This window comes from Odocoileus virginianus, chromosome 19 (genome assembly GCF_023699985.2).
Source record: "Odocoileus virginianus isolate 20LAN1187 ecotype Illinois chromosome 19, Ovbor_1.2, whole genome shotgun sequence".
NCBI lineage: Eukaryota > Metazoa > Chordata > Mammalia > Artiodactyla > Cervidae > Odocoileus > Odocoileus virginianus.
In genome coordinates, this window is record NC_069692.1 from 22,657,069 (window position 1) to 22,729,157 (window position 72,089).

Consider the following 72,089-nt stretch of genomic DNA (forward strand, 5'->3'; position numbering starts at 1 on the left):
ACAGTTTATTACCAAATATTCAATATAGTTCCCTGTGCTATACAGTAAGTCCTTGTTGTTTATCTATTTTATATATGGTAGTGTGCATCTGTTAATACCATGCTCTCAATTTATCCCTCCCAGCTTCCCCCTTTGGTAACCATAGGTCTGTTCTCATGTCTGTGGGGCTATTTCTGTTTATGATACAGAAGAATAAGTTCTTCTGTATCATATTTTAGATTCCACATATAAGTGATATCATAAACTTGTCTCTTTTCACTTAGTATGATAATTTCTAGATAATTTATAGATCCATCCATATTGTTACAAATGGTATTGTTTCATTCTTTTCTGTGGCTGAGTAATATGTCATCACATATATGTACCACAACTTCTTTATTCATCCTTCTGTTGATGGACACTTAGGTTGTATTCGCTACTGTAAACAGTGATGCTATGAACATTGGAAGGCATGTATCTTTTCAAATTACTTTTTACCTTTTCCAGATATATGCCCAGGATGGGATTGCTGGATCATATGGTAGTTCTATTTTTAGCTTTTTAAGGAACATCTATACTGTTTTCCATAGTGACTATACCAATTTATATTCCTACCAACAGTGTAGGAGGGTTCCTTTTCTCCACACCTTCTCAAGCATTTATTATTTGTAGACTTTTGATAATGGTCATTCTGATCAGTGTAAGGCGATACTTCAATGTGGTTTTGATTTGCATTTTTCTAATAATTCGTGATACTGAGCATATTTTCATGTGCCTGCTGGCCATCTGTCTTGTCTCCTTTGTAGAAATGTTAAATTAGTTCTTCTGCCCTAACCATCCTATTTTTTAAATAGAACCTGAATAAACTCCCCATGTACATGTTCAAAAGTCAAACAATTGAGTACATCCAACTAGAGAAGACTTGGAGACTAATGTAGGATTGTTAATTACAGACTTCCTTGAAGGGTGGAGGATGCCTCCTGCTCTCTCAATACCACACTGAGTCTCCTCCATCTCCTCTGTGGACCTCATGCTACTTCCTTATCATCCCTTTCCAAACATCCCTCTCTCATCTGACTTGCCCTGCTGGGTCCAGCCTCCACAGGAAGCAGAGTCTGGTCTCCATCTACTTCTCTTTCTTGGAAAGCAGTTGTCTGGAATTCTGGTGAGTATATCTCTTCATTTTGTTAGACAGATAGTGAAAATCACTTGGCACACAGTAAATAATAAATGTACCTAATCTTCTCGTACTTACCTCATGGGGTGTTGTGAACATTGAGTACATAAATGCACACACAGTTCTTAGAACACTTAAGTGCTATCTGAGGTTAGCTGTTATTATTGTGTTGGTCATATTGGGGAGCCTAGTTTGTCAGGACTTAATCACTTTTGAGCAAGAGATGCTGCCAACAACTTTGGGTCCAGGTGACCACTTAGAGGAAAGTCACCTTGAAGCAGATAATCTTTGGCTTTTCCAGAACTTTAAAGTGTTCCCTTTAAGGATGTAAATGTAAGGTAATTCGTACCATCGCGGTGGGGAAATGGAATGACAGAGCTTTTGTAGGCTGACAAAATCTTATACTCTTCATAGGAGAAGGAGATAAACAAATCTATACAGGGCTCAAGGAACTTTTTTTTTTTTTTTTTTTTGCCACACGGCCTGTGGGATCTTAGTTCCCTGACCAGGGATCAAACCAGCATAACCTGCATTGGAAGCACAGAGTCTTAACCACTGGACCACCAGGGAAGTCCTCAAAGAACCTCTTAAAAGAAAAGGAGTGAGAGAGAATCCTTTCCTCATGAGAGTCTGTGTTACTAACAGGACCTCTATGTGAGATTTGTGAGGTTCTGACTGACTCGGCTGACAGAATCTGAAACGGCTCTAGAGGGAACTCTCTGAGAAGAAGGGCCCCCTGGGCTGGTGGGGCAGGGTCCGGGGGCTCCGTGGGAGGCGGGGACGAAGGCAGTGAAGAGTTCTGGGTTCTGCCTGCCTCTGGCAGCCCCTCTGAACTAGAAGCATCCCACCACAGCAGTGGAGAAGAAGTAACCAGTGACCCTACAGCCATGTCTGGCGGCTAGTTTATTTGGAACTCCCTGTATGTCCATAGTTTTTTGCTTCTGAAAGAGACACTAGAACCTGAGAATCTTTCAGTTTGCGTGCCTAGCACCCAGCACATGTCCGGAATGAGGCAAGTACTCAGTAAAGATTGTGGGACTGGAGTAAGCCAGAAGGGCAAGCAGGACCAGGCACTGGGAGCCGGGGCGTCTCTTCTCTTCTTGCCTCAGCCCTGGAGCCGAGTTGTGGGGGGCAGTCACCAGTGCCGCGGACTCTGTGAGTGAGGACCATCCTCTGGGAACGAAGGACAGGAGCTTTCTTCTCTTCCTCATTGTGTGGCACAGTTTCACTCTGCCTTCTCAGCACTTAAAATCATAGCGTTTAAAAATGGAAAATCAAGGTTTGTCCAAGGAATGAATCTTTTCCTCTTTGCCTCTCTTTTCATGGGTTAAAACCATAGAATAACGAGTCCAGAGCATTAGGTCCAAATGGTTTTGCTTACAAAGGTGGGAAGAACTGGCCTTTATCTAATTATGCAAGAATACTGAGCGACTCGAGAACCTATCCTGCCTCCTGGACCAGAACAAGAGGGCTGGTCTGCCTCCTGAGTACTCTGCCTACTGTGTATATAGCAGCCGGCATCACATAGACACAGCACCATGGTAACTGGCAGTCTCAGATCCATCCTTTTATTACTTACCCTTTTATCCCCCCTCTCTTAAATTGTCAAGAGTTGTGCAAAGAAAGCAAGTTCTGTGTGCTCCACCCAAGCACATAGGAAGAGCAGACTTTCGCAGGGCGACCAAGGAAGGGGAGGTAACATCCACCTATTGGAAGTGAGACAGTTCTGGAATTCTCCTCCACAGACTAGCTGTGTGACCTTAGAAGTGACCCTGTCTCGAGCTCCAGATTCCTTCAAGGTAAACTGGGAAGGACAGGAGTAAACTCATCTCCAAGACTTTTTGGAGGATTAAATACACTAACAAGTACTGTATGGTAGTTCCTGGGTGAAGAGTTCCTTTTCTGTGGGGACAGCCAAACGGCTGTATCAGCCCCGGAACACCAGCGGGGTCTCCTGGGGGGATGGAGGTGTTCATTTCCCAGGCGCTCCCTGACATTTCGCCTGTCATCCATATTTGACTAACTGCCGCAGGCATGTTCAGACAGAAGTTTCCAGCGTGCAGGACCTCATCTGTAAACAGTTTACATCCTCAGGCTGCTTTTCAGTGGGGCCCCCGCAACGGCTCCTAAGTAGGAACCATGAACTCCGTCCTCAAGTGCTGCTGTTCTGCTCAGGATAAACTGAGCCAGAGGAAGGCTCAGCTACCAGCAGTTATGAGCAGCACTGCAGTGCTTGGTATCTCCCCGAAGGGCCCTTAGGCTCACATCTGGGGAAACAGTTGGTGGGAGAACTAGAAAAAAAGATCCCTCTTGTTCTTCCTGATGGGCTGTATTCCAAAGGCAGTGGTTGACAGGAGCATCTTCTGGGCTTTTCCCAATCCATTTAAAGGCATCTAAAAGAAATGAAAATTGTCTTCACCCCACCCTTTCTTTGCTCTCCCTCTTTCTTTTCTTCTCTTTTTGTCGCTCTTTTCTATTCTCATCCCCTAATAGGGATAGCTTTTTCAAAGTATCCTGGTACCAACAGCTCCATACAAAGAAGTGCTATTTTCCCCTAAACTAAAAAAGCCTATTATAATAATAATTTTGAGGCAGAAAACTCAAGGCCAAGGTAATAAGTGCACTTTTTAAATCTTTTTTTTTTTTAATGAATGATATACTACACACTTGTGGGGAAAAGAATCCAATATAGGTATGTGGGTGTTTGTGTGCTCGGTCTTGTCCGACTCTTTGCAACTCCATGGACTGTAGCCTACCAGGCTCCTCTGTCCATGGAATTTTCCAGGCAAGAATACTGGAGTGGGCTGCTGTTTCCTCTTCCAGTGGCTCTTCCCTACCCAGGGATCGAAACTGCAACTCTAGTGTCGCCTTCATCTCAGCTTTTTTACCATCTTTTTTTTTTTAACCACTTTTTTTTTTAAACCACTTTTTTACCACTGAGCCACCAGGGAAGCCCCCAATATATATGTACAGTATATATATTTTATGCAATGAATAGGATAAAAGCCTTCCATTCTCACCCATTCCCTCCACCCTCTTCCCTGGAGGTGATCACTACTTAGTAGTTTGATATGCATTCTTCCAGACATTGCTGTCATTTTTTGGTCATTTGGCAGTTATGTCATGCTTGCCTACTATGTTCTGGGCACAGTGATAAGTGTTAGAAACAACAGTGAATAAATGTATATAGATACACATACATGTATTTATCTGTCATATCTATTGGCAAAAATGGGCTGACCCTCAGGACTCGCCCGGCAGGCAGAGCGGCAGGAGCAGAGTACACCTGCCCACACCCAGCTGGCCAATGGTAACTGAGTTCACACGCTGGCCACCGCAGCTCCCATTACAGCCTGCTGTCCTGGTCATCCTGTTTCTAGTGTCTCCTTCGGCAATAAATTCTGTAGGCACCGATAAAACAAGAAGGAAAGATGAAGAAATAAACTTGAGGACATGAAAAATGCAGCCAGACGAAGACTGGCTGTGTGTGTGTGTGTGGTTTATTTTTTTCTTAAAAATAGTCACTTCTTCGTGCCTGTGGATGGGGTAAGGAATGTGTGTGTTGGGGTGGGGGTGGGGAATGGGCAGTGAGTCCTCCCTTTGTGATTAAGAGCAGTAAATGCAGTTAGAGACAGTAAGAAGTTTTGCTCCATACTCCTCCCCACAATCTGCCCCACCCCAGTTTCCTGCTCTGGAGCTGCTAATGAATAACCCATCTTACCACCCCTCCCAGGGCACCGTCTCAGGCCTGGGTGCTTCGACAACCCTGAGGTTCAGGGGACATTCCTCAGCAGTTACTTAGCTGGGTGATGGGAAAAAAAAATGCAGCCTAATTGGCTAGTGGCCTTTTCTAGTGAATGAAGGTTTCTGTTTTAAGAAGTAAAGTGACTTCTCAGCGGCTGTTGATTCACTGCCCACAGGGAGATTTTGAGCAGAGGCTTCCTAGCCTCGGTAGAAATTTGCATACAGCTTCCACTTCCTGTTTCAGAGCCTGTTCCACGGCTTACCTGGGCCGGGAGAGGGTGGAGGGAGGCCTGGAGCGGCCCAAGGTAGAGTGGCCCGGAGAAGGAGAGAGAGCGCGTGACCACCCGTGGCCGGCCTGTCTGTCCTTGGCGGCTCTAAGGTAAGTGGTTCAGTTGTCACCTGACTGACCTTACTTCTTAACTCCTGATCCATTTTCCGAAACACTGTTTTCTCCTTTCCTGAAAGTGCCGTCTCTCTTTCCTCCGCCTGCCTCTCCCCACCTTTCATTTGTTGGTTCGTGTACGGAGAGACAGCTCCGGCTGAGAACATGACAGCTACGTGTCGGCCGCGAGACAGGGCCAGTGGTTTAGTATTTCAGACGGGAGAGCGAAGATTAACTCTTTGAGGAATAGACACACACACACAAACACACCCCTGTGTTTGAGGACTTTTAGTGTCCCCACAAGTCTTGATGAAGAAGACAAGCCCCCCCCCCCTCACCCCGCTTCTCCAGGGAGGGAGCCGGGGAAGGCAAAAATGAAGACTTTGGATTCCAGCCCCGGGACGGATGCGTCAGTGGCAGAGGTGGAAGGAGATCTCCCGAGTTTTCTTGATCCCTCTTTCACTGAGGGGGAAAAAAACCAACACCCTGTTCTTGAGCCAGGAAGTCCAGCCCTGTTCCGTGCTGGCTGTGGCTCTGCCAGCCCCTCTGCCCCAGCCCTCCACACTCCCACACCACCCAGGCATTTGCTGGCACAGATAGCAGGCCTGAGCCTTTAGGAAAAACAAGGAGAGAAGTGCTATTATTTTCTCTTAGAAGCTTATCGAGCTTCATGTGACTGTCAAGTTCAAGGTGGTCTCTTAGTATAGGGGGATATTTTTCAATGAACAGGAAAATAAGTAATAAAAACAGAGAACCTGAAACTTGGTTTCAGATTCTCCCTTCTCTGCTTGCTGACTCTGTGACTTAGGCAATTTACTTTTTTTTTTTTCCATGAGCCTGGATTTCTTCATCAATAAAATGTGGGTGGGGGTGGTGAGCTAAGAAGATTATGTTGAAATTCACTTCTAAGAAAATAAGGTGAGGGTGATGAGGATCCCAGAGGGGCAGCCATAGTGGGTGGTCTTAGAGGATATGTGTTTTGTTTACTGATGATTCAAATGTATTAATCTTACCTCTCCTACTAGATAGTCCCTGGAGGAAAAGGGCTTAATCCTTCTTTACCCGCTAGCACTCAGAATACTATCAAACACTTCGGGGGCGTTCAGGTTTCTTCCACATAAACTGATCTGATTCATTTCACTCATCTATAAAAGGTGAAGCCTTAGTCTGGGTGAAAGGCTGCGTGGCTAGGGGAGGGTACTAGGCAGCCACATGGGTCTGTGGGAGAGCTGCCTGGAATTTAGGTATTGTTTTTGACTCTAGTTAAATAGGAGAACACAGGGAGTTTCTTGAATTAGTTTCTGTCCCATTTGGGTTACCCAGGAAGACATGGCCTGTGCACTTGCCCAGAGTCCAGGCAGCACCAGAAAGCTGGCACACAGGCCTGGCTCCAGAAGGCTGTGTTACTGACTTAGCTGGAGCTGGAAATGACTCCTTGGCTAGACCAGTCACTTTGTGTGGGGCCTTTAATGGGAGGTGAAAGGAAGCTGTGAAGCACATCCTGATACCATGTAAGGGTGATGACTAGGATCCGACACATTATTAGAGGGTGGACACCCAGAATTCTTAACCTTTTCCAAACCACTACGTTGTTTTAAAAAAGAAAAAAAATCATTGTTTCTTTTGAGCTCATTCTGTCCCTCCATATAGTTCACACGGGCCCTGGTTGAGTGGGATGGGCTGACTCAGGGCTTTTGGTATTGCTCAGCTGTTTCTGTGGAATATGAAGGCCCTGGTAGGGTCCTCATCATGCTTTCAGATGACTCTCTCTCATCCTGGGATGAGAGGACAGGAATTTCAAGATGTTTCACCTGTGACGCGTTACTGATTTTTATTTTCAAATAACATGCACCATTATCTGAAATCAAGCCAGCTGTAGTTTGCTGCCAGCCAAGCTTTGACCCAGAAAGACCACCCACAGACATTCTTCATCTTGTGTCATTTGTAATGGAACAGCCTCTGCTTTGCTCAGTGCTTGGGGAGGGCTGACTAAGCGTGAAGTCTGGGCGTGTTTGGGAGAAGACTGTTAACTCAGGGATACCTCACTTTGGGGGGGTTCAAAGATGGAATATATTTAAGCCTGCTCAAAATTAAGGAGCTAGTGACTTTCAAATGCTCTGAAAATAAGGAGAAGGCAGTCATAGCTGCAGAAATTCAGAATCATAGTTGCAGGCACTCAGAAAGATCGGCTATGCGGGTAGTTTGCCTAAATTAAATCTATGTTTTGAAGAGTTGAAATCTCAGAAATATCCTGAATTCGAATCATTTTTCCACGACAGACAATTTTTGATTAGTCTTTCAAAACACATATGAATTGCAGGCAACTGCTGCATGGGAAAAAAAAAGAGCACACAGATGAGGCATATTAAACTTTAAATTCCTTTCAGATCCAACGAGATGACCCCTAATGTTTGATCATATTTCCTTATCAAAACAACCCTGCAGTCCTTCCGTGAGAAAGTATCGGAGGATTAGAGTCAAGCAGCTCTCCCCCGGGCCTCTTCTGTTTCTTCTAGTGCATTGTCACCGAGGTATTTTTAGTTCATGAAGCCCAGGCTGTCCTTCTCCCTCAGACATTTGACATTCTTTGCGTCTCTTGCCCAGCAGGCCTCCTACTCACCCACATGTGTGTTGATGCCTGAGAGTTAAGCTTGCTCTGTACCTCTGTGCATGTGTGTTTGTGTGTGTGTGTGTATACACAGAACTTCCTGGAGACTTGAAGCTTTAAAGTGGCTGAGGGAGGAAGGTGAGCTTTCATCCCGCTCGTGACCTGCAAAGCTATGCCAGTCTGGAGTGATTTCCTGATAAGGCAGCTGAGATCAAGTCGTTTGGGACTGACGGGAGCCCCCAGCCCGCGTGACCCCCTTCCTTCACCCTGAAGACCCAGACTGGCTGAGGTCTGGGCAGCTACTTCAGTGATGATGGGAACTTGGCTTTTCCCACCTCACTGTTTCCTGCACTAAGGGTTCCAGTGTTTTTCCTTCTTCCTCTCCCAGGCCGGGTTCCCAGGTCTCCCTCCCACCACCCTTCCTCCTCTGTGCTGTTGGCCCAGACTCTTCTGGGCTCAGCAGCTCCCCTCCAACACTCTTGCCTTTTACCTGCACTCATTCTCTCCCACCCCTTCCAACTGCCCCTTGTCTTACCCAGCAACATGTCAAAATCATGATTTAAGTGAGCCTCTGTCCTCCACCAATAAAGGACAAATTTTTTTAGCTTTTCCTTCAAAGTTTCTCACTCTTCTGGCTTCTCTTCCATTTTCCTTTCCTTCTTTCCATCCCTTCTTCTCCCTCTCTGGATTTTTTCCTTTCTGCCCCTTCTCCTTCATTCTGGGGTCTGGACTGAATTAAGAATCACAAATGTGTGTTTAGAGAAACCTTATCTGAAACAAACAAACAAAAGAACCCATGGGCTGGTTTGAGGTTGTTCTGGAAACGGTTTTTACCAGCTTCCAGCACGGTGGAGCCAGTCCATTCCCATTAGCCCCGTCAGCCAGTTGAGCAGCTCAGAGGAGTTCCAGAGCGAACTTCTAATCAGGTCGGGTCACGCTGCTCTGCCTTCAGCATGCTGTGAGCTGTACTGTGCAAGACACGAACAAGGGCCAGTAAAGGTTCCCTCATCTCCAGGGCTCACCACTGCTTCCAGTCCTCTGGCAAACCAAGTGGAAGAACTTCTCTGTCTGGGAAATTCTGCAAGTAAACCTGGAAATATTTACTCACTGGAATTTGAACCTGAGCCATACAGTTCACTCAAAACCAACTTCCACTAAGCCAACTAACATTGGGAAAGTTTGCATGCATTTGGGTAGTAAATGAAGAATGTTAATGAGTTTAAAGTTTTGTTGTTGTTGTTTTTTAATCCAGAACTTTCAGACACTTACGGAAAAAAAATGACTCCCTGGAGAATGAAGTAAGACCTTGAGAATCTGTGATAGCAAAGATCTGATCCAAATTGGATCTGAGGCTCTTCCTAGCTGTAAATTTATATATGTATTAATATATCCCCCCAAAATATTCATGCTGTGTGTCTCTAAGGCCCTTCAACCCTATGGTTGACCCAAAGAATGCTTAAAGAAAAAAATCCAAGCAGTTGGTAACAGCAAGACTTGATCATTTAGGGGCTAGTAATGTGGTTTATTACCCACTCCAGTACTCTTGCCTGGGAAATCCCATGGACGGAGGAGCCTGGTAGGCTGCAGTCCATGGGGTCGCTAAGAGTCGGACATGACTGAGCGAATTTAATTTCACTTTTTACTTTCATGCATTGGAGGAGGAAATGGCAACCCACTCCAGTGTTCTTGTCTGGAGAATCCCTGGGATGGGGGAGCCTGGTGGGCTGCCGTCTATGGGGTCGCACAGAGTCGGACACGACTGAAGCGACTTAGGAGCAGCAGCAGCAGCAGCAATGCGGTTTATTAATTACTCAGGCTGCTCACTCCTGCCCTTCCTCTGCTTCTTGCTCTGCTATTTGTCTTCTTCCAGGGACATAACACCTTCATTAAATCCCATCCGTCCTTGCCTCAGAGGCGTCCCCTGGAAAATATCCCCTCTCTAGATGCATCGCCATTTATCATCACCCTTTGTTTGTGCTCTGTCAACAAGTTTTCAATTTATTTTGAATTCAGTTTATGATTAAAATTTAATGAGATCCAATCAAGTGCCTTTCTCAAATCAAGATGCCTCGGCAATCTCACCCATATCCTCTATTGTAGTGGCATGAAGGAAAGCCATCACAGGTTTCCAGCCTGGCCATTCTTCATAAAACACAGGTGGCAGGTATCCACGCCCCCTTAGCTTCAAGGTGAATGGTTCTGAAATCTACTTATTCCAGAAACTTCTAAGGTTTACTCAGCTCCTGCCATCCCCTTTCTCTGCTGCCCCCAAAAGCTGCGCAAGTCCATGCTTCCAACCGAGAGGCAAGAGGGTTCAATGCACAGGCTCTGGTGCTGAACTGCCTGGATTTGAACCCTAGCTCTGCTCTTTACAAGTTACTTGACCTCCCTGTGTTTGGTTTCCCCATTGCTAAAATAGGGCTGATGCAGTGCCTACGAATAGGGTGTCTGTGAGGATAAGTTAGTACATCCAAAACGCCTGGAACAATATTTGACCTATAGTAAACATTTGACAAATATTAACAATCTTTGTTAGAAAGGGTTAGCTTTTTAAGTATATCCATTTCATTAAGTTTATATTGATTTACCAGCATAATCTATATCAGAGGTTGATAAACTACAACCCTTGAGCCGAACGTGGCCTATGGTCTATTTCTATACCTGCCTGTTGCTAAGAATTTATATTTTTAAAGGGTTGTGTACAAATAAGCTAACTAAAAAGAAGAGTAGGAGACAGTTTGTGGTCCACAGGGTGTGAACCATTTATTGTCTGGTTCTTTACAGAAAAGGTTTGCAAGTGTCTGATCTATGTGGTTTAATGGAGAGAGTTTGGAAATCTATAGGCTGGAAATGGCTGTGACTTTGAAAAGCTACCTAATGTGCCTAAGGCTCTCTATAGTAGGAATATCACATATCCTTTCTCTGACCCAGCTGTTTCAGGACCACATGAAATGATGTATACCGAATCTGTATACTGAATCTGCTGGAAATACACATGTTGGTTAGAAAGATACAGACTCCATACACTTTGTTGTTGTTCAGTCACTAAGCCGCGTCTCTTTGCAACCCCGTGACTACAGCACGCCAGGTTTATGTAATAGTTTTAGCATCCAAGTATAAAACAAGCAAACATGGTCTAAAAAAACAGTTTCCAAAGCCAACTATTTGTTGTAAAACTAGTAACAAAATAACCTTTGTTTTTGGAGAGCTTGATATGGGCCAGACTCTACAGTCAGCACTTTATTTATACCTTCTTCTTTTATCCTTGCAATACCCTCCTGTGGGGCAAATGCTGTTTTCTCCCCTCCACACACTTTACAGATGAGAAAAATGAGGCCCAGAGAAGTTCAGTAATTTTCTCAAGATCACACATCTAATCATGCCACTTCAGTTCAGTTCAGTTGCTCAGTCGTGTCCGACTCTTTGCGACCCCATGAACCACAGCATGCCAGGCCTCCCTGTCCGTCACCGATTCCTGCAGTTTACCCAAACTCATGTCCATTGAGTCGGTGATGCCATCCAACCATCTCATCCTCTGTTGTGCCCTTCTCCTCCTGCCCTCAATCTTTCCCAGCATCAGGGTCTTTTCAAATGAGTCAGCTCTTCACATAAGGTGGCCAAAGTATTGGAGTTTCAGTTTCAATCATGCCACTAGCAGAGAAGGAATCCAATCATAGGGAGCTTGACTCTAGGGCCTCTACATTTAAGTCCTGCATATTTTCCACATCATAGAAATATGTATTGATTCAGGGTAAGCCTGTCTGGATGGCAGAAGCCGCAGTTAACTGTGAACATGGACATCAGATCTGAATGTGTGTGAGAGAGACATGTGTCCTATGCATAGCAGGGCTAGGGTCTAATCTAACAGACCTGCAGAAAGAGAGGTGGACGTGATGAGAAGAAAAGAAGTTTTGGATGAACTATGACATGAGAAAGGTGGAACTATGAGATCAGACAGATTGATAATTGGACGCAGGATGTGCTGGAGGAAAGAAAGTTTGCTGGGAACAGATCTGAGCAAAGATTTGGAGGCAACGAGAGAGACAGACAGACAGACAGACAGACAGACAGACAGAATGAATGAGAAATTCTGTGAAGGGACACCAGGGAGCATTGCCACAGGGGATGTCAAAGCTGCTGATGTCTTGATAATTATCTGCAAAACTGGGCTACTCAGGAAGGAGAGAATGCAGAAAGGAAGCCAGAAAGACTGGGACAAAAAAACTGAGATATTTGAAGAGAGATGCTGGTCAGAATCTAAGGGCTAGAACCACAGCTCACAGTCCAAAGGGCAGTGAGACTCTAGAGAAGGAAAACTGCTGTTTCTTGAGTCAGATCAGATGAAGAACCAGACTCACGTGCATCACTGGTTCACCTGGTTGTGTGCACCTGGCGGCAGGGAGCAGCTTTCCAGGTGGCACCAGTGATAAAGAACCCACCTGCCAATGCAGGTAGACATAAGGGACTTGGGTTCGATCCCTGGATTGGGAAGATCCCCTGGAGGAGGGCATGGCAACCCACTCCAGTATTCTTGCCTGGAGAATCCCATGGACACAGGAGCCTGATGGGCTACAGTCCATGGGGTCACGAAGAGTCGGACACAACTGAAGCGACTTAGCACGCACGCACGTGGACCTGGGACTAGTTTCCATTCCTAGCTCGTGCCACTCCAGGTCCGCCCATCCCCACTGTGGACAAATGTCTTCACCCTCTGCTGAATGGTCTTTTGTATTTTAAAGAACAGTTTACTCTCTCCTGGGTGGTCTCAGCAGTGCCTCTCTCTCAAAGATTCTTAATCTTTGTGGACATCAGAATCACTGGTGGAGTGTTTCCTTTTCCTTATTTATCTTGTAAGTAAATATACAGGCACTTGGTACAAAACTTAAAAGGTAAAAAATGCTCTGAAAAGCAAGTCTCCCGCCCACCTCCGCTCCCAGTCACCCAATTCCCTTCAAGTAGGCACCCTCTGTTCCAGCTTTCTGACCACCCAGCTTGGGCACAGACAGACTTAGATTGGACAAAGGGTAACATACACTCTACACACTGTTCTGCTCCATCCTTTTTTAACTTCACGATAAATTTTGGAGATAGTTCCAAATCAGCTCACACAGCATTTCCTCAGTCTTTTCAAAATGATGCAGAGTATTCATTGCAAGGCCGGACAACGGTTTTAAAAAAGCAGAAGTTTTTGGGGTGGGTGAGTCGTTTGCAGTCCTTACTGTTACAAACCTTGCTGCATTGCCTACCTTCAGGGCCTCTTTGTTTTTACAAAATAAGTTCATCTCTCTATAGAGGAAATTCTTGGAAATGAAATTACTAGGTCCAAGGACATTAGATTTAAAAGTCCCGATAGTCATGGCCAAATCATACAGATGAGACTTCCCTTGGTAAGATATGAGAGGACCTATTTACCTGTGGGACTTGGTGGTGGTGGTTTAGTTGCTCAGTCCTATCCGACTCTTGCGACCCCATGGACTGTAGCCTGCCAGGCTCCTCGGTCCATGGGATTCTCCAGGCAAGAGTACTGGAGTGGGTTGCCTTTACTTCTCCAACCTGTGGGACTTAGACACAAAAGGGCTCCCTGGCCTTATCTTAGACTCTCAAGGGGTGGGGCCTGGGCATCTGAATTGTGAGCCTCTTAGAAAGTGCTTCTGAGTCAGAAACTCTTCTGAGGTCCCTGGGTGGCCAGCCTCTCCCTTTCGCCATCCATCTGAAGCCATGAGCTAGACTGTCTGTTGGCTGCACCCCCAACAGCCTCAGCCTCTCCCGGCTTTCTGAGCTCAATGTCATGCTGATGAGCTGAGACCATCCAGGGCACAGCCACCAAGGGGGTCAACAGGCCCTAACTGGGAGGTCTTCTGTCCCCCTCGGGGTCAGGGACTTCTCCAGATCATGGCTAGAAAACGGGGCTTTTTTTGCTTAAAGCCAATTTCCACCCTCTGAGGGGGATGGGAACACAGGCTGTGCCAGGGTTACAACCACCTGGATAGCATATAGAAGAGGTCTGGAATAAAACAGGGGAAATGGAAATGGTTAGGAGAGGTGGGGTACTGAGTTAATTTTTTCTAATGTCTAGGTATCTTTTTTATTACAATATTGACATTAAAGACCAAAAAACAAAACTGCCACTTCCGACCCAACCCACTGAGCTGCCCGTGGCCCTCTGATGTGGCGTTGTATTCTCTGTGACACCCTCAGGAGGGTGGTGGGGTTGTTCTGTCAGGTCTGGCTGAGGTCTAAGGCCAGAGAGGCCCTTGTGGTGAGGGCAGGCCTGCCCCACCCACTGCTGAGGATTTAGGAGGAGATCGGGTACTCCATGTCTGAGCAGAGAGAGCAGATGCCCTATCATGCTGTGGGGTAGGCTCACTGTTACTCTGCCAGCAAGGGTTCAGGTCAGCCCCATCGTGGATGGGACCTCTTCAGGCCTGGCCTCAGGGCCTGACACTTAGTGGAGCTTAATACCTATTTCAGAGGAAGAGGTAAGGGTACCCATGTGGTCTAATTTCAAGAACTCTGAGGACTTGGCCCACCAAATCCTCCCCGTCACCCTTCATGGACCTGACTTCCTTACAATCAGGGATCCTTCCAGCTACATGGATCTGTCTGCTCTCTAAAACAGGCACTGATCCTTCATTCATTCAACAAATAGTTATTGAACACCTGCTAGGTACCAGGTATAATTCTAGATGCTGGGAATACAGCTGTGAACAGAAGAGTCAAAAATCACACCCTCATGAAGCTGACATCCTGTGGGGAGAGGAGAGACAATATACAAGGAATATTGTACTAGGTATTAGAATTGATAACATCTCTTTTATAGTATATACAATGGTGACAACTGCTGAGAGAAGGATAAAGCAGGAAAGGGAGATGGAGTGACAGGAGCATGTAAAAATTTTAGAGGGTGACCAGGGAGCCCTCACAGAGAAGGTGAGAGCTGAGTAAAGGTTTAAAAAAGAAAGAAAGAAAACCATGCAGATATGTAGGGGAAGAGTGTTCCAAGAAGAAGAAATGGCAAGTTTCTTCTTGGAAAGAAAAGCTCCTCGATTTGTATTAGTTTGATTTCCTGTACTAGTCATTTTCCTTCAGTTAGATTACAAACCACTTGAAGGTAGGAATGTTTTATGTCACCAGAAATCATTTTGTTTACCTTTTATTAGATACCCTCTTGGACCTCTTGAGTTATGTGTCACTTGTAGGTATCAACTATAAAAGAATTTTAATTGAGCTTATGCTTCAGAAGAGGGGGTCCACAGCACAGTGTCAGACACACTACAGGGTTCAGTAATCATTTGCTGTTTGAATATTTGTAGTAACAAATTTAAAACATCAGGGTTCACTGTGTTTGTTAAAAGTGACTAATACCATAGTTTTCCTAATAGGTTGTTCATTGCCATGCCAGGTTTATTCACTATCATCCAAGGACCCACTTGTTCCTTTTCAGACCAGTTTCAATTCTAGAATACCCTCCCTAGGACACGACCTCAGAATCCCAGTTAAGTGACCACACTCCGGAGATGACCACACTTGTCACCCTTTTTATTAGCTTCCTCCAAGTCCTTGAAATCTCCTCAGCTGGAAGAGAATTTGCAACTTTTTAAATTTAATTTTATAATTTTTAGGGAAGTACTTCTAAGGCATTCACATCTGAAACCCAGGGAGAATATAAACAATTGTACCTGAAGTGTGGAAAATGAAAATGAATCGCATACCAAGAAATAGCCAACAGCATTTAGTTCTTTTGCTGGCTGGTTCTCAGGCAGCTTCTCCACCCTCCCCCTTGTCCTCCTCCCCGACCCCCGTCATTCAGCTGTGGGTCCACAGATGCTTGCTGAAGATTACGTAACATGCAGCCCAGTCCTTTGGAAAATACTTTTGCTTCCTGACCAGCTGAAGAGCATGTTGTATGGCATATCCAGTTTCAGAGCAGTAGAAAAACTGTAAGAAAGAAAGGAAAACAGTGGTGAACATTTTTAAAAACTCAGTAGTTGAAATATGTGTGTTTGGGGTAGGTCTAATCAACTGATATCAGTTGAAAGGCGTGTGTTTTTCCAGGGTCTAATCAGTTTAGGTGATGAGGTCTCTGCAGAGCTATGGGGCAGAACGCACACCCAGACTAGACAGCAACCTAGAAAGCCTGTGGCGAGGAGGGAGGGAGGGCTGGCGGGGACTTGGAGCCTGAGGGAATTTTCTCTTGTGAGAAAGTGGTACAAAGCTTGTTTGGAGCAGATGGGTAAGTCTGATACCAAGTGAGGGTCAGAGAAGTGTTAGCGGACATTCATTTGGCAGGGAGTGCAAGAAAAACTGGGGCTTTCCTGATGGGTCAAGCAGTAAAGGATCTGCCTGCAATGCAGGAGACTCAGGTTCAATCCCTGGTCCAGGAAGGTCCCCTGCAGAAGGAAATGGCAACTCACTCCAGTATTTTTGCCTGAGAAATCCCATGGACAGAGGAGTCTGATGGGCTACAGTCCATACAGTCACAAAAGAGTCAGACACAACTGAACACACATGGCAAACTGACATCTCTTTTTATAGGTCACGAAGAAAAATGTGGGAAACCACTGATCCCACTTCTGCTCTGCGGGGCAGCATTTTAAAATGCATGTGACTTTCCTAGTGGTCCAGAGGCTAAGACTTCAGGCTCCCAGTTCAGCAGGAGGCCCAGGTTTAAACTTTGGTCCTGGTCAGGAAACTAGACCCCACATGCCGCAGCTAAGACCTAGTAGCAGCCAAATAAATAAAAATATTTTCTAAAAGTATGTTGCTTAAAATGCATGCTGTCATGTTGCCATTGGGTTGGGTATTAGGCTCAAGAGAAGGGGAATTCCTATTTTTCCAGCTTGTCTTAGAGCAGTAACTGATGGGCATCATGCCTTGGGGCACAGTAAACCCTCAGTAAGTGTTTGTGGTTGAAATTCTACATAGATGAAAGAGGAATTTAACGATCCAACCACTAGCACCGCTCCTTTTCTCTGTATGGCATTTGAGGCATGTTATGTATGAGGCCTTCATGGAGCAGACCGCTGGGGTCTTTTCTTGTGACTCCTTCACTCCCACTGTCCCTGCTCTGGCTTCCTGTCCTCACCTAGAGACATCTTTTCCCCTGACCTGCCTCCTTCCTTCCTCCGGAGCCTAAGTATTCTGGGGCATCATTTCAACCAATGTAATGATAAGGGGAGGCCAATTTTCTTTCCCATTCTGTCATGTTGGTTGAGAGTTCTATTTCTATGGGTAAAACAGTATTCCCTGGACTGTGGGCTGACTGCTGTGGGCTAAAGGCTAGTTTATTGAGCCTTGTCCATGGAGCTGCTACATCACAGGCCAGATGGTCATGCAGGCATCATGCAAGAGGGAATTAAGTCCTCCAAATAACCTATAGCTGTAACTGGAAAATGTCACTATGACCTTTTTTCCAGTGCTTTTTAAACTCAGGCTTTAAAAGTCTTTTTTCTTTTTCTTTTCTTTTTTTTTTAATTAGGCAATATGTCACATGGAGCAATAGTTTAAAAGCTCAGAAGGTAAAAATTCTCCCTCATCCTCCTCTCCCTCAGCTTAGCCCCTTCTCAAAGGCAACCAATGCACCAATGTCTTATGTGTCCTTCATATACATTTTATATGTGTGCAAGCAGATGTGCATGCACACACACACATACTCACACATTCCCCTCTCCTAATATTTTCCCACAAAATAGCAGCACCCTTTACACATTGGTCTGCACCTTGCTTTTTTTTTTTTTTCTTATCACTTAACAGTATATTTTGGAGGTCATTCCACATCTGTTACTGATATTTCTTTCATCATGGATTCCAAACACACATGAAGCAATCCACATTCTGATCATTTCTCTTTCCTCGGAAATTGGCCATTGGTTTTCATCTGTCTTCCCCTTGCTGGTGTATGACTTCTACCACACAATGGTCCAGTCACATTCTTTGAATAGCCTTCCAGAAAAAATTATCCTAATAAGTCTTAGTGCCTTTCCCTGGAGGATAAGTGAATGATTTTACGTGACTGGGGGCTCCGCCAGCATGTTGGTGTCACACTACTGTTAATTTGAAACACATCTTGAATGGGGTCCCTTAAGGTCATGAAGTGGGGACTCCAAGAACTGACCTGACTCCTGAGGTTGTAGCATGTTTTCTCTTGTTCCAGACACTAGAATGAACCGAAGCATTCCTGTGGAGGTGGATGAATCAGAACCATATCCAAGTCAGTTGCTGAAACCCCCCTCAGAATATTCCCTGGCAGAGGAGTCAGAACCGCCTGCTCCAGATGCAAGGAACACGGCACCTAACAACTTGTCTGCACCCCCAACTGCTCGGTCTTCCTCCAGAGACTTTCCTCAGGCTCACCCACCCCTGCAACTATCAAATCTCCAGCAGCCTGTGTCCCCGAGGGTCACCCACCTGCGCGCTAAAGTCTTGGCAGAGAGTGAAGACAGCTTGTGGAGGAGACACCTGGATCCCAGCAAAGACTTCCCCTCAGGCTTCTCTGCAGCCGGGGAGCCCGAGACTCAGTCTGTGGCTGGAGCCCTCCCCCAGGAGCATCAGTTTTCCCTTACAGAAAAGCGTAATCAATGGCTGGGATCTTGGCTCTCAGCAACTTCCCCGGACACTGGCCATGACTCTGACAAATCCGACCAAAGTGTACCTAATGCCTCAGCAGACCCCCAGAGTGGTAGCCAGGAGATGGTGCCCCGGCCGCATAGGAGCAGAGCAGCCCCAGACCCACCTACAATAGACACGGGGTATGATTCACAGCCACAGGACGTCCTGGGCATCAGGCAACTGGAAAGACCCCTACCCCTCACCTCCGTGTGTTACCTCCAGGACCTCCCCAGACCGCTCAGATCCAGGGAGTTCCATCAGTGCGAACCTCAGAGATACCCAGCGTGGGCACAGATGCTGCCCCCCGAGCCCTCTGTGCAAGCTCAGTGGAATTATCACTACTATTGTCCTGGAGACCCCGACCACCAAGTGCCATGTAAGTGAGTCGCTCTCCTCTGGATGCCATGGCCCGGGTAACAGTAAACGGGAATCTCGCGCCAGTGTCTCACATCGCTAGACCAGCATGGGCAGGTCAGAAGGCAGGGAGGGCATTCTGCTTCCTGTGGCGCTCTCCATGTGTGTTTGGATTTGCAAGGGGCTTTAGAAGAAAGCTTTATCTTGGCCCAGAGCCTGTCCCAATTGGAACCTGCCTCTCTAGGAAATGTTAAGAAGAAAACAGACTGCTCTCTAGGATAGCTGAAGTGAAACTTACCTACAGATGGCAGGGAGCCATCCCAAATGACTTCTAGAAAATTTTGTTGTCCAAATTCTTGGGCATTCTTTACATACTTGTTCTCCACCTTAGATTTCTCAGAGAAAGAGGCCTTCAGTCAAAAAAATCAGAAGGTGCCCAGAATGTCATTGAGGCTTCAAATTCATGGCATTACCTGAAGGTCCCTATTGGCACACCTAATGCCAGTATGGCATCTACTTTGGGCCTTTTTTACTTCTCTTGTCAGACTGTAAGCTTTTGCACATCAGCAAATTATGTATTTTCAACCCATAATTCCCCAGCATTTAGCACAGTGACCAATATATACGAGACTCTCAACAAATTATGTTCAATGAATGAATAAAATGCATCAGTACAGTAAGCATCTCTGAAAGTGATAAACTCTTAGACTGAGGTAAAAGGTCTGTTATAGTTCTTGATGTCAAGTCTCCATGAGGCTGCTGGAAAATAACAATAGGGCTTTACAGATGAAACACTGGCTGGGAGGCTGGGAGATGCAATATTTTTCTTAGCAAATAAACACCATATCAAAAGCAGTTTGAAGAGTCTGACCAAATCAGATGCCTAGCTTTAAAATAAATTATGGAAATAATCACAAATCCTGTAATCAATCATAATTTATTTATTTGCATGTGTACATTTAATATAAAGCTTCCGAAAGCAAATTCAGCAACCGGGTCATTCATAGTTTAAAAAAAGAAAATGTGAGGTAAAGGAATTTAACTTAGATGATGCCTGAAAGAAAACAGGGAAGAATGAATGTGAGTTAAGAGTGAGGCTAAGAGATGAGGCAGCAGCAGGGCTTTGGGAGAAAGAGCCCCTGAGATCTACAACTGGGACTCTGGTATTGGTGTTGGATGTTGGGTGGTCAACTGACTGGATACCACTCTGAGTGTCCAGGAGCAGGGTGAGCGTGCTGGTGAAGTTCCTTAAGCATAAATCACTGAACCTTGGCAGAGTCAGGATTTACATTTCTTTCTCAATGATTTTTAGGTTAAAAAGGAATCCTACAATACTTTTTTTTTTTTTTTAAGATTCTACTCTGCATTTAAAGATAATTTTTCTGATCATAATAATAATATTTGTTCACTTTCAAAACTCAAATATGCCCAAAAGTCTAATTCATGTTTCTATCACCCAAATATAATTCCTTATTGGGGTTTGACATATGTACTGTTTTTTTTGCATGTATATATTTAATATGATATTAAAATAACTTCAGTATAATTTTCTAGCATTGTTTCAAAATGTTGCATAGTATTTCGTCAGATGGATCTATCAAGTTGTTTTTTAAGCTGTTTTCTGTTGTTGGATATTTTAGTTTCCCGTTTCTGATCCAATAAGCAATGATACGATACGTCACGTACCTACGTTCTTATCTGCATGTCTGGTTAATTCCTTAGATTAATGTGTGGAAGTACTAATACTTCATCAAGGGCTTTGTGATACTAAATCCCAAGCCTTAAACCACTAACAAGAGGAAGCCTCATTGTAATAGACAGAGAAAGCGTGGACAATTATCATTTGGGGGTCCCAGGAAGATCTTCCCACTTGAAGATATTTTTCCTGTTGAACCCTGAAATGTCATCACTAGCAATCTAGTCCTTGGAGGTAAGCTTTGCCCTCCCTGGGCAGGCTCTGTTAAAAAGCAAACGCTCCCACTGGGAACACTCTTAGTCTTTAACACCTGCTTTCTTTATTCAGATTGCCTCCGCTTGTGCTCTACATTATTTCCTTCTATTGACTTGGGGAGGAAGGAGGGGGCCCTAGGATCCTGGGAGTGAAGACAAGTGCTGAAAGGCAGAGAGGAGAAAACTGGGACAGGAGAAGGGACTAATTCACGGAAGGTGTATAAACAGCCAATAAGTGTATGAAACCAAGCTTCACATTACTGATTTAAGAAATGCAAAAATTTTAAATATATATTTTTCCTAATCAGACACACAAAAATTAAAAGCCTGGGACAATATCTAGTGTTAGTGGGGTTATGGGAAAATGAACATTCCCATCTACTCTTGTTTTTTTTTTTTATATTTTGTGATTTTATCTATTTTTGGCTGTGCTGAGTCTAAGTTGCTATGCTAGGGCTTTTCTTTAGTTGCAGTAAGCAGGGGCTAATCTATAGTTGCCTTGCACGGGCTTCTCATTGCAGTGGCTTCTCTTGCTGTGGAGCACAGGTTCTAGGGCACTCAGGCTTCAGGAGTTGCAGCTCCCAGACACTAGAGTACAGACTCAATAGTCGTGGCACATAGGCTTCCTTGCTCTGCGGCATGTGGGATCTTCCCAGATCTGGGATCGGACCCGTGTCTCCTGCATTAGCAGGCAGATTCTTTACTGAGCCACCAGGAAGCCCCCATCTATTCTTGATAGGAATATAAGTTGGTATAGTCTTCCAGAAGGCAATTTCACTATCAAAATTTTAAACGTGTCCTATTTGGTCCAGCATCTCGCTTGTGAGAATCTATTCTATAGACACATTCAATTAGCATGTAAAAATACATGAATAAGGACTTTTATTAAAGCATTGTTGCATTAGAGTAAGAATAAAAAATCTAAAATGCCTATCAATAAGGGGAAAATTATTGCCAATAATTATAAATAATTATCAAATTATGTTATAAAGGATATAAATTATTGTAAATAAGTTGTGATTTGTTTATACAATAGACTATTAGGCCCCTGTTACTACACTCTGACATAAAAAAGATTAAAGGAGAAGCATGCTATGAGGATCCCATACATGCTATTTTTTAAACTATATATGTTTAAAAACATTAAAAAGACTGGAAGATGGCCACAACCATTAACAGTGATCGTGAGGGGGAGGGGAATAAGGAATTAGGAGAGACAGGGAGATTTTTCTTCTAACTCTCTATACTTTTGTTAAATTTGTTATAGCAAACAGGCATTACTTTTATAATGTAAAAAATAAATAAAAGTTAAAAAGAAAAAAGTAAAAGGAAATGAGAACATGTGGGCTCACCCTAAATCACCCCGCATGTGCCTTGGCCCTGGCCTCCAGGGGCCTCTAATTACAGGGAAGAGGGTCAGGGTTGGGCTGGTTTTGTCTGGGAAAACCAGTGCTTATGTTTTGTCCTCAGAGCACTGCAAACCCAGAATATTTCTGAAGCATCCTATAGCAATGGCTCCCAAGAAGGTTGCTATGAGGATTAAATGAGATAATGTATTAAAGACACTAGGAAAGTGGCTGGCTTGTAGTAAGCTCTCAATAACTAGCAGCTCTTAGTTATTATTGCTATTATTTAAACAGATCCTGCAGCCCAGCCCTGTAAAGTACCCCTCTACTTCTAGATCCCTCTCGCTGGCACAGATTTTAAGCATTCAAAGCATGTGTACAAATGCTTAGTTTCATGTCAGGGCTATCACTGCACTTAATTATCAACAAAACCGCTTCAAAAGAGCTGTTCACCTAAGCGATGCTCTTGCAGTTGGAAACCATGGCTACGTGATTCTACGTGGCTTTAGAAGAGCATTACTTCCTCATCTGTTAGTGAAAATATAAATAAATGCTCATCATGCAAATGGCACAGCTTAGCCCCTGCAAGTTAAAGCGCGAATGGTTACTAGTCACTCCTTTCATGTAAAAAAAAGTTATCAAAGCAGGTGAAAACAAAAAGTGGAAAAGTCTATTTCTTTCCTTCCCCATCATCCCCCAGAGAAGTCAGCCTCTTCCTGCCTCAAAATCCTTCCTCTGAAGGTCACCAGAATGGAGGTCACGGCTCTGCAATCAAATGAAACCCTTGACGCAAATAAATTGGGAAAAAAAAAAAAAGAATGTATTAAATCTAAAGTGCTCTTTTCTTACTGTAAAATTTTTGCTTTCTATACCAAAGAGACTGAATAAAATAAACCCGTGGACACATGCCCACTATTGCTCACATAGACTCCCAAACATGATTATTTGTGTGCTAAAATGCATGTACAGTTAAAAGTAAGGCAAGAACAAAGCAGATGGAAGAGATGATAAAGAAAGGCAGTCCCTTTCAGGAACTACAGCTGTTTACAGCTGGGGGAGTTCCTGTAACAGTTTATGTTGGCCACCTTGTCTTCCTGGCTAAACTGATTGTATTATATCATCATTTTTTTTTTTTTGACAACTTGAAAACCACATTTTACTTTCTCCCTCATAAATTCTTCTAATATCATTCTTAATAAGGAAGAAAAATGTTGAATGTTTTGACTGATAAGTGGAAAACCTTGTTTAGGATTTGGTTTACAAATTCCAAGTGGTCAAAGCCCAGTAACACGAAGACCATGGGTAACCCACGCCAAGAGGATCATAAGATTGACGAGCAACATACAGTTCTGGGCACCCACGCATGATTGTGCAAGATTTGTATTTTTGTTCTATGATGAACGCTGCATCAGAATCTAGGAGTTACTATGCTAATAAATCACTTGTCTATCACATCCCCCACCACCTTCTAGTCTCCATCTTCTACAGAATACAATCTCTTGATGGAATTTTAGGCATAGAGCACAAGTCTCTGGGGGAGATATCTTGGGGAGCTGTTCTTAAGTCTACCGTGTAGGTGGCTGCTGGCTTGCATATCTCCTACTCATACACTAACGAGTGTGGGTTTATGTTTCAAAACAGACATCCACAGACAAACAGATTTTCCCTTTCTCTCCTGATTTATTTTGAGCAGCTCAGGAGAACTATAGCCTATTTATCTCTAGTCATTGCATGCCTAGCTATAGAAGTTCAGTAATATTTGTTGAATGAATAAAAAGAAATCTGTTCCCTACTTCCTAGAAAAAGAAGTGATTCCCTAATTATGAGCAGAGGCTTTGTGATCTCAAGCCTTTGAAAGGCCATCTCTTTACTTGTCTTATGGGAGGGCAGAGGAAAGAAAGGAGATCACTGGGATTTAGAAACAAACCTGCTCATTTGTTCATCAACTTAGGCAAATATTTGCCCAGTTCTATGCTAGGCACTGGGTGTACAGTAGTGAATGCAACATCCTGTCTTTGTGGAGTTCTTAGTCTACTGGAGATAAGTCTACTGATAAGTAGAAATCAGCAAACAAAATAACAAAGAGTACGTGTTATAAACAAAATAGCCAGGTGTTAGAGCAAGCATTAACAGCTTGGTGAGAGGAGGCCTCTTTGAGGAGGACACATTTGAGCTGAAGGATGAGAAGGTCCAGGAAGCAAGGACTTTAGTATTGTTAATGTACTGAAAACAAGTGAGTGGAGATAGAACAGAGTGAGCAGTGAGAGAATGATATGCTAGAAAATGAAGGAGGCAAGGACTGTGATATGGAATTTGGATTTTTTACTCAGTTTAACTTCATCTTCAGGAAAGCAAAAAATTGAACTCTATAGTTCAGTTCCCCTGAATAAGGAACTTAGAACAGTACTTGGCATGTAACAAGTACTCAGTAAATACTAGCCATTATTATATATACCATACCCAACTAAACTAGCAAGCCTTGGTAAAAATAGTAGAAGGAAACTATCAAAACTTAAGCAATGAAAAAACGTTCATTTACCTGAAAATGTAGATTTTATTTCGCAACTTCTTCATACAACCAGCCAAGTTCCAGTGGAACCAGTCAAGTTCCACTTAAAAAGGAAATCTTATTTTTGATTGACCCTCTGATAGTCAATTTTGTTTTAAACAATCAAAAGATAGCACAGAGAACTATTTTGTCAGTACCCTAATTTTAAAATTGAGGTGGATGATTTTCATCTGCTTACATAAACCATTTTATCACAGGTGGCCATTTAAGTTTTTATCACAGGTGGCCATTTCAGAAACAAGAGTTACAGCTAATCAAACACTTAGTCCTCATGCCTTGGTGATTTTAATGATATGATTTGTTGCTATGAGACAAAAACATGTTGTGCGAGAAATAATCTGTTCGAAATCATATGACCTTGCTTCAAAGGCTTTTGATTAACAGCACTAACATACACTTTCTGGAAAAGAAACAAACCCTATGATTAGAGCTTGGTAGTCCTTTTAAAGCAAATAAAACCTTATTAGCCATTTATTAATAGATATGGGAAGCAAGAATGGCTCCAAGCATTAAAAACTTTCAAGGCCACTAGCAAAGTTGCTCCTCTCTTACCTTTTCTTTCTTCTTCCTGCCTCCAAAGGAGACACTGAAAAATACCCCAGATGGATAGCAGATGAGAAATAGATTGCCTAGAAGACCCAAGACCTAGCAGGCAGATTATGCCATCCTACATGGCTTTGCTTGTGTGTATATATGAAGTTGACTTTGTAACTCTTCAGTCTTCATTCATAGATTAAACATCCCCCAGGTATTGGCACTGTGCTTTGAGATGTGGTGGCAAACAGACACAGTGCATGCTTTTACAAAGCTTAGAGTCAAGTAGGAAGTAGGCAAGGCAGGCAAGAAGTTGACAAGTAGGAGTCATGCTTACTTACACAAACATGAAAAGTGCTCGGAAGAAAGTACAGTGGTGAGATGGGATAAGTAACTGGTGAACAGATGATATCTGAGCTGAGCCCTGAATGTCAAGAAGTTGATCTGTAAAGCTACAGGACAAAACATTCTGAGCAGAGGGGATGGCAGACTCAGGCTCCCAGAGGTGGGGACTAGCTTGGCGTTCAAGATGAACAAAGACAGCCAGGGTAGCTGGGGCTTGCTGAACTTTTGAGAGTGTAGTAGGAGATAAAATCAAGAACAACAGGGACCCCATTCATGCAAGGTGGATTTTAAATGCAATAGGAAATCTCTGGAGGGCTCTATCTATTGCTAGCTTTGTAAAGGGTCTATCCATACAAGACTCACCTAAAAACATGGCTAGCCCTTGCCTAATGACCTGATGGCAATGGCACTTTTTGCCCTGTTCTAACTGGGGAAGGGCCCTTCGTGGTGGCTCAGTGGTAAAGAATCTGCCTGCCAATGCAGGAGACATGGGTTCAATCCCTGGGTCAGGAAGATCCCCTGGAGAAGAGAATGGCAGCAACCCACTGCAGTATTCTTGTCTGGGGAGTTCTGTGGACAGAGGAGCCTGGAGGGCTATAGTCCACGGGGTCTCAAAGAGTCAGACAAGACTTAGAGACTGAACAACAACAACTGAGGAAAAGAGCAGCAGGAGAGACCAGTCCTATAGTCCCGAAACTCCAGCTGGTGAGCTGGACCCCTTGGAACTTGTCTGACCTGGCCCAGGATGGCCATAAGAACAAAACCTTGTTTTATCTTGTTCTAGATCATAGGGGGTCTCTGGGGTCCTGTCTCCCCATTTTTAGAGATGCCATCCAAGCCCTGGTCTTTGTCAGCCAGGGGTAGGCCCAGGCAGATCCTTTTAGCCCCTTCCCCTTCCTTAAGCCCCAGATATCATGACCAGGCCTAACCAACAGCAGGGCAAGGGTCACAGTCAGGGTCACAAGACAAGCCGTGTTCAGAGAGATGTGGTCAGTTTTGCCAGAGGAAGCATGACCTGGTGTCATGGGTCAAAGCAGACAATAGACCGAATCCAGGGAATCTGACCAAGCTTGAAAGACTGGCTGGGGCACGTTTGCAGGGTCACCCAGTCAAGTTTCCTGAGCGCACATAGTGGGGACCTGCTAGTGGCCACACTAATGAACATACACATTATCAGTCTTCTGTACTTGAGGCCATATTCCTCTAGACGGTTCTTGACTACTTAGCAAACCAAGAATAAAAATCTTAACCACATTCTCACCCTCCACATCCTGGTGCTACCGACTTGCTTTTTCTGTTATTTCTTGCTCACTTGCAAGTTTTGTTTCACCCTACTTCCCTGCAAGTATTCTACCTACACAACAGGCAAATTGGTTACTACTTTTATAATCAGAAGAAGAATAAAGACCAGTAAAGAGCTTTTGAAGATCACGGTTCCTTCTTGCCCTAACTAGCTATGCCTGCTTGATCATCCAAGTTCTTACTTGGGCAGAGGTGGCAATGCTTGGATCACCGGGACATGCTCTGGGGGCGATCCACATGGCTCTTTTTGCGGGGTTTTACGTGCCTCTCTCCAGTCCTTCTACAGGCTGAGCCCACCCCAACGTGCATCCCAGCCTCTCAGACTTCGCACACTCGAGCCCCGTTGGATCTAGACAGTTCCCTCAGAACCTTCCTCTCCCACCCTTCCTGGGTTCCTTGCATCCCTCCTCTGGCCCTCACTTCTCTTCTCTCACCGGGTCAGGCTGGTTGCCTTTAATCCTTTGGGACTCTCTAACTCCTGGGCCTGGCTGGGGCTAACTTTCTCCCAGGTAAGAAATTCATATAAGTTAATGTGAGGACTGGCTTTGCTCTAAGACCTGCCCTCTTCGAACCTCCTGGCCCCAAGTGCACATGGCCTTTAGCAAGAGAGGGCTGAGACGGTTGTGAGGTGTTGCCAACTGCGTGGCTACTTCCCAGGGATATGAGCCAAGTTTTCATTCATTTACTTCTTCCTAAGAGGGACTGAAAAAGCTGACTTGAAACTCAACATTCAAAAAACAAGGATCATGGCATCCATCCCCATAACTTTGTGGCAAATAGAAGGGGAAAAAGTGGAAGCAGTGACATATTTTTTTTCCCTTGGGCTCCAAAATCATTGCAGTTGGTCACTATAGTCATGAATTTAAAAGACACTGCTCCTTGGAAGGAAAGTTATGACAAACATAGACAGCACATTAAAAAGCAGAGACATCACTTTGCTAACCAAGGTCCATCTAGTCAAAGCTATGGTTTTTCCAGAAGTCCTATACCAATGTGAGAGTTGGACCACAAAGAAGGCTGACTGCCGAAAAATTGATGCTTTCAATCTGTGGTGCAGGAGGAGACTCTTGAGGGTCCCTTATATGCAGAGTACATCATGAGAAATGCTGGGCTGGGTGAAGCACAAGCTGGAATCAAGATTGCTGGGAAGAATATAAAAAACCTCAGATATGCAGATGACACCACCCTTATGGCAGAAAGTGAAGAAATAAAGAACCTCTTGATGAAAGTGAAAGAGGAGAGTGAAAAAGTTGGCTTAAAGCTCAACCTTCAGAAAGCTAAGATCATGGCATCCAGTCCCATCACTTCATGGGAAATAGGTGGGGAAACAGTGGCTGACTTTATTTTGGGGGGCTCCAAAATCACTGCAGATGGTGATTGCAGCCATGAAATTAAAAGGTGCTTTACTCCTTGGAAGGAAAGTTATGACCAACCTAGATAGCATGTTAAAAAGCAGAGACATTACTTTGCCAAGAAAGGTCTGTCTAGTCAAGGCTATGGTTTTTCCAGTAGTCATGTATGGATGTGAGAGTTGGACTATAAAGAAAGCTGAGCACAGAAGAATTGATGCTTTTGAACTGTGGTGTTGGAGAAGACTCTTGAGAGTCCCTTGGACTACAAGGAGATCAAACCAGTCCATCCTAAGGAAAATCAGTCCTGGGTATTCATTGACAGGAATGTTGTTGAAGCTGAAACTCCAATACTTTGGCCACCTGATGCGAAGAGCTGATTCATTTGAAAAGTCCCTGATGTTGGGAAAGATAGAAGGCAGGAGGAGAAGGGGACGACAGAGGATGAGATGGTTAGATGGCATCACCAACTCAATGGACATGAGTTTGGGTAAACTTTGGGAGTTGGTGATTGGCAGGGAGGCCTGGCATGCTGCAGTTCATGGGATCAAAAGAGTCGGACATGACTGAGCAACTGAACTGAACTGAACTGGCCAGCAAGAAGATCAAACCAGTCAATCCTAAAGGAAATCAATCCTGAATATTCATTGGAAGCACTGATAATGAAGTTGAAGTTCCAATACTTTGGCCACCTGATGCGAAGAGCCGACTCATTGGATAAGGCTCTGATGCTGGGAAAGATTGAAGGAGAAAGGAGAAGGGGGCAGCAGAGAATGAGATGGTTAGATAACACCACCAACTCAATGGGCATGAATCTGAACAAACTCTGGGAGATAGTAGAGGACAGAGAAGCCTGGCATGCTACAGTCCATGAGGTCACAAAGAGTCAGACACAACTTAACAACTGAACAGCAGCAAAGAGGAACTGGTGTGTGTGGGGGGGGGCTGGGCGGGGGGTGTCCAGGGAAGGAAATGAGCAAGTAGTGATTCTGTAGCTATCATAAGGATAATTTCTCCTAGCCTTGGGTTTTAAAATTTGGGGAATTATGGTAGGAATAGTGGTGATCTGGACCCCTTGAAATGTATGTGACCTGACCCAGGAAAGCTATAACAGCAAAACCTGGTGATATAGCTCATCCTAGACCAAAGGGTTCTCTGTGGTCCTACCTCCCCATTCTTAAAGATGCCCTCCAAATCCTGGTCTTTATCAGCTGTGGGGCTGGAATCAGCTCAGTTTGGATAATTTTAAGCATCTTATTTAAACAGGGGCCTATGTGGAGCTCTGTGTTTCCAATTTAAAACATTAAACTCATGATTTCACAGATGTTCTTGTTTAGGAAAACAATAAAGACAATGACTCAGCTTAATGAAAACTATCAAGTAAATAATAGTACAGAAATGTGGCAAACATCTCGGAGGTGGTAAATGATATATGGAACCCTCAGTTGGTATAAAAACAAAAATTTGCACTGAGCTTACCTCTCCTTTCATGCAAAGGAGCCACAGTCAGTCTTCCCTGTTTTCTTTGCTGTCTTCACCTACAGATGGCCATGACTACCCTCGAGCAGCCTACCAGCAAGTGATCCAGCCAGCTCTACCTGGGCAGGCCCCACCTGGAGCCCATGTGAGAGGCCTGCACCCCGTGCAGAAGGTCATCCTGAGTTTTCCCAGCCCCTGGGACCAAGAAGAGAGGGCTCCACAGAGAAACTACTCTCCCACAGGTCTCCCCAGGTATCAGTAAGTACAACTGATGGGGCCAAATTTCAGACAGTTTTAATATGAAAAAGAATGACGCCAGTGCAATCAATATGTATCAGAAACCTATTCCTTTGCCACACAGGCTGGTGACCAAGTCAAACAGTTGAACACCCCACATAGACTTTTCAGGTCAAGAGGAAACGGAAGCTGTGTGATAAGGATCTGTTCACCAGACACATGAAGCCATTGATGACTCGTCAAAATGCCCTTGAAGGAAAGGCTCTTAAGATGCTAAGTCACACCTGCTTTTACTTCCAGATCTCTTGGCCTTTTGGATCAAGAAATAGGTTTTCATTTTCACTATGACTGACTTCCAAGGCTACAGTTCTTTTTAATATCCCTAATCTCTACACCTGTTTAAGTCCATTTCTTACTTTGAAATTTTAAATTCAATTGGTTCTCAATAGAAATTTAAAACAACTTTTATTTTGTAATAAAAGCATTCACTCATGTTTAACACCATTATTAGGTCTTTCCAATACTTCTTCCAGTAAAATCATTTTGGCTTTTCTTGACTTTTATTGTCTAATCTTTTAATCACATTTCTTTTCATTGTTCTTTTTTGACTTTTCAAGTTTTTGTTTTTGTTTTGTTTTTTTCCTCTTCATTTATAGATCTAAAATATACAGGGAAACCTCATGTAAATGGAGCTTCCTAATTTATGACAAAATTGGAAAGAGAGTAGATTAAACATTTGCTCTTGCTCAAGCACAACTTTTATCTATCACTCAGAGTAAATCTATATTCCATTTTGAGAATGGAATGAGATATGAACTTCTTATTGAAGCAATTTTTTTTCAGAAATGGAGAAATAGGTAATCGGCTCAAAAGTGTATTGAAAAAAAAGCCTACTCTATTTACAATGGCAAATAAGGTGCCTTTCCTCTTCACTCAAAAGCCAACAACCCTCAGATTTCCTTTGCAGACAGATGCCTTATTTTTTTTTTTTACAAACAAAATTGCATGGAATTTAAGTAATGGAAATAAGTAATGATTTTATAGTCAGATCGGCACTCTTGTAGAAAGCAATCTAAAATTCCAAGAAAACAAAATTTAAGCATCTCTATGTGTAGTGTTGAATAGGAGAGGCAATAGTAATTTTTAAAATAAGCTTTTATTTTGAAATGATTTGGGATTTATTTATTGTAAATAGTACAGAGCAATTGCTTTTGTAACATCAATTAATACCTGCTATGGTCTCGAGGATTTATCATTTTAAGATAATGAAAAGTAAGTTTAGGTAATGAGATTAATTCCCTTCTTACTGATCTTTGGAAGGGGAACCTTGATACAGAAAGATTACTCTGTCATTACTCTCCATGATATTGTTTTTATATTAAAGTTTTTTTTTTTTGATAGTATCAAGGCCTTAAGATTTCTTTGTCAAATGAGCATGTATGCATGAAGTCGCTTCAGTCGTGTCTGACTCTTTGTGACCCTAGTGACTAAAGCCCTCCAGGCTTCTCTGTCCATGGGATTCTCCAGGAAAGAATACTGGAGTGGGTTACCATGCCCTTCTCCAAGCAAGAGCATAGTACCATGCTCTTCCCAACCTAGGAATCAATCCATGTCTCTTAGGTCTCCTGCTTTGGCAGGCGCGTTCTTTACCACTAGCGCCACCTGGGAAGCTTTGTCAAATGAGCAATCATCTTTTGTAAACAACTAAGTAACTTTGGGTACAAAGGCACTTAATGCAAAAAGAATATGGAATTGGATCACCATTAGATGAAAGCATATTGTGTAGAAATTTTTTTCTATATTAATATAAAATAAAAATAACTTCCTCAAACACCACAATAAGAACTATATTAATAGCATAGTTGAGATTTTGTATAATTTTAAATCTTGTTACATAGGACTTTCAGATTTTTTGATTACTCTTTTGGGTAAAAATATGAAAGCATAAGCAATAACCCACTAAAACTAGGCATATACACATAGATATTACATTCAAAACTTTTTAAAAATTTATAATATAAAACAATTGCAAACACATAACAAGTAACTTTCCTGTTCCTGCTACCTAGATTTTTTTAAATGTTAACAATGCCACATTTACTTCATTTTTTTTTTGAAGAAATAAAATATTATAGACAAAGTTTTGGTCCCCCCTAGCACTTAGAATTCAGTTACAGAAAACAGAAACAACTCTAGCTGTTGTAAACAGAAGGGATTTAATATAAGGAATTGGGTGCTTATGACATTGGAGTTTGGAGGTTTTAGGTTGGGCTTCCAGGAATGGTCCCAGGGCAACATCACAGAACAGGGGACCAGAGGTGTTGCTTCCTCTGGCCTGGTCAGAGAGGCAGAGGTCCAGAAAGCCACCACAGAGCTCTCCATTCTAGGCCATGCTGCCAGCACCATCCAGAATTAGGACGCTGCCACTGCAGCTATTGGAAACATTCCCTGCCTACAAGGTCTGCGCTGGCAAAATACTGATGCCCGTGCCTTCCCTTGACTCTGTGAAGCTGTAATGGAACACTGGGAGGCCTCCTCAGCACCCTGTGACAGCACTTACCAACAGAAACCACACAAGTGGCAGAAGCATGGCCTGCATGTCCTTCTACTTTCCAAATCTCACACAATTGCATCTGACTTCTTCTCGGCAGACTGTTCATAGGAATACTGGTGACCAAAATAATAATAAAGACGCCATATGATAATATGGTAGAAATGTCTTTAGTAGGTCTTCAAAATTGGATTTTCATTTGTGAAATATTAGCAGCATAGATACTTTTTTTTTTTTGGCTGTGCCATGCAGCATGCGGAAATTTGGCTCCTGGACCAGGGATCAAATCTGCACCCCCTAGAGTGAAGCAAGGAGTCTTAATCACTGGGCCAGCAAAGAGACCCCACAACATAGATACTTTTAAACCTACATGGTCTTTTCTATCTTTTAATACATAAGTAAATGTTATCTGCTGTTTTTGTGTTAGTTGTGACTCTTTGCGACCCCATGGACTGTAGCCCACCAGGCTCCTCTGTCCATGGAATTCTCCAGGCAAGATTATTGGAGTGGGTAGCCATTCCCTTCTCCAGGGGATCTTCCGGACCCAGAGAGTGAACCCGTACCTCTTGCATTGCAAGCAAATTCTTTACCGACTGAGCCACCAGGGGAGCCCAAATGTTATCTATTACGAACTTAAAGTTCTGTCTTTTTATCTGAATGCCTAAACATCAAACCTTCTATGTCACCCATTATATTACTTCGTTTTGTTGGTGGTCTTGTCTGACCTGAACATAAGAATTATCTTCCCCATTATACAGTCCTTAAATTCAGAAATCAAATCCCGCTTCCCTCTTTGACCCCAAGCACAGGCCTTTACAAATGCCAGCTGGCTGAACTGCTTATTGACAAAAAACTCTGCAGAAAAAAAAAAAAACAAACCTTTGTCCTTCTGGCTCAGGAAAGAAATGGAGGCAGAAGAAAGACAGCTCACTGGTATTACCCACAGTCATTAAAGGCTTTCTGTCCCTCTAGGTTTGCCTTTATGCAACATGAATATTTACTGTGAATGTATTCCTTTCCAGGGACCAGCTGTATAACCCGCCACCTAATAGAGGTGGAGCTCCTGAAGGGTCCTTGGAGTGTCCTGCCGAGTTGAGGCCACAGGATCCCCAGGCTCCATCACCAGCTGCTGTCCCTAGACCCCCGAGTCACCCTCCAGCCAGAGGAACTCTGAAAACAAGCAATTTGCCAGAAGAATTGCGTAAGTTGTTCGCAATGTTGTTTTTTCCTTCTTCTTGGTCACGTCTTACACTTTGAGAGTACTTGATGAGTCTTCATCTATAATCTTGGATATTTCTCACATACTACACAGTGAAATGAAATGTCCTTTTTTGCTTTTTGTTTAAAACTAACCAGGATTTTGTGTGAGTGTTTGTAGTGATTCTGATACTACCTGCAATACTCCCAAAGTGCTTACCACTAGATTTTCTACAACTGTACTCCAACAACAAATAACCCCCACGCTTTCTCCCTCTTCTAAATGATTCTCTTGAGTGGATTTGTCCCTGGATAAATTGATTGGATGTCCATGTGGTATTGGCCAGGGACCTAGTGTCTCACCATAAATTAGCAGCAGCCTTCAAGAACGAGGTCATTTCCTGTAGGAATGAGCAATCGTGTTTGGAAAAACCAGTCTCACATTCTCCATACTGCTGTACAACCAAATGCAAACTAAGCCTTTTATTTAAAGAAACATTCGACTAAGTGTCAGGTGATGATGCTTTTTCCACATTTTGCAGCCAGAACCAGAAATGTTGAAATATCACCAAAATGTTCTCATATGAAGGTCAGTCGGGACAGTAAGTTCCAGAAATCTTAAGAAAACAGTCACCACTTGTGAAATTGTTATATTCTGTTGTGCTTGCTGTAATTCTAATAAGCCCTTTCCAAATCTAGGCACTGCTTTGAACTAAACTTAAAATTAAGCCCTTTGCATTTGTTAATTCCAACTGGGGAATCAATATTCTTTAGTCATTTAAGGCTCTGAAAGATTTCTATGACAATTGTTTTTTATTAAAAAATTTTTGTTTTAATCTTGAAATCTTAGACATTTAAATTTTGAGCATTTCTGGAGAACGGATAATGTGGGGATATAGTCTGGATATCAGTGTATAGAGCATATTAATTTTACCATAACCTATAAAGGGAGTCCTAAAATTCTTACAGAGGAATTGGTTGAATATTATATGTTGAGAAGAAAATGTATTGAGTGCCATCAATATGCCTGGCTGCTTAAGTGAGTCAATATAACATCGAACATCCTCTCCTTTGAGAGATGTGCTTCAAAAACAAGAGCCTAGGTCCCCTGGAGGAGGGAATGGCTACTCACTCCAGTATTCTTACCTGGAGAATTCCATGGGTACAGGGGCCTGGTGTGCCACAGTCCATGGGGTCACAAAGAGTTGGACACGACTGAGCGACTAACACTTTCTTTTTTTTTTTTTTTTGTGGCTAACACTTTCAAGCGTAGTAAGTGGGTTCTCTCCAACCCTGCCCCCACTGTCTTCTCCACCCTCTGCCCCAGAGCTTCCTGAGATGTAGCCAGTTGATTTCAGACTAAATGCCAACAGAGAGAAATTATTCATCTATTACGTTAACACGCTAGCCAGATAATTTACCCAAGATGTTAGCCTGAGAGAACACTGATTCTCATCCTGACTGGATTAAGCTTGTGGGCGCAATGCCATCTGCTGCTCTAGACTGACTCACGGATGAGTAAGGGAGTCAGTGATGCTGGACTGCCCAGAGGCAGGGTCTCTGCTTCAAGCTACTGAAGTTCTGAGCTGCCCTTTAGTCTACTCCAACTTCCTGGACAGTCCCCAGCCAATAAGTAGTGAGGGGAAGGAGGTGATGGAGAACCACTTTCTCCCTCCCCTCACTTGCTCTCATCAAGTTCAGGGCAGCAGAGAGCATCACATCATGAGATCAAAAGAGGACTCGGCTGGGTGGCCTCTTAGCAGGGCTCAACTTCCAGGGCGCAGTGCCAAGTGCGTCTCATATACCCGGGGTGGCCTGATCTTAAGGCCCCGCAGGTTCTGGATGATGGATTTTTTTTTTGTTAAAGCATCATGTGGTTTTTCAAAAGACCTCCTCTGCTTGTCTCAGCCTGCCAGCACTCTCTCTGATGCACCCTGGGCAGTCTGCACATTCTGGGATGGACCCCCTGCCTCTTTGGGCCTGCAGATCTATGTCTTGAGGACAGTAATTCACCCTGCTGCAGCCATAAGCCCTTAGACTGCCCCTCATTCTGAGGAGTTCCTTCATTGTTCTAGAAGGCCGAAAGATACTTCATATGCTTTGCAAGTGTTGTTTAGAGTGGAATGATTTGACTAGTTTCTAATAATTGACAAAAATCTCTCTTTAGGGAAAGTCTTTATCACTTATTCTATGGATACAGCCATGGAGGTGGTGAAATTTGTGAACTTTTTGTTGGTAAACGGCTTCCAAACTGCGGTAAGTATTTTATCCAAAGAGAAGACTGAACAATTAAAGTGAGTATAAAGAAAAAAAAAAAAAGAGAGAGAGAGAAACATGTAAAAAGTTGTTGATAGCTTAAACTCTATTATTTGATTTATGTGCTCATGACCTAAATGCTTATGGATTTAGGTAATTGTTTTCTAGAATTCAAACTATCCAAACTCTCCAGCATGTTTTTCCTGCATGCCTTTTGAGTGACCCCAAGTGCCTCTGAGGACTTCCCTAGGGGCTCAGACAGTAAAGAATCTGCCTGCAATGCAGGAGACCAGGGTTCAGTCCCTGGGTTGGGAAGATCCCCTGGAGGAGGGCATGGCAACCCACTCCAGTATTCTTGCCTGGAGAATCCCATGGACGGAGGAGCCTGGTGGGCTTCAGTCCATAGGGTCACACAGAGTCAGACACAACTGAAGCAACTAAGCAACAGCAAGTGCCTCTGAACAGCTAGCACGGTATTAATGCCCCCCCTGTATGCAGCTGGTGCCCAGCCTAAAGGAAAGCCAGGCTCTCACTGCACTTGGCACCTTTGCCCTTCCTCACCAATCATGCCCGTTTTGGTTGGGCTTCTTGTGGTGCAGGAGGCTCACCACGTCACCTGCTCATTTGCACTCTCATTTTGCACTGGGTTGCAGGGTTTGCAGTGGAGGCCCGGCAGCCTGGGGCCCCCCACCCCGCTGCGCACAGCAAGCAGGCCACACTTGGCTGCTGCAACACCAGCGATTCTGAAGAGGGAGCCAGGTTCTGCAACCCAGGGCCGGGTTCTCAGTTGGTCTAGGCTAGCTCAGGAAGGTGGACACCCCAGCCCTGCAGTCCGCTGTGATCTGAGGCCAAGAAATTTCAGGAAGCACACACTCTTCAAGTGCCCTGCAGTGCCTTGGAACAGCACAGCTTACACCCATGTAAGTCTTCCTTAGGATAAATAGAATACCACAGGAGGCTACTCGGAGGACTGGCTTTCCTCAAACACGATATCACTTCTCTTCCTTCCTCGAGGCCTCCTCTGGGTATTTAGTGACAGTGGATTTTAAAGAGTAGTGAAAAATTGAGGGAAATATCTACAAATACAAATGTTGAAGAATAAAGAAAGAATACTTAGTAACTAAATGTCCATTTTAAGGATTATTTAGCATTTTTAACAGGAGTTTTATTCAAATATTTCTTTAGTCTGTAATTACTTTCAAATGGAAGTATATGAAAATTTTTACAGATATGTACTCTACACCTCAACTTCATTATTATATAGATATATGAATATATAGAGATCAACATTTCAATTTCTCATTTCTAGGATAAGAAACACTGGGGCAACTCATATAAAATCAAATTACAGAACATAAGGCCAACATTGTAGAAAAGATCTTACTTTTAGTCCTCTCCACATAAGCATACTGATTGCCCCCGGAGAAGAGGACAGGTTTTTGTGACCTTAACAATTAGGGGCTGCTTAGGCCCAATTTAAATTTGTCCCTAAACTCTAATCCTCATCATTATGAAGTGAAAAGTGAAAGGGTGAGTTGTTCAGTCATGTCAGACTCTTTGTGATCCTGTAGACTACAACCCACCAGGCTCCACTGGGAATGGAATTGTTCAGGCAAGAATACTGGAGTGGGTTGCCATTTCCTTCTCCGGGGGATCTTCCCAACCCAGGGATCGAACCCAGGTCTCCTGCAATGCAGGCAGATTCTTTACCATCTGAGCCACCAGGTAAGTCCTTAAAGCCCATGGTAAAATCCCAGAGCCTCATCCTGGATAGCTAAGTTATTGTATCGATCATCAAGATCCCCTTAATGGATAAGAATTAATTAAATGGGTAATTTAATAAATGGATCATTTTCAAAGTTCTAGGTGAGTCTTAGGGAACCCATAGAGAATGAGTAGTGCACTATCCCAGGACAAGCAAAAGCCAGGAGAGTCTACCACCCTGAGGCCTAAAAAGGCAAGGGAACAGTGACTCCTACAACCTAAAGGGGGCTCTATATTGGTTTGCCGGGTCTGCCACAGAGTACCACAGGCCAGGAAGCTTAAACTGTCCTTTATTTCCTCAGTTGTGAAGGCTCATAGTGTAAGATCAAGGTTTCAGCAGGGCTGGTTTCATTCTGAAATGTCTTCCTTGTCTTGTAGAGGACCATCTTCTCCCTCTGTCTTCCCCTGGTCTTTCCTCTGGTCTTTCTTTATAGTCTCCTCTTATAAGGACACCAGTCATACTGCATCAGGACCCACCTACGAGACCTCTTTTACTTTAATCACCTTTTAAAAGCCCTATATCCAAATACAGTCATAGTCTGGGACACAGGAGGTTAAGACATATATTGAAACAAGAATTTGGAGGGACACAATTCAGCTCATAACAGTAGCTGGATGGACAAGTTAGCCTGACAGAAGCTGTGTATTTTAGTAGATGTCTGGAGAGACCAGTGGAAGATCTTCAGCCCATTGTTCCTTCCAGAATGTCTACCTCCATAGCAAGGAAGAATTTAGGTGCTGGGATAATAATAAGAATGACCATTTATTGAGGACTTACTTTATGCCTGGCATTATGATATGCCTTTTCCACTCATTATAATCCTCACAAGCACCCTAAGAAGTAGGTTTATTGACCACATACTACAGATGAAAATAGTAAGACTTAGAGAACTTCGGGAACATTTTCAAAGTCTTCCAAGTGGAAAGAGGAAAGCCACGCTGCCCGTCTTGTCAGCCCTGGCATACATTGCTTCTCTCTCATAAAACAGAAATGAATAACTGATGCAATCTCAGAGAACTGCAAAGCCCCTCTCAAGGTTACCTAATGTAGTCATTGGCCATTGAACCTTTTAAAGCAGGAATCATCCAAACCAAAAGGAAAGTCATTCCATTTTTTATGTTTCATCAGTTTAAAAATACATATTCTGAATTCATATTCTATACTGTATGTATCTGAGTTTGGTGTAGAGCAGGATCTTGTTCCATAAGAAGCTTAGAACCCTGCTCAAGAGATAAGCCAGACATCCATGAGACATTCAGTAAATGAAAGAATGCCATAATAATGTGTTCCTTGTCCAGTACCACCAGTAGTCACAGTGGGGTAGAGTCCATTAAGGGGAGGAGAAGGAAGTCAGTCTATGGGGAGGATTCACGGAGCAGGAGGGCTTGCACTGTGCTCTTACAGTGCAGGGAGTGCAAATGTGGAGAGTCGAGTAGACAGGACATGTGTGGGGAAAAGAGGTGACGCTGGATCGTGGATGGCATGGAAAGCTTGCCGAATGGCTGGAACTTGACTGGCCCTAAACAGCAACATGACATTGAGGACAATTGACATGGGAGCCGTGTGGCTGAAACCAATCACCCCTCTTCAAGGACTCTCCCCCTGCATCACCCATCCCTGGACATAATCCATCTGCCAATCAAGAGCACCTTCTGCAGACACACACTCCTCTCTGGCTGCAGGACAAGCCTGAGCCCAAGAAAGGTCTTGTTTGGGCTTCTGTAAAATGGAAAATAACTGGTTTTTCTCCCCTTCAAAGACTTGATATTTAATACCAGTCTTTTCAAGGCCCAAGAGTTCTACTTTTCAACTTTCGTCATAAACCTTTCCCCCACTATCTCAGTAATTGTTTTTGTGACTGTTTCTTGGATTTGCTTCAAGTTTCACAGAATCCTTTTTAAATATATAGGCCGAAACTGGATATGATACCATAATAATGACCTGGCTAATGCAAGCAAAGTACCATATTGTATCTCAGTACTTGCATACAACACATCCATTAAAATCCTCCAGAATCAAGTTTGCCTTCAAATTACAGATATATATATATATATATACATATATATATGCATATGTTTTGTGTATATATATATTATGCATATGTTGCTGGCTTACATCCAACTTGGTGGTCTACTATGTCTCTCAAATTTTTAAAACATAATTACAAATATTAAATACTCAAATGCCTACTAATCTTGAAGTAGGAAACATTTTAAGAAAATTACATCTTGAGTTTTAGACTTTCAGGCTCTTCTTTGCCAAAAAGCATCAGTGACTTTTTCAGCCTTAAATGTATACAGCCTCTTGTGCTTTCTCTTGCTTTGCATCTAGACAGAGCTTCTCATTAAGAGCCACTTTCCACATCTTTTTTTCCTGTAGATTGACATATTTGAAGATAGAATCCGAGGCATTGATATCATTAAGTGGATGGAACGCTACCTTAGGGATGTAAGTACATTCCAAAAGTCTGAGCTTGTTTGCTGGTGAGAAAGACAATTAGCTCGTGGAGTTATTTTATGAAAGAAGCACTGGCATACCCACCAAGGCCAAAGCTGACCAAGTCCCAACAAAGCTTCCCTTGTTAGCCGTGCAAAGACTTGGAAAGGAAGGATGGGGTCACCCTCCTGGACATGCACAGGCAGGAAATAACTGTCGAACCCGACACAGGTGGTTGATAATAATCAGAGCAAACAATTTTTTGACCAGAATAGGAAAGGAGGAAATGAAGGCGGGGAGTAGGGAGGGAGCAGCAGAATTCAATTTAATCTGAGGCCACCACCAAGTGTTTTGCAGGATCAGACTGAAGAGGTTTCCTGGGCAGCCTCACAGGCAGGGCAGCACATCGCCCACGCCCCCACCCCAGACGCCCCCTCACAGCCTTGTGATTTGTTTTTCACTGACAGAATCTATACCGGCCACTGGGACACGTTGTGCTTTAACAAGATAGAAATTGATTGCCGCCAGCCTGTCCGCGTCAGCCGGTGAGGGACGGAGGCTGAGCTGGCTGGGGTTTTGAGGCTTTTCCTTTTGTCTGCAGCCTGATGTTCGCTTTGTGCTGAAGGGTCTGCCCGACTGGGCTAAGCGTCCGCGGCAAGCAGGGCAGTCAAGGGTGCAGTAACTGACAGCTCAGCTCCCGCTGCCGGAGGGAGGCCGAGGCTCTCTGCCACAATGCAGAGTTACTTAGTCATTCCGGTTTTCATTAGACCTTTATTAGTGATGGTTATAGAAGATGGTGGGCAGAACCGCGTCCATTTAGGAGAGCCATTGGCTCTTGTGTTTGAAGGGAGCTGGGCAGGGAGACAAGGGCGGGGGCGGGGGGAAGGGGGTGGGGAGCCAGGAGTCTGCCTGTGTTGGGGCCTCGCCTTTCACTTTCCGTGGATGGGGGCCGGCCCTCCACCCTGCAGTGTATCAGAAGATGCTCACAGTCTTGCTGGCCGGTTTCCAGCCTGCCTTCCCCAAATGGACCACACGCCACACTTCCATAAACATGCTTTCTCCCTCTCATTAACAGAAGACAGTGATGATAATCGTAGCAATCAGCCCCAAATACAAACAGGATGTGGAAGGCGCTGAGTCGCAGCTGGACGAGGATGAACATGGCTTACATACTAAGTACATTCATCGAATGGTGAGTGATGAAACCACAGCACCTTGCCAGCCCTAGGAGTCGGGCTTCTGCTTCTGTGAAAGCCTGTCCTTCACTGGATACCCACTGAGGGTGGGGGCTGATGGTTGAAGAATGAGGCAGGTGAGGCGGGTGATGGTTCTGTTCCATCTACCTTGGGGACTTGGGGCAAGTCCCCACACCTCTGGGACTCCGTGTTCCTTCTCAGTAACAGGGAGATTCATCTGTGATCTTGAAGTTTCAAGATTCGGGAAAGCAGAACTCTGCTGGTTTAATTATTTACCCATAGATGTGAAGTCCTGGGAGGGCAGGAGACAGGGCTGTGAAGAGAGCAGGCTCCCTGCATCTGTGTCCAGTTCTGTCCTTTCCCTTTTCAGAGAGCCAGAGTAGCACATCCGAGAGGACACGCAGTGTAGTGTCAGATAGCCCGTGTTCAAATCTGGCTTCTCCCGTATAGGGTGTGTGACCATGGAAAGTGAAAGTGTGAGTTGCTCCGTTGTGCCTCTTTACGACCCAATGGACTGTAGCCTGCCAGGCTCCTCTGTCCATGGAATTCTCCAGACAAGAATACTGGAGTGGGTTGCCATTTTCTTCTCCAGGGGATCGTCCTGACCCAGGGATCAAACCCAGGTCTCCTGCACTTCAGAAAGATCGTTTACCATTAACCTCTTTGTGCTTCCATGTCAATATTCAAAAAATGGATCACTAACAGTGTTGTTGTGAAGATTAGGTGAAATAAAGTCTATAGAGCATAAGGCCTAGATCAGATGTTCAGTCAAGGGAAGGGATGGTTCTAGTTCATGACAATAGGCAACACCTGAACTCTGGGGGCCTGGTCAAACTAAAACCAGCAGAGGAAACTTACAGTAAGTTAGACTTAGCATCTGACAGAACATTCTGGCTGAAAATATCACCCAGCTTTGAAACAGACTGGGTTACAGGCAAGCAGCCTCCCTGCTTTCTGTGATCATACCGACCCCTGAGGAGACGGTGCCTGCTTGACGGGGATGCCAGACTAGGCTTGTGACGGTCACAATCTCCCTTGAAGCCACCCTGGTGCCCATACCTGCTGGGCACCTCCCCCAGAGCTGTCTGCCTTTCTCGGGCTTGTTTACCAAGGATCCTGAGACTTAAAAAGGTTTGAAACTCACTGGACTAGAACTTGTAAGCTCCGTTTCAGCTTGAACATTCCACAAGGCGGGGAAGGCCCCTGGAATGAGCATAAAAGGTCCCTGATTAAGACAGGAAGATGGGGCAGGAAGCAGAAGTGGCTCAGATGGAATAAGTAAGCAGCACAGGGCAGCAGGGGGTCGGGGGGCGAGGACATGCAGCTTTACCTCAAGGGAAGTGGACTGAAATCCTGCAGCTCCGGAGGAGCACAGGAAAAAGGCAGGCTGGATGTGTGGATATCCCCATCTGGTTCTTCAGAGTCTCTGGTTCTTCTTCTACCAAGTGCTGGCCCCTTACTTGAGCTCACAATCAACCCAAAGTAAAAGCTGAGGCAAGGTGAGGAGGTCAGAGAGTGGGGCCAAGGAATAAGATGAGTATCCCTCTTATTTCATTCTTACTCAGCCTGGCAGCCCCCAGGTGGAGCCCAGCAAGGGGTACTGTTTCTGCCCTAAAAGGTCACAGCTGGCTCTAGGTGCTGTCCCCGTTCACTGTCTGCCAAAGCACTTCAGGGCCCCAAAGCACTCCATCTCTAGGAACTGCCAGTCCCCAGGCCATCAGCTCTGTGTGTTGAGGGCCCCAGGTCGCTGCCAGTTCCCCAGGAAACCTGTCAAGCTCTGCTGGTGTGTGGTGTCACCTGGCAGTAATAGGCAGCTGAACCTCGGAGCTTGTCTGACAGTGCCCGGCCGTGAACCAGGCTGTCTCCAAACTCCGTTTCTTGGGACGACAGTGTCTCAGGCCCTTCCTCATCAATGGAGAAGTCGGAGAGGCCAGATAGAAAAGTGCCTTTCTGCCCAGCTGGCTGACTTCCTGGTCCCTTCCAAGCAGCAGAAAACTCCAGGGCAGAGGGATCAAACAGAAACCCAGGAATAACTGCATCCTAGAGCCAACAGCTTCCCAGAAGGTCCATCTCTGGAAACACGAGAGAGAATGAGAAAGCACTGTCGCTGGGGTAGCCTAGTAGACAAGCAAAATTTTACAGGATGCAGTGTCCTGGGAACCAGAGACTGAGTCCAGTTCTTCACGTTTATCTTACAAGCTCTATGCCCTTCCTCTCGCCTGTTTGTACTCGTGTGGTCGATGATTTTAGGTACACTGCTCTAGCGCCCTTGTAAAATAGGCTTTTGGTGCTATCTTCTGATTTTTTTTTTTTAATCTTCTGATTTTTAACAGGAGGTGATTCTGAGAAAACACCTCATGGAAGATTTGTGTGTGGTGTGTGTGTGTTTATGAGGCGGTTACTATGGCGATTTCAGTCATTACCACTGTCACTTTCCTCTCTGTTTTGTTTTTATTCCCATGCATGGTGAAGATTTCTCAGTTATAAAATTCAGATGGACGATGAGATAGTTGGGAACACATAATTCCTCATCTCCTTCGTCATCAGATGACTGAAAGCTTTGTGCTGGTCACAGGATTCGGAAGACTCTAACTCCTCTCATGCTGAAATTTCTGGTTTTGGTCGAGTTTTTGGCAGCTAAATCTTTTTGGGGGCCGCTGCTGTGTCAGAGTAAATTGGAGGTGGTGTGGGGAACCTAAAGCTTGGCAGATGGAGCTCATCTTATTGACCTCTAGCTTCGCTTCCCTCACCCTCCCTGGCCCACCTGCATTTCTAACCAGTCCCAGCCCCCAAACATTCCTTAACACCTCCAGACATTTGCTCATATGCTGTTTCCTTTACTGAGGCTGTCCTTCCCCCACCTCGCTCCATTTTCCCTACCTGAGCAAATTCTTCTTTTCTTTTAGTATCCAAATGACACCCCCCTTGTAACTCCTTCAAACCACTGATGTAGAAAAGGATGGCCCCCATTGGGCTACCACAGCAATTTGTCCATACTTTTCACACTGCACTGTGGTCGGTAGTTTTCCTTTCTGCCTGCTCAGTAAGCTGCTGGCTTTATAGCTGTGGTACCTGGTAAACTGGTCCTCAAAAAAAAAGAGGGGGGGGGGAATCCTGATTTGTAGCATTTGTCTATTTCCATGGTACAAATATGCTCACAGGGCCGACTTCAAACAAGCACTGTGAAGTCACTGAACACAGACTTGGGAAGAGATACACACGAGTGGCTTCTGTGAACTGCTGTGCGGCAGCTCAGCATACCCTAGAAAGTATCCTAGTCCTTGAAACCCCAAGTCTAACACAGAGCTTGACTCTTAACAGGCTTTCAGTACATGATTGATGAATGAGCAAAAGGCGTGGATGTGCGATGGACAGTTTAAAATCAGGAGTGTGTGGCTCTGACAGAAATCAGAACAAAAATCCTGTGTGGACTTGCATGATTGTGAGAACCATTAATTTCTCATCCTCAGTCCTGAAATTAAACCTTCAAGTGTGTTCTGTTCCAGATGCAGATTGAGTTCATAAAACAAGGAAGCATGAACTTCAGATTCATCCCTGTACTCTTCCCAAATGCTAAGAAGGTAAATAAACAAACAAACGAATCTTTAAGTGCAGCTTTGGTTTAAAATCTCTAGGATTTTAAGTGGAAAACCTTGTCAGCTGTTTATCAGTCCTTCGAGACAGCAGTGTTGCCAGAAAGATCAACAAGTTGTACCACTCAGCGCAGAAGCCTGAATCAGGAAGATTTTAAAGCTTTATCTGATAGACCATCGCTGTCCTAATTGTTCAAACAGCCATCACACACAAAGAAGTAGTTTGTGTTTTTAGCCCATGAGATGAAAAGAAGCTGTTCATCTGATACTTCTTATCTCTTGTACATAAAAGTCAAGATGTGAGCATTTTTGGCTGGCCGTTGCACGGAAATGTTTTGTTGAACATAGCTCAGTGCTCAAAGCTGTAGAATACAGGAATTAAACCTACACAGTTACCAAAGAGAACTCTGCTGTGGCTCATAGGAGGGATTGTGTTCCCTAGAAGGGCAGGCTGGCAGATTTGGAGAACAGGGACAAAAAAACATCTGAGAGCCTGTGCCAGGCTTGGAGAAGTGATGGCAGCTGTGTAGTGAAGGTCTTGGGAGCTGGATCCCAGCACCCTGAGCCCAGGCCCAGCCCCACCCTGGAGCAGCCCTGGATGTCAGGACTGCATTGAGACTTTTGCCCTGGATGAAGGAGGGTCTAGTTTATGGGGCCAGGACCCCTGGGCTTGCCCAGCTCACAGCCTGCCCAGCAGTGTGCTTTCTGTCCCTCACCCAGCCTCTGACAGCTCTCGTTGCACGATCTCCTTCCTGGTTGTGCTGTGTCCACTTTGATTCTGTACCAGCCATCCTCTGCTCTGCCATCCAAGAGGAACATCTGAAATGTAGATCTCATCTATCTGTCTCCAGTTTAGACGTTTTGTGGTGGGTTTCCTACTGACTACAGACTGCATTCGTCTTCTTTGTATGACATACGAGGTCCTTGAGAAGCGGGCTCTGCCTGCCTGCTCAGCTTTCTGCCTTGCCACTGTGCGCTGGTCACTGTGGACCATTTCACGTGTCCTGCCGCATGCCCCACTCTTGGTGTCTTTGCACTTGTGTCCTCGCTGCTTGCAGCACCCTGCCCTGACTTCTCTGTCTGGTGAGCGCTCACTTAGCCCTCTAGCACCCAATCTCTTAGCCTTTCCTGACCACTCCCCCCCATGCCCCAAATTTTGAATAGTCCCTTTCTTGAGAGTACCTGGAGTCAACAACAGTACGTGGCTGCGGGTAGGAGAGTTGGGAGTAATTGTTTAGAATTACTGGAGCATGGTGACAGAAAAAAGCAGACTCACTTTTAGTTGGTTTTGTTAATGTTTTTTAAACTTCTTCAAACAATCCCCTTATTACCCACACTCAGGGCAGACTGCTCCCGCCTACCTGTCCCCTTGGCATGCTACTGCCTGGAGAAGAGTTACATTTTGACTCCATCATAAGACTACCAACTCCTCAAGGCAGTAACTGTGTCTTTTTTTAAAAAAATATTTGTTTCTTTGGCTGCACTGGGTCTTAGTTTTGGGCTCAGTAGTTGCCCCACAGCATGTGAGATCTTAGTTCTCCAACTGGGGGTCAAAGTTGGCTCCACAAAGCTTCCTCACTCTACTTTTTTACATCTTTACTTATTTTCTCAGTGAGACCTTTCCCTGTGTGTGTTCAGTCTCTCGGTTGCGTCCAACTCTTTGCGACCCTTGGACCCCAGGGGAGCCTGGCGGGCCACAGTCCATGGGTCTCAAAGAAATATACATGATTGAGCGACTGAACACATATGAGGGAGGGTCTCACTGAGAAAAGATGTAAAAAAGTAGAGTGGGGAAGCTTTGTGGAGATCTTCCCCTAACACCCGACTTAAAACCACAAATGTTTCATCCCTGCCCAGCACTCCTTACCCCTTTTCTCTGATTTTTCTCCATGGCCCGCATTGCCATTGAACACACTAAACCTCTGCATCATCTGTCTGCCCCCAACAGACTGTCCACTCCCTGCGGGCAGTCTGAAACTCTGCCCTCTCGATCCCTGGCTGACAGGTTCGGCTTTTGCCGGATCGCTGGGATCTGGGGTGGGGGAACCTCCTTCTTCTGCGGGTCAGACCTGGGGCCGGAGTGAAAGGATAATGAGTTGGATGAACGCCCACAGCCTTGGCACACTTCTGCCGGAGCCACTGGGGAATTCACGTGGCTCTGTGTGACCTCTGTCCCACCCCTTTTAGGGGAGGGTGGTGAAAAGCATGCTGAAAGGCGAAGGGCAGGTAGCCTGGGAGACTGATGGGACATGCCGTGCACATGTGCTTTTTGTAATGAGCTACACAGCTGGCATCCTGAGCCAAGAGCATTTCACACGCAAACCCCTTCCGAAAGCAAAACAGCACGGCCCCCAGGAGAGTTTAGCAGGCGATGCCTGCGAAGGGAAAACCATGGATGTTGGGGAACTGAGCCCAGGATCTGGAATCCAGGTGTTTGTCTAATGGCTTTTGCTTCTGTCATTCTCTCCCTGCCCTAGGAGCACGTGCCCACCTGGCTTCAGAACACGCACATCTACAGCTGGCCCAAGAATAAAAAGAACATCCTCCTGCGGCTGCTCAGAGAGGAGGAGTACGTGGCTCCCCCCCGAGGGCCTCTGCCCACCCTTCAGGTGGTCCCCTTGTGACCCTGCACCCCCACCCCCAGATTACAGCTCTTGTGGCTGAGGCCGGCTGGCAGCATTCAGGGCTGTTGTTTTCCATCCCTCCTCGAGGGGCCTTCCAACCCCAGGAAACCCGTTCTGCAGGGGCCGCTTCCTCCTGAGACCTTGAAGGACCTTGTCTTTGAGATGGAGGCCATGACTGTTCTGCATTCCCTGCTTCTTAAACCCACTGCCCTGCACGTTCCCCCAACACTCTGAGTATCCAGAATGGCCCTCAGCGCCTAGCACGTAGATAATACAAGTGACGTTACTGTAAACACCAGCGACCACAAACACTCTCTGCTTGGGCAACATTTCTGAGTTTGCCAGATGCTGTGTGTCCTCAGACCAAACTGATTCATGTACAAATAATAAAAGGTTTACTCTTTTGTAAAACTGTGTTTCACTTATCTCAGAGGAGATAGATACATATTAATTTTTATGGGCCTTTGCTTTCGGGGACATCGATAAATCTACTTCAGTATAACATTAGACTGATGTAAGAGACTGCTTTGTATTAAAAGATTAAGGCCAGATAGTTAAGCATCCCCTTTTAACTTCATCTTGAAAGTTTTATTCTTTCAGTAGAACTTTATAACAATACGACTTTGTAGCACATACTACCATGATCCTAAGTAAAGTCATAGCTCTTAGGGCCCTGGCTACATATGTCATAATGTCTGTGGATTGTATGATGAGACGGGGGATGTACAGTGCAGGCTAGAATTGTGGTTTGGGAGACCTGAGCTATAGTCTTGGGTCTGCCACTAACTAGCTATGTTTCATGCCACATGGCCTGAGGGATGGTTCCCTGTCCAGGGATCAAACCTGTGCCCTCACAGTGAAAGTGCCAAATCCTAACCACTAGGCCACCAGGGATCTCCCCTGACACTAACTAGCCGTGTGACCTTAAGCAAGTCCTTTGGCTTTTCTGAAAAAACCAGAGATTCACTTCTATAATTATGTGGACAAAAATATTCCTAATGATCCTAAAAGGTTTAAGGCCTAGAACCTAAGTTATAAATACTCTTGAGGAGTGACTTGAGTTTTCATTTTCATAATAATCTCCTAGGGGACTGAAATTACATTTTCTCAACAGGGATATTTTCTTCTTCTTTTTAAAATACTTTCAACAGTACCTTCACATGAATAATATCTTGCTCATCTGGTCTCCATGGAAAGCATACACAAAAACACCCATATATGAAATATACATATATACACACATATATGTATATGTATGAATATATATAGTATATATATTCTACTACATAGAACAAGGTGAAATTAATTATGGTCCAAGAAAATAAGCCAATATGAAGACTTCTGGCAGGGCTGAGAGCCACTGCTTCCTCTTCTCTGTCTAACCTCTTAATCGTGTCCAGCTCTTTGCAACCCATGGACTGCAGTATACCAGGCTTCCCTGTCCTTCACCATCTTCTGGAGTTTGCTCAAACTCATGTCTGTTGAGTCAATGATGCCATCCAACCATCTCATCCTGTCACCCCCTTCTCTTCTTGCCTTCAATCTTTCCCAGCATCAGTGTCTTTGCCAATGAGTCAGCTCTTCGCATCAGTGGCCAAAGTATTGGAGTTTCAGCTTCAGCATCAGTCCTTCCAATGAATATTCAGGGTTGATTTCCTTTAGGATTGACAAGTTTGATCTCCTTGCACTCCTAACCTCTTAAACAAAGCTAAATTGTATTACAACATAGTCCAACCCTTATATGTCATCATGAAAGTGAAAGTCGCTCAGTTGTGTCCGACTCTTTGCAACTCCATGGACTATATACAGTCCATGGTATTCTCTAGTCCAGAATACTGGAGTGGGTAGCCTTTCTTCTCCAGGGAATCTTCTCAACCCAGGAATCGAACCCAAATCTCCCGTATTACAGGCAGATTCTGTACCAGCTGAGCCACAGGGGAAGCCCAAGAACACTGGAGTGGGCAGCCTATCCCTTCTCCAGCAGATCTTCCCGACCCAGGAATAAAGCCAGGGTCTCTTGCATTGTAGGCAGATTCTTTACAACTGAGCTATTAGTGAAGCCCATATGTCACCATAGGCAAGAAAAATACTTATCAATTAGAAATAAGGAATTTTGCTGATGAATTGCAAAGAATACTAGTTTTCTTTACATTATAACCTAGATATCTACTGTGTACAGTGAATGTCTTTGCTTTTAAAACTAGGAAAAGAAAAGCTCATATACTGGAAGTCCTCATTCCTAAGACTCTATGATGAGTACCTTTAAGCATCATAGCATTTGAGACCTGATAAAGCTTATGTGCTTGTTTAGTTAACTCAAATTGCCTGGAAAACACCCCACACACAAATATTAAATCTTCTTTCTCTCCTTTTATTATCTTTTTTTTTGGAGGTGACAGCATCATCAAGGATTCTATACACAGTTGTAAAAAAAAAAAAGGCATCAGCAAGGATTACTCTGAAATGTTTCTAGTTAGCGGAGGTTTAATAATGTGATGTTATTACCTTTCCCTCTCTTTGGAGACATGTCCTGAGCCCTCAGCCACTATTCCTCCCCCTAGGTGAATAATGAGGGAAGGTCCCTCGTGTTCCACGAATAGTCATTAAAGTGTTACAGCTGGTAGCACTGGTAATGAAACACACACACACAACACCTAGCCAAGTGATGGATTTGACCCCTGGAGTTTCTATGAAATCTGATGACCACGAACATCAGAGGAATTATGGCAACTATTTTAGAGCACCGACACAGAGATTAACACTTGGTTTATTTAGACACTACCCTGGTCCTCTTGCATTCATCTGCAGATATTTGTGGTGGAAGTGGGGTAGGTCTGAGTCAATAAAAAAAACCTCTTAGCCTCAAGGCTTTGTTCAGACCTAACCTGAATATTTAAAATGTAATGTTTAGGGAGTTCCCTGGTGATCCAGTGGTTAGGACTCGGCTCTTTCATTGCCGTGAACCCAGGTCCAATCCCTGGTTGGGGAACTAAGATCCCACAAGCTGCACGGTGGCCAAAAAAACAACAAATTTTTAAATATTTTAAATGTAATTTTTAATTGCAGTGACTAGTTCCAAAGCATCTATTTAACTTCTGTATTATTCAAAGATATCTCAGTTCATGGCTATAGTCAAAGTATTAGACCACAGTCAAAGTCTTTCTCAGCTCAGTGCTCAGAAAAATTGTTGATACCCTTTTTCTTTGCTTCCTATTAAATAAATCACCTATTTAAAGACTGGGTTTTTCTCAGAGTCATGTCAGCAAGAGAGGCAAACTCTCCATTTTGAACATTCCAGAACTTGGTTCATGATGTTTTGCCAATAGCATTCTTCTTAACCTCAGTCACTTCATCAACCACCTCATCCACTTTGCCAAATGCCCCATTGTCACCATCATGTTTGCCAAATGAATTGCAAAACCCTGTGATCACTGGGAAATAATCCAGAAAGTCTCTCAAAACACAGGATCTTTCTGTTTGTTCTTAATTAACCAAGAAGAATCAGTCAGACCCACCTCCTAGTGGCAAACGAAAGAGAAGGAAGGTGAGACTGTGGGAAAATGTCCCAAGAAGAACAAATGCCCCTTCTCTTGAAGAATCATGCAGTATTTTTCAAGATAAATAGTTCTGTCCAGGCCCACTAACCAGTCAACTACCACCCAAACCAAAAAGGATGAATGAAATCACCAATAGAAACTTAATTCTGGTATCATTTATTTCTGCCCTGGAGTCTTCGGTCTGGAAAGGACCTAAAACCCACGCACCTCTGCAGTTTTGTTTCATGCTTGAGAAAAATGGGGTACAGAGAAACCGCAGCTCTGCCAAAGCCTCATCCTCGGGCTAGAAGCCAGAAACCCTGACTGCCCATCTGCAGGCATTTATTCTGTGAACCTAGAACTTTTCTAGGGTTTGAAGGTAGATTTATTCAGCAAATGACCCAGTATCTCCTGGAGGTAAACTGAGCCTCATGAACACAGGAGGCCTAAGGGAAGCTGCGCCTCAGTGGCTGAAGGATTGAATGATCACGTTGCAACTTGTTCTGTGGGAAATTCTTTGGGGGATTAATTATGGTTGTGATTACATGGAGTGTGACTTTTCTTAAAGTCGTCTGGCATATTTATTTTACCCTGCTGGTCCAGGAAACTGAGGCATGGTTGAAAAGACCTTGACACCTTCCAGAAGCCTACAGAAAAAACCTGCTAGGAGATTGGTTTCTTTTTGATGTATCTGTCAATTTCCAAAACAAAAACAAAGCAAGGGTTTTTATTTTTTAACACTGTGATAGTCATCTTGCTCTCCTTTTTTTTTTCCCCTCTCCCCTCTTCTGATTCTATAATAGTGACCCTGGTTGGAGTGATAGATAGCTGTTTGGAACACCTGGACTAGCTTTCAGATGAAGCAATGAGAAATGGATGGGTCTGGCTACCTCTCCTGTGGGTAGCGGGGAGGCTTTGGGAAGAGATGAGCATCAACAACATAAAGGAGCCCGGCTCATTCAATACAGCTGGCGTTTGGGAAGGCCTGGTGCCCAGGCAGGACAGCATGTTCCTAACGTCATACTGATTTGTTTTATTTTCTATTGCAAAAGGCTTTCAGATAGAATCATGAGATGCTGGTGGGAGGCTTTCAAAGACCTTGGGCAGTCACGTGCTGCCAACCCATCCACGTGTGCCCTTCCATCTGTGCCGGGCTTTTGCTCCCAAATCTTTAGCCTCAAGCCAAGCAGGTGGGGCCTGCAAGGGGACTGCTCAGTGTAGTTCAGTTCTCTGTTGAATCTCCCAAGGAGTGTCTGAGTCTGGGGCTCAGTCACACTTACAGAGGTGTTTAGGAAGTGATATTTGAGCTTTTGCTAAACAAAGGAAGTCTTGGATCAGCATGTACCTGGGCAAAGGTGACCATGGGCTGGACCTGCCTGCTCTTTTCCAGAAACACTTGTATGGAAGGACTACTTGCAGCCCCTGTGTTTCCCAGGACCTGTGAACTAAGACCAGGAGGGCACAGGCTTCTTGTCCTTTGCCTGACCTCCCTTGGCTCCCTTCACCAGGAAGGTGCTGATGGTAGATGGCAGCGGGGGAGAGAGGGAGGGAGGGCGAGAGAACTCATGCCTGATGGATCCCATTAGGCTTAGTGTGCAAAGCAAGTTGAGATGAAGTAGCTGCTCTGGTATGCGGCCAAAACTGCTGTTCTATTTTTAGTCCCTCCTGCGTGCTTCTCAGCCCCGCGTTGTACGCCTGGGCACCTGGATCGGCAGCGAGACAGGGAACTGAGCCACTCATTTGTAAAGCTGGAAGGAAGGAGGCCATTGATGCGGGGCTTGTTTATCGCTGACAGGGAAGGGGGACCTGGAATGTTAATGAGGACGGCTCTCTGAAGCATGCCTTCATGGTGAGCTAGGAGTTCAAAGGAGGAGGCTGGATCAGTCCTGTGCCCAGCAAATGTGAACCGTTGATAGAGGGAAGGAGAAATCAATTATGCTGTCGCAGGCCTCATGTCATTGTGCTGGAGTTGTTAGGAAAGGTAGGACAAGGACCAGATCTCAAAAGGAAACAAAGCCACATGGCCTTGAAGTATAACGAGTTTGCCATGGCAACTGATGGAAATGAGCCTCCGGGGCCCTGAGCAGGTGTGTTATCTTACAGAATAAACAGACTTCTCTCACTCCCAGGTTTTTATAATAAAACCTGTGTTTGGATTACTTTCCCCTCCTCTTTGTTACCGGGAGAAGCTGGCTGTTGCTCAATCAGCCCAAGGCTCTGGTGAGGGAAATGTAATCAGCGTTATCAAAAGGGCTGTTTTTGAAAAGCTGGCACTCGGCTTGGCCGCCAGCCTCATCTCTGAGCAGCAGCTGGGCTACAGGTACCTGTCTGGCCTTTGCCACCTTCCAGGTGATGCCTGGCCCAGAAATATGCCTGCTCACGCATTCAACGGTGTGATGGGGAGGTGGAGCTCTCATGCTGGCGGTGATCAAATGCTGCAATCTTCCAGGGAGAGGAGAAATGTGTTAGGTGAGTCTGGGACCCGACCAGTTTTCAGCATCTTGCATTATCTGGGATATGGGCCAAGTGTTTCTTGAGTTCAGGGATTAACTGATTCTAACTCCTAGTCTGTTGCTAAAACAAAGTTCAGTTACTCAGAACTTTGCAGAGAGCTGCTGTTTCTCTGAGCTTTAAATTCACCTGAGATAGGGTCTGAGGTGACAGATTCTCATGTCCAAAATGTACACAAAATATGGAGATTTTGTAAAACCCTCCTAAATCAGAAAGAAAAGTTGCCACTGTATTGTTCCAAGGCCAAAACCAACACAGCAGATGGTCCTATTTTCATTGCTCTCACTTTGTGACTAAAGGAAAACTTCCACTCTGGCTTCAAATTGAGTTTCAAAACAAGATGCTCATTCACAACAGGCTCCTAGGACAGGGACAGTTCTATACTAAAAGTGAAGTTAGTTGCTCAGTCATGTCTGACTCTTTGTGACCCCATGGACTGTAGCCTGCCAGGCTCCTCTGTCCATGGAATTCTCCTGGCAAGGATACTGGAGTGGGTTGTCATTCCCTTCTCCAAGAGATCTTCCCAACCCAGGGATCGAACCTGGGTCTTCTGCATTGCAGGCAGATTCTTTACCATCTGAGCCACCAGGGAAGTCCAGTTTTACACTAGGTTTGGGCAAAACATCCAACCCAAGGAGAATTGTGCCACCAGCTGTGTCCCGCTGCTCCACAGCACTACCCTGCGCCCCCTGCTTCTTTCTTTCCTCCAATAAGATGGCCCACATCAGCTCCTGCCCCCCTGTAGAGACCTATCCCCCCAGACAACGCCCAGGCCGCTCCTCCATGCATCGCCTGATCTTTAAGCCCAGTAAGATACAATGGCATGAAAAATGGATTTAAGCTATAGTGTCAGTGTGGAAACGATTTCATGCACTTCATGCACAAACCCTCTCAGGCAAAGTGGCATCACCAAGGCCAGGCACTAAATAAAACATCCTGTAAGGTAGCCTTAAGGGTGGAGGGGCATTCCAAAGTGGATGGGCAGGGCCTTCCCACATTCAAACTTTTGAAATTCAAGATTCTAAACTAGGTCTTTGGATACCAGCATACACTTATTCTTTGAAAAGACGCACGAAGCGGAAGCTTCTGATAACCCAGTGTGAGCATGAGAGTTCTGATTCATCATGTTACCATGTCTAATGAAACTGTCCTGCAAAAGCTAAACCAGAAGGGTCAGGGGTGCGGTGGGGGGATGGGGAGGTTAAAGTAGCAGTCACAGATTGGCAACCAACCTCCAATTACTTATTAAATGCCTACTATGTGCAGGGGGCTCTGCTTGGCACAAGATCGGTGAGACACGTTGTTGCCCTCCAGCTATTTAAAATCTAACTGAGGAGTTAGGCCATCCCGTGAGAAGAGAAAACCCAAGGCAGCGTACAGTAGAAGCTGAGCAAGGTGGGCCAGCTGGTCCCTTTTCCCTGGTCTTCATATGACTGGGGACCGAGCTCTCATTTATGCAGTTTCAAGGTCAGATCTTCAAAGAAGTGAGACTGGAGATTTTTCCTAATAAATAGGAGATGTGCTCACTGCTCCTAAACACATACACCTTTTAGATAATAATATTCAGAGTCCCTATAAATCACCATGTAAATGAGATCAGGGTTAGGAGACAGAATGTAAGAAATGGGAAAGTATAAAAATGCATCACAGAGTGTGCATATTAAGCCAATAAATGACAGTGCAGCCCACAGGGCATATATCAGTCCTCTGTAAAGAGCAGCCTAGACACATGCCTCAAGGAAGGCCAGGCAACACTGTAGGTAGTGGCAAGGTGAGGAAGTGCTCTTTACATCTGGGGGCTGGGGGCAGAGACCTAGCTGGTGCTGGCATCACCTCAGAGAGAGCAAAGGGATTCATGCACTCTGTTGGGTAGGGTGTAGAGAATGTTTGAAGTTGATCCTATCAGCTAAATATACAAGTAACTGAGCCAGAGAGCAGAGAATGATAATGTGCTGGAATGGACAGAGAGACTCTCTCCATGAATGAGTACAGGCATTGTCTAACATGCTCAAACAACATCTGTGGCAGAAAACACTGACCAGCTTGGTCTGTGAGGTGTCTTGACATGTTTTGTACTTGAGTGACTGGTAATCAGACACACCTGAGTTTCAATCTCGGTTCAATTACAAGTTGTGTATTCTTAGACACAAGTTATTTTACCTCTCAGAGTCTCAGCCATTGTAATGGGGACAACAGAACAACTCCTAGGGAGGTTATCAGGATAAGGGAAGATGGATGATACAAATATTGTAGAACAGTGCCTGGCATGTAGTAAATAATAATCCTTCATTTCTTGCCCTTTCCTCCTTGCTTTCTACCTCATAATGAATGATTATTTATGGGAACTTTGAATCTTTTCTTATTTCTAAAAAGTCAAATGGCAAATCCTAACAACAAACTTTCAGTTTAAAAATGAAGCCTCAGGAGAAGTCAGCTTATGAGCTTCTAAGGTGAAAACTTCCATTTAGTTTTTTTTTTTTTTTTTTTTTTAGTATTTATTTATTTGACTGGGTCAGGTCTTAGCTGTGGTACATGGGATCTTTAGCTGCAGCATGTGGGATCTGGGCTTTCTTGGTGGCTCAGACAGTAAAGAATCTTCCTGCAATACAGAAAACCTGGGTCAGGAAGATCCCCTGGAGAAGGGAAAGGCTACCCACTCCAGTATTCTTGCCTGGAGAATTCCATAGACAGAGGAGCCTGGTGGGTTACAGTCCATGGGGTCTCAGAGAGTCGGACACAAGTGAGCAACTAACATGCGCGCGCGCACACACACACACACACACACATATGTGGGATGTAGTTCCTTGAGCAGGGATCAAAGTCAGCCTCCCCGCAATCTCCAATGACCACTAGACCGCCAGGCAAGATCCTTCCATCTAGGTTTTCAGAGAAGCTCATCAGCACAGTTTGTTTTAATAAGACCTGCAAGAAGTGACAGCAGACTCAGAACCATGGCATCTGGAGACAGACTTCTTCCCTCCAGCATCTTGCTAAGGAGCAGGGCGCCAGCAGCACTGGCTTGGATGATGAGAGGTATAACATGTCAAACTTGGCAATGAGGTTTGACATGAAAGGAAACTAACTTTAGAGATTCATAATGGGGTCTCAAAAATAAGATAATGGATTTGAAACGATTTTAAAAAGTAATTTGAAAGGCAGTTTTGTGTTCACATTATACCTATTACTTAAAAAAGGAAGTTTTGAATTTGGGTTGGGAAAACTGCTATGCTTTCCTCTGGCTCTGCTTTTCCAAGAAATGAGGTATCACCACCCTCTCTTCAGAGCCTGCTGTGAACTATCTAGCCAGGGAGGAAAGTGGGGGTGGGGTGCAGCAAACATTTAGATTGAAAGATAGTTACTATGTTGATTCAGTTCAGTCACTCATCTCAGTCCTGTCAACGGTGTCGGACTCTTTGTGACCCCATGGACTGCAGCATGCCAGGGCTCCCTGTCCTTTAATTAGCATTTCTTAGACCTCCTCCTTTTATTTCCAAGAGGAAAAAGTTCTCTTGAGAACTCCACCATGCTGATTTAAATAATTCTCCTTTAAGGAACTTGCTATTCCTTAAATATGTGCCAATATATAGATATAAATGCTTTTTTACATATATCTCTTTAAGAACACAGAGTGAAAAAGCTCTAGACATTTGTAATAGACAATGTGTGAGGACATTCAACACTACCAAGCTGTACACTTGAAAATGGTTAAGATGGTAAAGTTTGTATTATGTGGGGTCTTTTCAACCACAATTAAAACAAACTACCAGAAGCAAATCAAATTTAACAAGTTAGAGGGAATTCCCTGGCAGTCCAGGGGTCAGGACTCTGCACTTGCTCTGCAGGGGGCATGGGTTCACCCCCCCATCCCCCCAACTAAGATCCCAGAAGTAGTATGGTGCTGCCAAAAGGAAAATTTTTTAACAAGTTAGATATAAACAAGATCATCAGATAAATTAAAATAAAAAACAATTTAGTATAAAAGTAAAATTTTGCTGAAACTAAGTTGTCAATGTTGGATTTAACTATAGTTTATATATATACAATTATAAAAGTATAATAAGATTTTTTAAGCATTTTGTGTCTCAGCTGTTGACTTAAATATTTTATTTTGAGCAGAATGGAAGGTCCTTTGATTCCTTATCATTACTATATCATTACTATAATTTTTCCTTCTATCAGGTTACTCATTTGAAACCATCAGTTGATTATTTTACTTGGTTCAATCCATCTAAAAATGGTTTTCTCCAAAGTATAATATTGATAATTATTTTTTAATGCTCCTAAAAGAAGTTCTTCACAGAGAATATTTGCAAGCTGGTACGTCGTATAAATAAACACAACACACACAAACACATCTGCCAATAATCTGAATAGAGTGGCTATTTTGCCTAGCTTCTTTTGAGTTCAACCTATGATACCAAAAGACCTGTAATGACTCAATTTTCTCTCCACTTTCTTTATTTGAACTTCTGTAAAGCTTCCTTTGTAGTGGTGCCATGATTCATTTGGCCTTCACTTTGCATAACGTATCATTTGTGTATGAAGTCAGTCAGCCTGGTTCTTTTCTCATTAGCCTGTGACAATTAAAGTAGCATGGTTTATTTTTATGATGGAAAGTCAAAATTAATTTATTAAATAAAAGAAGACACAAATCTCATCACTGAAAAAGAGCAGTTTCAGCTTTTTAATTGGTAGGCTAACTCAATATAATTTTTATCAAACAGAAATCAAGATGGTTTTTGCCTTTTGATGCCAGAAATGCCAATTTAAAGACTACCAACACTTTAAAAGTTAAATATTGCCACATTAATAATCATGTGGTACCAACACAATTTTAAACACAAAGCACCAACACTAAATGTGGTTGTAAAATGACATCCCAGATATGCTTATATTTTATAATGTAAGTTTTTTAGACCATCATTGAAATAAAAATAAGTTATTACTGATGGATCATCAATAATACATACACAGACCTCTAGTTTGAGGAAACACTGTGATTATTATTATTATTATTATTTTTGAAACACTGTGATTACTCACAGATAATATAAACCTTTATAGAATGAGAGCACCAGAAAAGCAGGCAGGAGGAGAGGACCACTCCTACAGAGGCTCGGCTTAGCTCCACGTCAGAGCCACAAGAGGCTGAGAGGGTGGCCCCGCATGGGATGGCCCAGGTGGGCTGAGGATTTAGGGTGGGAGGGATAGCTCAGCAGGAGGTTTCAGAGCTCAGTGGGGCGAGGGGCGTGTTCTTCAAAGGGATAGCCTAGTGCAAGATGTTGGCATCCAGGCAGGCTGAAGAGGATATTTCAGAGCCCAGGTTGGGTGAGATGAGGATCTATAGGAAGGTGGTCCAGTGGTCCAGCACAGGTTGTTGTACAAAGCAGGTATGTTACCTAGTAAGATACAATAAGCAGAGAACATAGCATCACTTCTGTGTGGTGTTGCTGACAAAGACATAATTGTGAGAAAACATCACATACAAGTTGAGGGACACTCCATGAAACAACTGGCCTATATTCTTTCAAAGCGTCAAAGATATTAAAGTCAAGGAAAGATGGAGGAACAAACTGGTCCAGACTGAAGGAGACTAGGGAGAGGTAGGGAATAGTGGCATGGTGTGGTGCAGAACTGGAATCCTTTTGTTACAAAGTATATCACTGAGCCACGGAGAAACTTGATCATTGGAGTTTTAGGACTAGATCCCGATGTACCAATGCTAATTTCCTAATTTTGCTGTTTGCACTGGAATTGTAGGGGAATGCCTCTGAGTCAACATGCACTACAATATTCAAGAGTGATGGAGGAATCAGAGCAACAGCTTCCTTGCAAATGTTTTTAGGGGAAAAAAGGTCTTTGTACTTGCAACTTTTCTGAAAATGTGAGATTGTCTCAAAATTTAAAATTTAATTCGATTGAGGAATGCTGTTTCATTAAAAAAAAAAAGGATAAAAAAAATGCATGTATGAAGTCTGACCAGCTCTGTAAGAATATCTTGCAAAATGGTAAGAGGTTCCATATTGAGCACTTCGTATGTGTAAGATGTTGAACTAAGCAGTTTGTATATTTTATCTCATTTAAATTTCACACCCAAATAAAAATAAATAAATTTCACACCAACCTTACAGAGTTGATATTACTAGTATCATTTTACAGATGAGGAATCTGAGGCTCAGAGAGGCTAAGCAACTTGACCAGGCTCTTAAATAATCTACTGTACTGCTCAAAAAAACAAGATTGGAAAAAAATTTCCAAAAAGATTGGAGAATACTAACAGCATTCTCTGGGCAGCAGGACTACTAGTTTTTCCTTTTGTGGTTTTCAGTATTTTACAAAATATCTACAATGGCATGGTTGCTTTTGTAATTAATAAAAAAAAGCTGTCATTTACAAAATATTCATTTATTGTGAAGTGATGTCATAAAAATATGTTGGTTATTTGAAACTATACTGAACAACCCCAAACTACTAATAGTGGTATTATCTCTTAGTAGTGGTATTATTGGTGACATTCAGTTTTGATCTTTTGCTTTTCTGTATTCTACTAAGTTTCTATAATTAATTCTTTCATTCATTCAACAAATACTGAGCATCTGCTATGATGCTTATTTTTATAAGAAGAAAAAATTTTGAAGAAAGAAATGGACTGCATAAGTCTAAAGTTGTAAATTTTATTCAAAAACCAAGAAGGAATAATATGTATGCTTAGAAAAAGACGAGGCACCAAGATGTTACTAGCAGTGTTACATACTAAGATGTTTCAGCAGTGAGTTAGTGGCAAGTTTATCTTTCCTTAATACTCTTCTATGCTTTCCTCGTTTTCAACTAAAAATTACTTACATGTTCTATTCACAGCTGTGCCTCCAGTGCTTAGAAGAGGAGGTGGCATATAGTAGGAGTTCAAGATTTTTTTTTTTAATGAATGAATACTTTTGATCACAAATACAAATATTTTTGATTATAAATTGCTGTTTTAAAAAACACTTTTACTTATTCATTCCATTATAGTTGGCAAACTTGGCATTCAACTTGTGCTCTTCTAAGCTGGAGAAGACCTAAGAGATTGTAGTAGGGGGCTCTAGTGGCCATTTAACGGGTGGTGGTGAGGAGAGCCACATGACGGGAAGACAGGGTGAACAGAAAGTGGGGAAACGCTATTCAGAAACCATGTGTTGTTTATTGTATTTATTAAGATTCCTCTTCAACCTGTTTTTAGGAGAATTGGTGACATATCACTGTACCAGCGTCTATTGAGGATAGATCTTGTGTTGTATGGCTTAGTTTCTTGGTAGTGATATCTGAGGTTCACAGAGGAATGGAGGGCTGGGATGAGGTTGGGGTGACTCAGTCATGAGCCCCTGTTTTGCTTGTAATTAGGAAGCTTACAGCTCTGATTTTACAAAGTAATGTGGACCAAAACCTTAAGAGAGACTGGACACTGGGCCAGTGAGGGAGAGAAGCCCCTCAGTTGGCCTCTGAATCGAGCTGTCTGCCCGGCATCCATAGCTGCAGTGGGCTGTTCAACTCTCAACTCAACTGCAGCGAGATGTTGTATGTTACATGATTTTGCCAAATTCAAAGATTCTCAAAAGTCATGTGAATAGTCCTTATGTGTATCCGGGGATTACCAGAAGAAACAAACCTTTCTTGTCAACCTCAAATCCTCTGTTTCTCTTCCAGCAATACATTGGCAAATTCTGTTGGTTCTAACCTTCAAACTACATCCAGAACCTGAGCACTGGCCCCTCTCTAGCCTTATTTGGTTTATTGCAAGAGCCTCTCAACTCCTCCCTGGTTCAAGCCTCATAGCGGCCACAGGATCCTTCCAAAACCTCAGTCAGATCACATCTTTACAGCACCCTACAATAGCCATAGCCCTTACAGCAAGGTGCTGGCTTGTGTCCACAACTTGTTCTTACTTCTCTGACCTACTTTTCTCCAGCTTGCCCCTTGCTCACTCCACTCTAACATCCAGACTTCCTTGCTGCTCCTCCAACACGCCAGGCACCCTGTGCCCTTGCTCTATCTTCTGCAGGAAGCCACCCCCACTCTCTCTCTCTCTCTCTCGGTCTTTCCTTAGATGTCACCACATCAGACAGACCGTTTCTGACCATCTCTATCAAGTAGAGACCACCTCCCCAGATACCTTCTCCTTTACTTTGCTTTTTCCCCCTCCTTGATCTTCCCCCATGATCACTGGGACAGTTCTGACCACGGAGCGTGTCTGATTTTCCTAAACACATCATGTGGTTGCTCTTCCTCACCTGTTGAAGTCGGGTGCATCCACGTAAGCTGCTCTCTCCTGCGCCGTGTGAGGGGAAGGGCCTTGTGTGGCTTTCAGGAGGAAGCCAGTGCAGGCGTTCACTGCTCTGTCTCCTCTCTCTCCCACAGAGATTGGCTGTGCTCCACGTGGGGCTTCTCCAGGCAGCCTGGGTCCCAGAGTGAAGGTGCAAGGAGCGGAACCCCAGCTGCCCTGCAATGAACACACCATGTTGTTCTTCTTCAGTTACTAAGTCGGGTCTGACTCTTTGTGACCTCATGGACTGTAGCACGCCAGGCTTCCTGTCCTTCACTATCTCCTAGAGTTTATTCAAACTCATGTCCATTCAGTCGGTGATGAATACACTGTGTAAGTGAGGGATATAAACTTTTTTTTTTTTAAGCCATCAAACTTGGCTTGTTTAAAACCACAAAACAACTAGCCTATCCTGACTGACACCCTCTGACATATTCCATATTTATTTGCTGTCTCTTCCTATCCCCCTCTAGAATGTAATCTTTTTGATGGTAGGGCTCTGTTCATTATTATATCTCCAGGGCCCGAAACAGTGCCTGGCATGTGGTAGGTATTCAATAAATATCTGTTGCCTGACTGAATGAGTGATGAATTGATCACCCCAACTGAAACAGGAAGATTTCACAATGGCAGGTGTTAACTATTCCTGGATGTGTCCACAAAAGTGTTTGTTTGACGTGATCTGAATGGGAACAAGATGGTTCCTGACTCAAGATTAGCAGTGTGGCTGCTTGCCTCACCAGACACAGTTTGAAAGCACAAATTGCCTGTGGGCACATAACACAGTGAGTCGTGGAGGCACATAAAGTAGTCAAAGTTACCACACAAATGGATATCTGGCATACTGCTGAGGGGACCGGCGACAACCATAAATAAAAAGCATTAGCAGCATTTGTGTCGATGCAGAGTGCTGATGTGGTTTCTTTTCCCTGTGTGGACATTAGCATTTGCAATGAACTGAGCTTCACAGGCTTGAGGTTTTATCTGCCGTTATCATAAATTGGTGTATGAGCCCCTCTCAGGACTTTTGCAAAAGCTGTGTGTGCTTTTGTGAGCTGCTTTCTTTTCAGGCTTCCTCCTGGTACGCCTGAATTTGGATGGGGATAATGCATTTCCTGTATCGTGTGGCACTGTACAAGGAAACCCATTGTATCCCCTCAGAGGAAGAGTACATCTGTAAGTAGTTTTTAAGAGTGTACTGAAGGATCTTGTTAGGGTGACTTATTCTCCCAGTTCCATTTGGTTGATGAAGTGGATCACGTGACAGATGTGCATAATGAACTGCTTCAGTTGCTGCCAGTGGGAAGCGCAACCTATAAAATGTGAAATCTCTTGGACTCATTGAGGGCAGAGCAAGCTGATCACAGAAGGGAGAACTCTGCCTGATTCCGAGCCGTCATCTCTTGCTGCCTCATACAGTGCACCAGTGTTCCTGGGCTTTGCTTTTCCTTTCTCCCAGAGGAACTGCCTTTCCAGTTTATTCTTAATTCAAACTGGAAAGGCAGCGGTTTCTGCATACAATTTCCCAAAAGAGCAAACATGATTAAGATGTTCAAGTAATCACCCATGAAATACACTTGCAAGGAGCCTTTAGGTTTTGTCATTAAACGAGGGAATGTATTTACATCATCCGGTAGGATTGTGGGTTGGTTGGTTTTTTTTTTTTTTTTGCCTCTTCCCTGTCTCTTTTCCTCTCACTCTTTCCTATATTTTCTTTCTCTGCTCCATTATTTTATTTTATTTTTCTCTTTATTTTCATTGACTGCAATCATAAGGGATGTAACTTGTCTCCCATTTCCACGTATTGTTCGGAACAGTGACATCCAAGCCAAAAAGACACAGGTGACCAATCTATTCTAGGAGTGGTCTAACTTGCAGCTCATTCTAGATGTTTCTGGTTACTAAGACAATGAATGGAGAAATAAAGAGCAATCATGCAAATGTTAGTCCTAGATACGAGCATTGGGGAAATGATGAAAAAGGCTATAAGTCAGTTCACTTCACTTGTACCACGGAGCATCCCCTTGCGCTGAGCACCAGGCTAAGCATTGTGCAGGGGGCTGAAGAGAGAGCCCATGGCCCTTGGACGCTGGTGAGTAAATGATGGTGTACTATGACATATCCAAACGCCACAGCAGCAGCAAAGGTAATAGGGCTTTAAGTGGTGCCAGAGGGGAGGTCTCAATGAGAATTAAAACGGCCAGGCAAGGATCTGAGCTGAAAGCAGGAGCCGAGATAGACCTGGAAGGACAAACAGATTTGGAATGCTGTCAAAAGAGCAAAATAGCATATTAAAGAGGTCAAGAGTGCATGGCATCTTGATCAAATTCAGCTGTTTGGGGTACCTCACTTTTAGCCCCAATTTCCCAAGTAGCCATATGTCAATTACACAGGTTACCTAAAGAACATTTATATATATATCTGGAGGAGGAAATAGCAACCCACTCCAGTATTCATGACTGAAAAATCCCACGGACAGAAAAGTTTGGTGGGCTACAGTCTAATAGGGTCTCAAAGAGTCGGACATGACTGAGCATGACACCAATATTCATACACACACACACACACACACACATATTACTCAGATATTAGTATAAGGCAATTAACCACAACATAATGTATGGAGATGTCACATCTGTAAGCTTTAAATCAACTGTGAAGACGGCAGAATTGTTTTTCTTGCCTACCAGTGAGTGTCATGGATTAAAAGTGCTGCCGAATTTAAGGAAATTCTATTTAAGAAAATATAATCTGGGAAATGAGAGCCTGGTCTTCTAGCAGCAAAACAGCATACGAGGCTTATTTCGGAGACATTTTTAAAATGTCAGATTTGGCTTTAGCGAGTTTAGTGAATTGTCCTTTGTAGACAGAAAGCTGGCATTGGGGCACTCCAGAAAGCCCCCTGGCACCTCGGCTACCTCCTTCTGATTCTGATGCTGGCAGGAGGCCTCTGGTGAAAATCCTGGCTCTTTTCTGCAGAGGAATGGCAAGACTTGGCAGCCAGTGTTGAGCTCACACAGAGACGGGGCGTGACTGGTTCCCAGGGTCCGCTGGGGTGGGGGTGAGAAGCCGCTCAAGGCCAAGAGTTTGACTTCCTGACCCTTCCAGAAAAGTGTGGTGCTCTTTAATTTATTCCTAATTGGAATTCCTTGCTGTGGTTTTCCTTTTAGAAAAGGAAAGACATGCCCTTTTAACCATTTCCTCTCAAAAGACCTTTCTTAGCTTTGATTTAGTTGTTTCAATATTAAAATAGCTACCACATAAAAATGATTTCTAAAAATGTCTCAAATTCCTGCTTCACATAACTCAATAATACAGTTTCTGAGGTCTTGAGCCTGGGACTACTAGTCCTTTTGGTTGTGAAGCACAGGAAAGAAAAAAATAAGAGTTGATAAAAAATAGAAAGAAACCCTTCTGGACCATCTCCCCTTATTCAGAATGCTGTCACTATTTGAATGTGGCGTACACACACATGGTTTGCCTGCATGTGTGTGTGAACCCACACCCACACTCTCACACATCACCTATTTACTAAAACATATTATGATAGAAAACTTCATTATTTTTGTTTAAGTCCTGGTTGCAGTCCTTCAGTGAGGGCACTTGAGACGCATATGTTTGCAGGTAGCTGAAGGTACAGCTATGTGGTCTGCCTGAAACCTAAAATTAGATTGAGTTGACGATTCTATCGGGAGAGATTTCTCCCTCAGTGTTTTCATTCCCAAACTCTGCTGCCTTCCACTTCCTGCAGAGACTGAAGTCATTGTAGATACTACTCAAAAGTAATAACTCCTGAGAGACTCTCTCTGCAAAATCAGCATGCAAAAGACAGTTGGCCCCAGAAGCCAAGGACTCTTGGCTACAGCAGTAGAATGTTAAAGCCACACAATAGTAAAAGGAACCTGGGTTTCCTATATTTTAAACTGTCTCTTGTTTCATGCTTAGCTTTAGTGAAATCCAGAGAAATGAAATAAAAAGTCAGCTTTTAGAGTCTTTATAACAGCAAGGCATTTCTGTTGTTATTCCTTAAAAGATGATGAAAATTAGATGCTGAAATGTAGAGGCCTTCTGAAAATGACTTGCAATAATTATATTTGTTAAACTGGGCAGCCCTGATATTGTATGCCATTTAAATCAACTTTCATTATTCTTTAATGATTCTTTGCAATTCTTTTTTCCAGAACTTTGCAAGCTTGACTTGTGTTCACCTTGCTATGGAATGCTTTAAAGGGCATTTCATTTAATAGCAGAGGAAAATGATAAATTATAGATGCCAAATCATAAAGCAGTGATTTAGGTAGCACTAGGGTAAGATTGTAAGCAATAAAATAAAAATTTTCCCAATCAACCTCTACATTAGAAGCAAAAAAAGGAGTTGCTGTCTGCATAATTAAAGCAAGACATGTCAAGATGCTTGTTAGTATGCTAATTTGAAGGCTTTTTTTTAAAAAACAAAACAAAACTTGGAATCATAAAGGAGAATATTGGGAATATTTATCAGTTTGAGCAAAGAAGTTCTCTATGAATGAGTATGATTTCATTGTTAGTGTGCTCTGGAAATACAGATATAAAGAAATGGAAAAAAAAAACACAAAACCTCAGTCTCAATCTCTTAAGCATTTGGGGAGAAAATGAGGTGGTTAAGAGTTGACCAGGGTCTAAATTTTCACCACATCCCTGCTAGCTGTGTGATCTTATGCAAGTCAGTTAACCTCTCTGGCCCTGTTTCCTCAGCTGTAAAATGAGAAGATAGTGGGTCCTACTTCATAAGATAATTGTGAGGATTACAAATAAAGCATTTAAAACAAAATCTAATACAGACTTCCCTCGTGGTCCAGTGGCTAAGACTCCATGCTCCCAATGCAGGGGGCGTGGGTTGGTCAGGGTACTAGATCCCACATGCCACAACTAAGAGCTTGCATGCCGAAAAATGAAGATTGGAGACCCCTATATGTCGCATCTAAGACCTGCCACAGTCAAATAAATAAATATTAAAAAAATAAAATAGAATCTCACAGAGCAAGCACCCAGTAAGAATGGTTGTATAACATCTTTCCTCTGCGCAAACTCTCTGGTGCTTTTCCTCTTATTCCCAGTGAAAGCTGAAGTCCTTACCATGTCTACAGGCCCCATTCAACTGGCCTGTTTCTCTTTGACCTGATCTCTTTCCCTCCCTGCTCAGCTTGCACTCTGGCCTCCAGGCATTCCTCAGGTACACCAGGTAGCCTCCCATCTCAGGACCCTTGTCTTGAAAGCTGTTTGCAGCCATCCTCAGGTTGGTTTGTCTGATCCATCAGGTCTTTACTTCAAGCACCTGATCAATGAGACTTTCCCTGGACACCGTCTAACATTCCTCTTGATATTTTATAGTTCCCCTTTCTGCCTTATTTTTCCCCTCAGCACTAACTACTTCCTAGTATACTATATATCTTACTAATTTATCTCATTTGCTCTCTACATCCCCCACCAAAATAGAAACTGAAGGAAGGCAGGAATTTTTATTTTAGCCATCATTGTATCCTCAGTACCTAGAATGGTGTTTGTCACAATCGTAGCTGTCAATAAATATTCGAAGGCTGAATGAATGGATGATTTTCCTTAATTTCTAAAAAATAATAATTAAATCCTACACATATACTTCCTCTTTTCCAAACTTAATGAAATGTAGCTTTTTTGGTCACATACATTTTTCTTGGTTGCCATGATGACTGTCAACCATCTTTAAACCACTCTTTAAACACCAGATAACTATATAATGAAAGTGAAGGGGCAAGGCTTGGCCACTCAGGCCATGACATAGCCTTTTTATTCTAAGCCTTCATCAGTTCACCTGGAGGAAGAAATAATGATACTCGCTGGACCTCCCTAGTTCCTCCTTCAGCCACAGATAAATCAGGGACAACTTCTGATTTTCCCTTTCCACTCTGGTCTTTTAATAACTACAAAGAGGTCAGGAAGCCTCTTAAGTAAATATGGCATGTGTTTTCCTGAATATAAGCAAGGGCAGAGTATATAGAATACCATGAGTTATCACTGTGGAATGATCTGTCTCTCTGCCCCCCAGGGGTTATTGAAAGGACATTCCTAAACATGGACATGTTGCAGGAGGTCAGATAGAAGGTTCCTGAACATCTCCTGTGTTCCCAGCCCGGCTTTACATACTGCATCACCTCACAACCATACTGTGTGGTCTATGTTATCATCCCCAACCTCTATATGGGGAGCTGGGGTGAGACCAAGGCTCAGAGAGGATAAGTGACCTGTCTAAGACCACCTGACTAATAAGTGGGACAGCAAAATATAGACTACTTACCAGCAACATGACAACCACTTTTATTTTTCCTCTTTGTCCTGATAAGCAGTTTCCTAAGAATTAAACCAATTTGTATGTCTTAAACCAACAACTGCTGAATTAGTGTTCCTGATGGATTTCTGCCACAGCTTAGAGCTGGTGGCTTAAAACTACTGGTATCTCAGCAGCTTCTCCTGTTTCAGCAGTGAGATGAGGACCTGCACCCTAGGGATAGGCTGACATGAGAGGAAGAGCAGCGTCTGAGCCCCATCTATACTATCCATGAGAGGAAGAGTTACTAACCCCAATACATAACACAGTCTCCAGCCTTAAGTATGTTACCCAAGGTCAGCTGCTAGGAAGTGGTGGGGCTGTGTGCTTAATTCAGACCTGTATAGGTCCAGAGTTTGGTTCAATCATTACCATCACCTTGACCACTACTCTCCCACTTCTACTCCAACTCTACCTTACAACTTTCACAGCATACCCCAAGTCAGAAAAAGAAAATTTCTTCAGTTAGCATATCTAATAAAAGATGTTGCTTTCAAGAAATGCAAATCAAAACCACAATGAGGTACCATTATACGCCAGTCAGGATAGCTGCTATCCAAAAGTCTACAAGCAATAAATGCTGGAGAGGGTGTGGAGAAAAGGGAACCCTCTTACACTGTTGGTGGGAATGCAAATTAGTACAGCCACTATGGAAAACAGTGTGGAGATTTCTTAAAAGGCTGGAAATAGAACTGCCATATGACCCAGCAATCCCACTTCTGGGCATACACACCAAGGAAACCAGATCTGAAAGAGACACGTGCACCCCAATGTTCATCGCAGCACTGTTTATAATAGCCAGGACATGGAAGCAACCCAGATGCCCATCAGCAGACGAATGGATGAGGAAGCTGTGGTACATATACACCATGGAATATTACTCAGCCATTAAAAAGAATTCATTTGAATCAGTTCTAATGAGATGGATGAAACTGGAGCCCATTATACAGAGCGAAGTAAGCCAGAAAGATAAAGACCATTACAGTATACTAACACATATATATGGAATTTAGAAAGATGGTAACGATAACCCTATATGCAAACAGAAAAAGAGACTCAGATGTATAGAACAGACTTGTGGACTCTGGGAGAAGGCGAGGGTGGGATGTTTCAAGAGAACAGCATTGAAACATGTATATTATCTAGGGTGAAACAGATCACCAGCCCAGGTTGGGTACATGAGACAAGTGCTCGGGCCTGGTGCACTGGGAAGACCCAGAGGGATCAGGTGGAGAGGGAGGGGGGACCGGGATGGGGAATACATGTAAATCCATGGCTAATTCATTTCAATGTATGACAAAAACTACTGTAATGATGTAAAGTAATTAGCCTCCAACTAATAAAAATAAATGAAAAAAAAAAAAAGAAATATTCTCATGACTTCTTAAATAATCTAAAGTTTTCTTTTTCTCCTCTTTCTTCCTCCTCTTCTTTTTACAAAGATTTGGCCTCTGGAAAATATTTCATGTATAATGGCAAAGCATCTAACTTTCCTATGAGCTTATAAAATGAAGTGGTTCTTTTAGAGTAAACAAAAAATCTTTTCATCTAAAATTTTAATTGCAACCAATTCAGTGCCCTGGGAATTAGTTCCAGTGTTTGGCTCAAGTTTCTGGCACTGAGCTCTGGCCTCAAGCCTGCACTGGGTCACCTTACAGCTGCACCTCAGGGCTACTCGCCAAGAAGCTGGTCTCATGGCATTACTACCCTATGGCATGACAACAGAACACTGAGCTTTGGTACCGAACCTGGCTGAAAGCAACTCATATGACTGCAACTCTGTTTAGCAAACAACATACAGGAGTCACCTGGTGAAGCATGGTAACATCCTCCCACATTCCTGGGAGAAAAGCGACATTAATTTTCATTAGTTTGTCTAGAAGCAGAGAAGGGTATTTCTCAAAGTTTAATTTACAGCCATAAACTTGTACATTGATATAACCATAACATAAAGGAGGAAACATCTGTCACTTCCATTTGTAGCTGGGTTTGTAGCAGCTCTTTCAAAAAGGAAGACTAGAGACCAGCCATCCTGGTTTGGGGGCTGTATGATTAGGCCACTCAAGATGGCTGTTCTCTAACTCTCTGCACATCCCTCGCTTGACCAGTGCCTGTTTCTCTCACATGACCGGATAATATGCTTCATTATAGCACTTAAATAGTCCCTGGTAACTGGTGAGCCCACTTGATGTCAACTCCCCCTATAAATGGTAGCCTTCTTCTCTCTTGCCGAGTAGTGAAGACTGCTGTAATGTCCTACCCGCCATCTGCCACATACGGTGGGGTGTCACTCCAGGTTCCTTGGTGCAAGTTCTGCCTATCCAATAAACCACTGATGTCCGTGTTGCTGTCCCTGGGCCCTTTCTTCAGTCCTGGAGGCTGGACAACTACAAGACTTGAAGGGCTGGGGGACGCAGTCCAGCAGGGACCAAGATCAGTGTCTGAAACCAGGTTTTCCTCTAACCAGGTGGGTATGAACAAATAACTTCATCTCAGTGAGCCTCAGTTTCCTCACAATACAAAGTTTGGGCATGTTAAATGAAATTTAAGTCTCAGTCCTAAAATTATATTCCATGTATAAACATTCATATTTTCAAATTTGATGTAATGACTTGAAACTTACCCTCCTACTAGAGAAAATCTGAATTTCTAAAAGCCTGAGGTTGACTTTAAAGATGGAACTTAAAGACAAGGAACTGTAGGGACTTCTCTGGTGGTCCAGTGGTTGGGACTCCACACTCCTGGTGCAGGGGACCCAGGTTCAATCCCCTGTCAGGGAGCTGGATCCCACATGCTGCAACTAAGAGCTCGCATGCCACAGCCAAATAAATACTTTTTAAAAAACAAAACAAAACAACCCCCAAGGGATTGCAGAGGTTTAGCTGTAAGAAGCTAGATAGATAATATACCCCAACTTCCTCATTTTGTCTTCTCCCTTTTAGTCTTTTCTTTCTTCTACATATTTTCTAGATTCTGGTAGGCACCAGGCACTGAGCTAACTGCTGGAGACCAGGCCTGAATCCTTAGCTTTAAAGAACTTCCAGGACAGTGGGCACAGACAAGTGAATGCAGTATTAAAACACAAGGAAGTGAGGTTACAAAAGAGCATAGGGTACCGTGGAAGACAGAGGCCAGTCTCAGGCTGGGGGAGGGGTGGGAGGCAGGGAAGTGTCCCTGGGGAAACGACATCTAAACCGAGGCCAGGAGTCGGGGTGGGGGGGGGCACATTTCTAGGCAGAAATGCAACATGTGCCTCTGAATAGCACAGAGAACTCTGGAAAGGTGGGCAGTAATTCTTCAGGGAACGCAACCGGCTGGTGGCAGAGCTGGTGGTACAAATAGAGCTCAAGGTCCTAACTCCAAAGTTGCAGGCTTGGTTGAATGTCAATGATGTGAAGTAATAGCGTTGGGTTTTTTCTTTTTTGGCACAGGTGAAATACTACAGGGCCTTGCTGCCATCATCTTAATTAAGACTCAGGCTCTTTCCTGGACTCTCTCCATTTAGGATCTTCCCTCTCTGGCTCGAGGGTCTTCAGCAGTAACTCATCAACACAAAATAACCACATCACAGGCCAGTCACCTGACAAGTCACCACCACTAATCTACTCCGGGGATGGAGATCTTTCAGCTGCTGAGCGGTGTGGATGGACAAAGATCCTGGCTGATGGGTTTAGGAGACCATCCAGGTCAGTCACGGGATAGTTATGAGTCATGATGGTTGTTTTCAAATATTTGAAGGATTGAAGGAGGGATTAGATGTGTTTTTTGTGGATTGAAGGGGAAGGAGGAGAACCAAATGAATGTATATAGGTACAGATA

The 72,089-nt window shown here is 43.8% G+C and overlaps 1 protein-coding gene across 5 annotated transcripts; it reads left to right on the plus strand.

Annotated features, from left to right (window-relative positions):
* The first annotated feature begins 4,871 nt into the window (after positions 1–4,871).
* Positions 4,872–47,992, plus strand: TRAF3IP2 (TRAF3 interacting protein 2). 5 transcript variants are annotated; one of them, XM_020890390.2, is made up of 9 exons: positions 5,169–5,279; positions 18,044–18,874; positions 29,792–29,984; positions 33,537–33,715; positions 35,879–35,967; positions 40,112–40,180; positions 41,244–41,360; positions 44,871–44,945; positions 47,435–47,992. In XM_020890390.2, the coding sequence occupies exons 2-9, from the start codon at positions 18,052–18,054 to the stop codon at positions 47,579–47,581; spliced, it is 1,692 nt and encodes a 563-aa protein (XP_020746049.2). In that variant the 5' UTR covers positions 5,169–5,279; positions 18,044–18,051; the 3' UTR covers positions 47,582–47,992. The 5 variants fall into 5 exon arrangements, with proteins under 5 accessions (XP_070306048.1, XP_020746049.2, XP_070306046.1 ...); XM_070449947.1 differs by lacking the exons at positions 44,871–44,945; positions 47,435–47,992 and adding an exon at positions 43,837–44,864 and having other exon boundaries at positions 4,872–5,279; positions 18,024–18,874; XM_070449945.1 differs by lacking the exon at positions 5,169–5,279 and having other exon boundaries at positions 18,024–18,874.
* Positions 47,993–72,089: the final 24,097 nt, after the last annotated feature.

Bases quoted from the DNA above. Each gene is read 5' to 3' on its own strand.
- TRAF3IP2 (XM_070449947.1), top strand. From the start codon at position 5,014: ATGAAGGTTTCTGTTTTAAGAAGTAAAGTGACTTCTCAGCGGCTGTTG. The intron at 18,875-29,791 runs GTAAGTGAGTCG...CTTCACCTACAG, and splicing joins CCCCGACCACCAAGTGCCAT to ATGGCCATGACTACCCTCGA. The intron at 35,968-40,111 runs GTAAGTATTTTA...TTTTTCCTGTAG, and splicing joins TAAACGGCTTCCAAACTGCG to ATTGACATATTTGAAGATAG.